This window comes from Takifugu rubripes, chromosome 1, assembly GCF_901000725.2.
Source record: "Takifugu rubripes chromosome 1, fTakRub1.2, whole genome shotgun sequence".
In the NCBI taxonomy this organism is placed as follows: domain Eukaryota; kingdom Metazoa; phylum Chordata; class Actinopteri; order Tetraodontiformes; family Tetraodontidae; genus Takifugu; species Takifugu rubripes.
The window spans coordinates 26,038,135-26,109,524 of NC_042285.1; the positions used below are offsets into that span (position 1 = coordinate 26,038,135).

Genomic DNA, 71,390 nt, shown 5'->3' on the forward strand with positions numbered 1-71,390 from the left:
TCTCAGGATCCGGTCTTTATGCTTTCAGACTCTATTAAAGGTGCGATTCTGAATCGTTTGCAAGCGGTTGGATCACAACAATCATTAGAGGCTACGATTCCTTCCAGACACTGAGAAAATCCTATTCCTCGTTACAAAATTGAACATTTCAGCGTTTATGGCCTGGATCCCCGTGCACGCCTGACGAGCGCGCTCGGCTCTGGTTTTAGCTCCGTCTGACCCGGACTGTGGAGAGAATTCCCTGAAACCTCTTACGGGAAGGCAGATTGGAGACTTTTGAGAGCTGAGCCGCAAGATTTGTGCCCCAGCGGTGATTTCCAGAGTTTTCTCATGTCACGCTGACCACAGTGCACACGACCTGCCTCTGAAAAGCCCCCGGAATCAATAATCTCGAGACCTATAATGGAAAAAAGGGACCTTGTGTCATAAATAATGGAAAATAAAAGAACTAGCTTCCATCAGTGGGATCGTTTCGGTAAATCCAGACGTCCTGCACGCGGCTCAGACGGGGACGCCGAATTCATCAACGGTGAAACTCGTTACGCTAGATTACGATACAGAGAACCCTGTTACCATCGAGGAAGGCCCGCGCCCCCCGCCGCTACCTGTCAGGAGACGGAAACGTCAGTTTGAGGTCAGCCTACCTACGAAGAGCTGGCTGCTGAGCCGTAGGCGAGGGTGTCCGTCAGCCGGGCCTCCAGGAGGCGGGTGGGGAGCTGGTCCACCTGCAGGGAGGCCTCCTTCACGTTCCGCTCTGCCCTCACGTAGCTGCCACTGTCTGTCATTCAGGGGCAGGTGGGACTTCACCGAGAGGACCACCGGACCGTTTCCCACATCAAAGGAGAACGTCACCACCGAGGGAGCTGACACACACACACACACACACACACACACACACACGCACAGAATGGGATATTTGGTGTTTCATGTCCTCCCTTTCTGATGCAACGCAATACAATGCTACTGGGAGAATTTGATGACCTGAATAGATTTATGAGGAGCCGGGCTGACAGCTCGTCAATATTTCACGATTCCTCTGATGCCGCAGTAATGCGTAATGGCTCAGAGTAGCCCGCCAAGTCCCCCGCCCCCCCCGCATTTGTGAACAACACGCGTCGCAGGCTCGGCTTTGTTGTCTCAAACGCCAAAAGTTGAAGGGAGCAATTTACCGCAATTTCTCCCAAATTTAGGTTTTCACTCCGCCCCCTTATTTAAACGCATTTTGGAAGCGGGGCTTTTCCCCACCACCAATTTCCTCGCGATAAATGGCCAAATAACACAGTGCACTCGCGCGTTGTTTATTTTCCCGTCAATCTTTAGTCTCAGTCTCGTCTTATCTCTTCGCCCCACTGGAGTAAATCTGCAAGGTAATATGATGAATCCTCACTTCACCCAGCCGCTGCATTTATTTAGGATTTCAGCCTGGGCCGGGATAAGACAACGCTCTTAATGTCTCCTATCGCAGCGTGACATCATTGTTGAGTGTGTCATTAGGATTACATCACGCTGCGAGGGCCTGACAGCACGCCGGCGTCGTGGGGAAATTAAACTGTCAACGACACCACAGCCAGTGTTTCCTGAGAGGAGCACAAATAATAAAAACACCCCTGACAGCTCTCAGCTTGTTCCTACGTAGGCTCGTCGAGCAACCGGGCGCCAACGTTGACTCACAGGTGAGCTCCAGCCTGATGAAGTCCTTCAGGCCCAGGTTCTCCAGGAACACCCCCGAAGGGGCGCTGCTCTTGAAGTAGAAGGAGATGTCAGAGGCCGGCTCGGCCTGCAGGGTGGGGAGTAGAGGTAGGAGGACTCCTGGTAGAAGGACGCCGCGTTCCATATCGACTCTGGGGGCAGAGGAAGGCGAGGGGTAGTAAAAGGGAAAGAGACCAAAAAAAGGATCAAATATATTCGGCCCACATTTGCAAAAGCGATCCAAGATCTGCCAAAACCCAATAATCCGCGGAACAACGCCGCCTCCAGCCGACATTAGAGCGGTAATAGAAAGATATCCTTAAAATATATACCGGAACTGTCCACACGAGGCGCCGTTTCGCTCTTTTATTCACGTAAAAAAACGCCAGAAACCTTTGAGAGCGGGCTCGCTCCAACCGACGACGGTGTTTATGTCGTTTTCATGATCACTCATTCCAATTAAAGCCGCGACTTCTGTGTTTACCGTCAAGAAAAGAAGCGGCTTTATTCATTTATGAATTTTAGGATTTCACCGCGCTTGCATCACAGGCCTTTGTGGAAGCAAAATATCACTGCGTTGAATCAGAAATTCAATTCATGACTTTTTTTTATGGATTTACCAACAGTGCAGCCTCCAGCCGACTGAGATTCCCTTAAACTAATGACTAAAACAGCCTCACGTCCAAATATGGTCATTAATCAACATTTATCTGGGATGCACAGTTGAACTGGACTCGAGAAAAAATACAGGAAAGCTCAGAGAGCGAATTATTCCTGGCTGTTGTACGCCCAGATCACTTCTCGACGGGGGCCACGGAGGGGAAGGTTTTATTTTTGGGATATTTTCCCGGTTTGTTTCGAGCTCGTCTCGCTTCACATACGAGGCTGCGAACCGTCGACGTTGCATCCGAATCATTAGTGGAGACCAGGTCCATCCCGATGAGCCTCAATGATGATGTCACCACGGTTTTTTTTACCCCTCCCATTATTTTCTTTCTTTTGGCCACAGTCTCATGTCTAAATGTGATCCAGTGGGAACGTTCGCTGGCAAAAACCAGGAGGCAGTTATTTCCACTTAGCAGCTGAACGTGGCCACGAGTGGGAGGACGGGAAGAGGCACTCGCTGAAATGATGGAAAATCAAATCTGGAGTTTTCTCCCTGTTAAACACGGGCGCTCGGCCTTGAACAGATGCAGTTACGCTCGACCACATTGGAGACGGCGCCGATGGTGAATCTCTTTAGACGCAGCCGATGAAAATGCCAATATTTTGACAGCGGGGGCGCCGTTGCGCCGGCATCAGTGGTGACATCTTGTGTTTGAGGTGACGGTTTGACTGCAGAGGAACGACCCCAAAAAAAACCAGGGCTAACGTTAGCGAAGTTAGCGAAAAATCCTCCGCCTGCAGCCAAACCCGCCGTCAAGGCCGAGGTGTTCACCTACTGTCTCCATAACAACGCAGAGGCCCCACGTGGTAGACAGCCTGAGAGCCTGTTCTGTTGGTGTCCCCGATCACTATCTGGCTCACTGGTAGGTGGTCTTTGTAGGAGAGGAGTCCTGTGTCATTAGCCCTGCAGCAGAGGAGGAAAGGAATAAATAAGGAGCAGCGGCGAGCCCTCGTGGCTGCGCGCTTTAATGGGGGTCCAGATAAAGGCGTCCATTCTTCTGCATTAGCGCCCCAACGCAGAGTAAACACATTAAAAATGGAGCAATTCATCACGGCGCCGACAACTGCTGCTGGAAATATGCAAACCGAGCCCAGCGGAGAGGGAGGCGTCGGAGGGGATTAACGCGGGGAAACAAATGAACTCCCGGCCCCCGATACACTAAAACCATAACGCCGCCTTTATTTCAGAGCTTCAGATGATTTGTTCGATCAGCTCTGAAATATCAGGTGTGGGCGGCGATTCATCATAAACGCCGCTGATCCCAGATGCAGCGGGCGGGCCCACGCCGCAGCATCGGCTGCTCCTCTCTGGGTTTGGAAGCTAACGAGTAGCAATTGATTTTTGCTTGAATACCCAATCAGAGTTCTCTGAGTAGCTCTTTTTTTAACGGACGCCCTGCGGCGGCGGCGGCGGCGGCGTCTCAGGATGTCGTCCTTGTGGATCCGCACCGAGTGAACTCGACGGTGGGATCAAAAAAACAGGCTGAAGTCATTTATTGGTCTGTGCGTTAGCACAATGGCGAGGCCGGAAACGGCTCCGGGCCGAGCCGTGCAGATGGACGACCTCTGGCGAGGCGCCCTCACCTGGACGCCGCCGCTGGCCAACGCAACGCCTTCGTGGGATTGGGGCCGGCGCTGCAGCGGTGAACCACGGATAATCCTGGATCTGGCACGCTCCGCTTGAGTTTCGAGCTCTGAGTTTGTGCCGCTGCGGTTGTCGGAAGCGCCGCCTCAGCACGCCGCCGACGCTGACCTCTGATAATAAGAGCGAGTGACCTTCTGTTTTCTTCTGATAGCGGTCTGATTATCTCGTCATCTCGCGATAACAAAACTCATTTTCTCCGGATGACTAAACAATTAAGACGTCGTCTTTAGATAACGACAAAAAAAAATAATTAAAAAAGTGAAACTAAACTTTACAGGCGTGTCCTTGCGCCTCATATTCGGCCTCACGTGGCGGCGGCGGCGGCGTGCTTGTAAATCTTTCTACCAGTGTAAAAACTCAACGGTACCATGCTTCTCTGTCGGCGTCACAGTTGCAGAAGTAGTTCATGTCCACGCAGTTCTCCTCCAGGCTGCAGGAGCACTGCTGCACGCCGGGCAGGAAGCCTCCCCAGTAGCTCCGCCTCTCTCCATCGCGGTCGAGCCACCAGGACATGGGACTGCCGTCTGCCACAGAGCGGAACATTTCAAACTAAAGAAGAAGAGGTCACATGAGAAGAAAGCAGAACCTTGGCAGGTTTTTAGCCCCGAGTCGGAGCGGCGAGGTGTCGCTTTTAACAAAACGCTGCTTTCATTCGCCGCGCACGTTTGTTTGTTTTGCTCCTCTTCTGGCATTTGGCGAAACGCCGCCTGTGACTGCCGATGAGGCCGCCCCAACCGCCCCCGCCGCCGGGTTAAGTAGCCCGGCTTCAATCATCTGTCACGCGTCGTGACCCCGCATCGGAGATGAGGCCGGCGGAGCGAGGAAAAGCCCATTACACGACATGTCACCGTCCAGAAGCAGGTGTCGCACGCTGAGGCGTCCCTTCCTCGCCTGCATACATTACGCCGCCGCTCGCCGCGGCTGTTATGCGTGCGAGCGGTTTAAGCTCCGGCAGGATTTGGCGGGCGCGCGGCGCTCACATATCAATCACCCCGTTTGTTTGTGTGAGGTTGGATTCTTCTCACTTCTGACACAAAGCGACGGCGGCCCACAAAACGGCGCCGCCTTAACGAAGGAAAGCGGCGAATCAAAGAGGCAGGGGAGGGAGATCACCGGGGCCGCGGCGCCATTTGCATGACAAAGCCCTAAAATAAAACAAAGGTTATCGTCCTCGGCCTCTCTCGCCGCATTCGTTCCCCCGCCATCGCCCCTTTTCTCTGCTGTCACACTGAACAGGTACACAAATAAGAAAAGACAACAATCGATACTTCCTGAAGGAGCGGGGGAGGGGGGGGGAGGGGGGGGGCTCGCTCACTCTCCCCCTCCAAATTGGCTCAATATCGACAGTCGTCCGCGGCCAGAAAGCCAATGGATCCTCGCCTCTCCTCCAACCAGAGACAGATTTTGAGCCGCTAGAAACAGGTCGACCAGTTAACGACCACGATGCGGCTGGCACCCACGGACCAGCTGGGAAACAGGCTCACATTCGTCTACCGGATACAGAACAGCTTTCAGAATCGACGCTTTAGTCTTTTCCTCGGGGCGTCTCTGACTAATTTAGCGCACATGCCTTATAACACGGCCTGTAAACAAGCAGCCAATCGCGTGCAGCGTTGCGTCAACAGGAAACCAGCCCCGCCCCCCTGTTCGCACCGCCCGACGCCAGCGCGGCTTCACCCTGTTTGCTAGCAACAAGCGGGACGGTGCGACGAGATAAATATGTGTTGGACGCTTTAATGAGGGCCTTCGAAATGTCAAGCTGCCTCCACGCTGATCGATAGAGGGGGCAACGCCGCAGAAATGTGCTGGAACGGGCAAAAAAAACCACTTACTTCATTAGTGCTGTTAAAAAAAAGGCAACGCAGATCGCAGTCGAGCAGCATTAGAAGCTGCTGCGTGAGGGAACATCTGGGCTGTAAATGACGGCGACAGGACTGACGGCGGAGCGTCACACGTGAGGAAGCTCGGCTCAGAAACTCGTGAACTTGTGAGGCTCTTGGCATACGACTGCATCTGTAATCCCGGCAGACAGTTTCCAACAGCTGCGCCGCTGCTTTTTTTCCCTTTAAATTAGCCTAGTAAGTGCAATTTTGTCCAATAATTAACGTTAAAAAAAATAAAACCCACCCGCCGCGAAGCGTGTTTGTTGTCAAGAGCGTTATTGTTGCGTCGGCACGTCGCGGGAAAGAGACACAGCGGCTGTCTGGAAGTGTCGGCACGGCTGTAAACTTCCTGTTTTTCCATCCTGTTTGATGTTTGGAGCGATAATCAACTTGTTTGTTTTCGCAGGCGCGGCGCTCGGGGAATCCGCCAATCTGGGACTCACGAATGTTGGTGATTTTAAGTGCGACTGTTGTTGGGGCCGCCACAGACGGGGTTCGGGAAGAGAGCGGAGCGACGCTCCGTGCTGCTCCTGTCACTGTGAGGCGAGTAGATCAGGGAGGGAGGCGCGGGGGGCTCCTAAAGCCCTGCCAACTTGACATTTCAATTCATAATGTAACAACAGAACTTCCTCGGTGCAGCCAAGCCCGGAACACTGAAGACACACAATGGCCGCTCCAAGGCCGAGGCTTTGGAAAAAAAAGAGAAGCACCCAGGGCGACGCAGCGGGCCGAGCCGACGTTCCCGATACCTGCCGTAGCCGCGGCTAATTAAGGCATCGTGGGCGTTCGGAGGTCGTTTTCATTTCCTCGTTTCATCAGAGCGGCTAGCTGTGATGCTAACACTGCTAATGCCACGAGAGGTACGTGGGGAAATAACCAGGCAAAGCTTTGTTCAAACGCCCGGCCCGGCAGGATGAAACCTCCTGACACAAGGATTTCCTGAAATGCCAATACGGGATTAGGAAGTGGAAATGTACTTCCTGTTCCAGAACTGCAGGCAGGGGGTGGTCGCCGCTCCTCCTCCGCTTCGCCCCCTCGGGGCCGTTTGTTTCAGACGTGCGGTCGAGTTCGCCGGGCGCGGCTGCGTCCGAGCGGACAGCGCGTCAGTCGTTCCGCGCCGCTTCTATCGTCTGACACATCATCAATAAACGCTCAAGAACCGGCGCCGCTACTGTTCTACTGATGCTTCTGAGCTGCTGCGAATCAACATTCTGGTCTCAGATCGGGGCCGTGCTTAGATTCTCCTCCCCGGGGCAGTTTTGTGACAGCCATGCCCCCCCCCCATGGGTTGGGTTTTTATTTACCCCAGCCTGTCAGAGGCTTTCTGGCCAGTGGTCATCAGAGTTTGTGACTGATGCTGCCCAGCATCTTTCATTTAGTTCCATGAATATTTAAAGGCTTGAGTCATTAAGGGAAAGCAGGGAGGACCATTTTTCTTTTACTTTTTCCCCGTCTACATTTCTTCGGCATGATGGCAGGGATGAAACCACTCAAGGTCGGTCCCGCCCCCCTCCGCACCTCGCCGTGACCACGAGCGCCCCTCTTGTTAATTTGGACGAGCAGATTCCTCATTAATCCTTCAAATCCTTTGATTTTTTGCGATCCTTCCCCGTGAGTGGTGACGCCCAGCCGTGCCTGTTTATTTCCACACGTGTAATTACAGCGGTTAGCGCTGTCGCCTCACAGCCAGAAGGTCTTGGGTTCAGTTCTCCTCATGGTCAGGGAACGCTGGACTTAAAAACTCTTGGACGGCGTGTGGAGCTGTTCTCTGCCGCTCTGCCTTGTTGACTTGCTGAGCACATTGTCTCTTCCTTCCAAGGATGTTCCCTTCCAAGGATGTTCCCTTCCAAGGATGTTCCTTTGTGCCATTCTAAGTTCAAGCCTGCTTTTTAAAAAGCCAAAGAACGGCATGTTTTCCTCGTGCTGGGAGCACCAGGCGCACCCGGAGCGCCAACCTCAACACTGTTTATGCCCTCGATGTAGAAACGAGGGAAGAGAACAATCAAGGTCACCCATCAGGCTGCGGCATCATCTCCAAACTTTCGTTTAAAACCTATTGATGTGCAAAAAAATCTCTTTTTATATCGACTAGATCATCTCCAAAATGTTGGGACGACCCTGGGCGGTGCCCCAAGTTCCTCTACGAGCTCCAAGCAGCTAAATCGACACCTGGAGCTCAAGCTGTGGCCTCGTGTGAAGGTTTGCGTGTGATACCTCTGGTGTTGAAGAGACGGGACTTCCTGCAGTTGTACACCACCTCCTGCTGGCACTGCTCCGACCCGGACACCACGGCCCGGAGCTGCTCCGCCGAGGCGCTGTAGTTGAACTTCATCACGTGAGGCCGGGGCAGAGAGGAGCCCTGAACCGTGACGGCGGCCGGACCGTCGTGCATCAGGACCGTCCACACCTTTTTCTCTGGAAGCAGAAGCCGTCAGCTGGTCAGCGAAGGTTAACGAGGCGTCAAACAAAGTCAAAGCTGTGAAATATTCTGTTTAAGTTTCAGTTTAATGCGCACGGAGGGACGAAAGCCACCAATCTGCTCCTTTAGTCATTCTCCTCTGCTACTTTGCCATCACGCTGTGGCCTCTCTGGTGCCGAACTGTTTTTCACGCCTCCTTTCCTGTAATTTAAGCCCGCTCGCCCGGCGCCCAGCTGCTAGCCGAGCGGCTCATTTACACATCAGAGTCCTTCAAAAACAAACACAAAGAAAAAGGCTCCCTATATAGTTATCACTAATGTGATTGATTAGCAATCAAGTGTGTGTGGAGGACCATTTTCCCACAAAGGTGCGCCACGCTAACGCACTTAGCATCACGGCCGAACACTTTTGTTGCGCTCTGACGTGCTTGCTGGGGGTAAAACGGCCCTGCTCGCACGTGGAAAGAATAAAGTCACTTGTTTGTACAGTAAAATGAGAGCAGGAATCCCTCCGCTTTCCATCCCACTTTTCATTAAGGGAGCTGGATGTTTACTCTGCCTCACAGAAAATCCCCTCTCCACTTTGTGATTATTCACATCAGGTTGTCGGGCTTGCAGTTATTTACATTTCCAATAGACTCTTTAATTGAGGTCAAGTCCAGGGATATCTCCTGCAGCATAACACAGATTTGCAAAGGCGGGAAGGAGGGCAGGGAAACGGCAGACAGCAGGAAGTGGCAGCTCTTCCCTCTGCGACATCGCCGCCACATTAACCTTGCAGAGGACAAAGTCGGGAGGAAGTTGTGACAGCTCAGTCACAAATACTGTCCCCACAGTGTCGGGGAGCTGAATATATTTTGTCCTATATTGTCTCCAGGACTGTGACTCAGGCTGTTTGCTTCATCCACGTCTGTCAAATGTTCCCTTTCAGGTGGCAGTGAACGAGAACACTTGTTCTTCTTTGGTTCCTATCAGCGGTTCACGGCTGTCGGGAGGCAAAATGGTCTATGAAAGGCTCCTAATTGGAGGCTAGAACGCAGGAGGAGTCAACAGGATGAGTCACCGCACCAACAGCGGAGAGAACTTTAACAGAATCGACTCAAAATTAATAACATTTTTTGTAAGATTCCAATTTTAATCAGTTCCAAGCTGCCGCTTTGGTTCCGTCCATGAACCACAGCACTTATTTAAAATCTTAGGAAAATCTTTTGGTCAAAAAACCAGCCTGGAAGCCTGACAGAAAGCCTTCCAGGCTAATATCTCCCATCTGCCATCGTGACAGAGGAGGATGGCATCAATTACGTCCTGGAACTCATCAGGCAGGAGCCCCTCAGCTGTGGGAAGGTTCCCATCACTGCCGAGGAAATAGTTCCCCTCGACAACAACTTCTGTGGACTTCTCAAGAGTGGCCGGGTCGCGACCCCGGGGGGACGGAGAGAGTTTTCACTTTTCCCTCCCACTCTCTTAGCCGCTCTGAGCGCCGCGAGCGCGGCGTCGTGGGCAGAACTCTGTGAAATTTGATGTGGACTTTCGTGCCCCCTGGAGACGGATCCTTGAAATTTTGGTTCAACGCCGACTTTTTCGGGCGCGGCGAGATTGATGGACAGATTTTCCCATTCGGTCGCCCCTCCCCACCAGCGGTAAATGTCACAGTCGCACACCAAACACGAGTTCGCGGCAGAACGCCATTAAAATTCACGGAGCGCATTATTGCCCCCGAGAGGATCAACCCTTCCGCCGACGCCCCCTCGCTCTCATAACAACCCCGGCCCCCGGAGGTCGCGAGCAACACTTAAGGTTTGGAAGCTTGTTCAACTGTAATCTGGTCATGACACTTTTTTTAATTTGAGGAGGCTCAACTTTTAATGATTTCAGCGGAGCTTAAAAAGAAAAGGATTCCTATTTTAGCCCGCAGCCCCGGGGATGCCTGCATTATTTGGTGGGAGCGCTGATAACTTTCTCTTTTAATTAAAGTTTGAGACAGGATAAGGCTGGCTGCTGCGTAAACATAATGACTTGTCAGGCCTCCGCTCCAAGGTTACGCTCACTCGCGTCTAGAAAACAAGAGTTTAGGTCCACAACAGATTACTGGTGAATGAAGATCTGAAGGGGCTCCCACACGAGCCCATTCAGCCCGCTGGTTCTGGACACCAGAGCGCTTTAACCATCAGGTAATCGGTTAAAATGACCCTCTGTGGCCCCGCGGCTGTTAATGACGTCACCGTTTTCCTGATTTATTTAAAATAAAGGATTGTTTCGCTTTGCTGACGGGTAGCCAGATGTTTCGAAGTCGCTTAGGCAGCATAAAATTCAATGATACTGTCACAGGAAAATAGGTATTATTAGCACTGTTGTTCGACACCTGAGTAACGACAGAGATTCATCACGCAGGTAAATACGTCCGCGCGTCGTCTGATGGGCCTAATGAACCGGGACGGCGGGCAGATTGAAACGCCGCTGAGGTGCACGCTCCGCTTAGCAAAACACGCCTGCCTTCGGAAGCACAGACGCCCGCACGCGATTCCTCCCGTTACGGGATCGAGAGCTTTTGGAGTTCATCGGAACCGAGCGGGCGGAGGTCAGGCGCCGGGCCGTGGTGGCGTAACCGCACGGGCGGAGGAGATATTGACTCCTCACGGTTATGTTGGAAACTCTCAGGAGCTGCCCCGCGTGTCTGTAGTGATTTATTACTGGATGGTTAACTGTCAGATAGCCGCGGCGCCGATCGATGTGGCCGGGGCCCGACGTGACTGGACTCTTTAGTCTGAGCTTTCTGCCTGTTCTCAAAGGAACTCAAAAAGAGCAAAGGTGACAACACGTGAACTACAATGATCTCACCTGTCATGTTGCAGTACACCTGCGTGGGCCCCAGGGGGCCACTCCCGTCCGGATCGATGGAGTAGTAGCCCGAGGAGCTGCCAATCAGCTTGTAGGCCTCACAGGACGACTCGTAGATGGCTGGGGGAGGAAAAAAAACAAGCATTGTGGGGACCAAATGAGTTTTTCCCATGAGCAGCGGCAGCAGCTTCACGGTGTGTGACTCATCCGGGTGCGCGGCATCTTTATGGATGAGCTTCTCCACGCCATATGTTTCTGTTCCTTATGGGCAGATGTTGCTCGGTAACACAAACACTTCTGTGTGGATGCGGATCCACGCCGGGGCTTTGACTAAGATGTCTTCTGAACGGTGGTTCTGGGTGGGGAGACGCGGATCTAATCGTGCGATAGGAACATAAACAAAACGCTTAAAAACCCGGAGGAGGACATTTTCGAAATAATTGAAGTCTTGTAAAGGAAACGCGAGAAGACTCGGAGGAGGAGAGCCAGAGAAGCTCACCGGGCTCCGTTGAAGGCGCTCTCATAGTGCTTTTACGTGTAAATCTGCGAGGCGTCGGTGTTTCCACGACATGATCCAGAACACTTTGCACCTCCGCTCCTGTTAAATGGAATGTTTGCTCGCGGCTCTGCCCCCAAGCGCTGGGTCACATTCACACCCCCGGTGGCCGAGGAGCCGGAACCGAGCCCGTTCGTGCCCTCTAAGGCGGCTCCACCTCCGTCTTCAGATGCTGCTTCCAGCTGATCCGCATTATTCAACAAACCAGGTCCTGTTTTCGACGCTACCCCCCCCCCCCCCTCTCTGGTGGTGTCGGCCCTGATTAAAGCTCCGCCTACGCCTGTCTGGCGTGCGTCCAGTGAGAAACTTTGACAAACTCTTGCGCAGCACTCCCACGTGCACTCTGTCATTTGGCATTTGGCCGGTGAACAATGTCACGCCGGCGGTGAGAGTTTCTCCATCGACGCGTGACTCAGGTGTCTCTGCATGGAGACGATGCCAAGTTCTGATGTCGCGGAGGGCTCCCGGTCCCCCGGAACGACCGCAGGTCAGCTTTAATTGGCGCGGCGCCGTCTGCCAGGCCCTGGTCCTGGGCCGTCCCCCGACCCAGAAGGACCCAGTCCGGGTCGGGGGACGCCTGGGTGGACGAGGTTCTTCTGTGGAGGCGTTGGCGACCCGGTGGTTAACAAGACAGTGAGCAGAGGGAAGAACGGAGGGCGGGTCCTCCTCCAGAGACTTTGAGGGCTCCAGGATTTTTCATACTCGGTGAAAAAAGTCCCGCTAATTTAATTTTCCGGGAATGTTGGTGCGGACTACAGCTCCCTCCTCCCCTCGGAGGCTCTGCTCCTGATGGAGGACGTGGAATCAGCACATCAGATGCACAAGCTGCATTTATGTAAACACAGACTCCGCCAACTCGCAGCTTCCCGTCTGGGTCATTCCGGGTTTTGTGAGACTCTCTCTCCTTTTTTTAAGTCAAATATAACCGCCGCTCCCAAAACTCGGCTCAGAGTTCCGTCTGTGTTTGACTTTTATAGATGTGTATATATTTTAATCTCTTCAGCTGCTAAAAATGTGCTTTTTTATATCAGAAGATGCTGTGATCTGTCACGGATCCCTCCGACATGCCAGGGGGGGAAAAAGCGCCTGCCTGCACGTAAACAAGAACTCAGCAGGAATTTTCCACGTTTTTCCAAGCAGCAGATATCAAGGCATTGTTGGGAGGATGTCAGAGAACGACACCCGCGAGGAAAAGCTGCCGAGCGAGTGTGAAGGCAGCGGGTCTGGAGATATTTACGGATGTGGGGATGCTGGGAGACGATGAAAGGAAGAGAGTGGCGAAGGCTGCGAGGTCGTGTCACGCCGTCCGGGGCCAAGTTCACGCTGAGCATCCCGGTGGTGTGAAGTGCAGAACTCCATCAGTGTGTGGGCGTGTGTGTGTGTGTGTGTGTGTGTGTGTGTGTGTGTGTGTGTGTGTGTGTGGAGCTGGGTGCAGATTATTTGGGAACAAACTGAAGTGGAATCAGTGCTCACAGTTGTGGCAGGTGGCTCCGGAGTATCCTGTTCCTGAGCAGTCGCAGGAGAACGAGCTCCACGTCTGAGAGCAGCGGCCCCCATGTTCACACAGGTTGGGGAGACACCTGAGGAGGCAGGAAAAGGAGGTCAGAGGTCAGGAGGTCAGGAGGTGAGGAGGTGAGGAGGTGAGGAGGTCAGGAGGTGAGGAGGTCAGGAGGTCAGGAGGACCCAGCACATGGTTGTTACTGGAGCCGGGAGAAGGGATGAAAAAGGAATACCAGATTCAGCAGAAGGAACAGCTCCATCCATCCGTCCATCCATCATCCATCCATCCTCCATCCATCCAACCATCCAACCATCATCCATCCATCCATCATCCATCCATCCATCATCCAACCATCCATCCATCCATCCAACCATCATCCATCCATCATCATCCATCTATCATCCAACCATCCATCCATCCATCATCATCCATCTATCATCCATCCATCCATCCAACCATCATCCATCCATCCATCATCCATCCATCCATCCATCCAACCATCATCCAACCATCCATCCATCCATCCAACCATCATCCATCCATCCATCCATCCATCCATCCATCCATCATCATCCATCTATCATCCATCCATCCATCCATCCATCCAACCATCATCCATCCATCCATCATCCAACCATCCATCCAACCATCATCCATCATCCAACCATCATCCATCCATCCATCATCCAACCATCCATCCAACCATCATCCATCCATCCATCCATCCATCCATCCATCCATCCTCCATCCATCCATCCTCCATCCATCCATCCATCCATCCATCCATCCATCCATCCATCATCATCCAACCATCCAACCATCCATCCACCATCCATCATCCATCCATCATCCATCCATCCATCCATCATCCATCCATCCATCATCCATCCCTCCATCATCCATCCATCCATGAACTGGTTAGACTGGTTAGGTCCTCTCCCTAATTGACTGGTTTTACTGACGTTTATTATCACGTCACTTGTGTGAAACTAACAATGTTTCATTAATTCGCTTCGGGGGGAGAGAAACCAGCATCGTGAGAGTAGCGGCAGCAAACAGGTGCTAATGGTGCCGGATTATGTTGACTAATCGAATCAGGTTAACTCCCAAAACTCTTTTCTTCTGTTATTAGTTGCTCCACAAATCAGCTCCTTCAGCAGCGAAACCCAACATCAAAGGAACCTCGCAGGTATTTTCATTAGCTCCAATTAGAGCCGCGTGCTTTTGTTAGTGTTTACATACCTGATCTTTTATTTATCAGACCGCCGCCGCGCTGCTCTTTCTTCTCCTGTATACAATTACCAACAGCCGCTCTGGAACTCACCCGACACGCTCGTCTGCTGTTTATTCATGTCCCATTAAAACCCCCCAACAAGAGCGAAGCCGTCCTCGTCTGAATTTCATTTAAAAACTTAAAGGACGCTGACGCCTCTAAAAATAAGAGCACGGCTGTCACCTTCAGAGGGGGGCTCCTTAATGGCGTTCTGACACAATGAGTGCCTCGCAGAAATTCCCGACCGCTCTCCTCTGATTAATAGTCCCTTCCTCGAGCCTCCTTTAGTTTCACGTAATTGCCGGCCTTTGGAGCGTCCATCTATAATTTCATACGCTTTCATCTCCCGCCTATTAACGGCAGCGGCGCGGGCCGCCGCGGCCAGGATCGGGTGGCCGCCGCCGCTTTAATTACCATTAGACTATTTTCTCCGGTGTCCACATGTGCCCTTACAGGTCATGGAATTACGGTAACCGGCACCCCGGACCATAAACGGACCGACGTGATTTAATTAGAACGGGTCTAACTGGATCCCAGTTAATTCCCTACCGCTCGGAGGGGGTCGTTAAAGAGCAGGTACGTTATAATGGCCGCCATAAACATTCACGGAGCGGAGTCATCAGCACAGATGACACATTAAAGGGACATTTAGGCGTGTTGCCTAATTTTGAGGCAACATATTGATCCACGCAGGTGCTAAAACGGCCCGACGAGATTAAGATTTGTTTTTGGGACGTTAAAGAGGCCAATAAAAGCGGTGGTTTTTGAGCCGCCAGCTATTTGGTTTCCGGCGGCTCGTTTACGGCCAGGGTGGGGGTGGGGGGGCGCCCTCCCCAACCCTTTTCCTGGTGCCAGACGGCTGTTTTCAGCTCCGATAAACCCATCGCACAATAGCTTTTCTGCGCCGCCATGACAACTGATGTTCACCTCTCGCCCGTGACGGAGGAGCATTCAGCGGCTGAGGGGGCCAGAATCCCCCCCCCAGGAGTCGGCGCACAGACTCAAAGGGTAAATATTGAAGTGAATATTGGCCCGCGTTAGCTTAATAAATAAATTAGGCTGCTAAGTTAGCAGAATGTTGCTTTATATTCTGGGGTGCATAATGCATGTAAATGGGTTGATTCATTGTGGGACGTTTCTCTGCATCTTTTTATGAAATAATTATGCAGGGGGGCATTAATATTTATGAGTGATTAAAATTACATTAAAATGCAGTAATATTTAACATTGAAATTTAATGCGCCTCTCCTGTACGAGGTGAAGGAAAATTGGGCTTCAGAAGTGGAAAAGTCACAGATTATGCGCAACAAAGCCGAGCGCCGCTGAGAAATTACTGCCAAGAAAAGTTGTTTTAAGCACAGGTGGAAGCGGGATCAATATTTTAGAGGGGTACGTTTGGAATGGCGCCGCTCCTTTAACCTGGCTAGATCACCATGGCAACTCATAACCTGGCCTGGAGGCAGTTGGAGAGCGTTCGGGGTTTAAAACTGGCTGCGGCTCGTCATCGATTCCACTCCTGATGTTCATCAGAGATATAAACCCTGAGCTGAGTTTATTCCCTATGAGATCCTATAAGAGCCCATCTTAACGAGCTGTACGTTCCAGAAGAGTCACGCCTTCAGAAGAAGGGCTGCAATTAACTCCGCGCTGAGCGAAATCATTTCCCTCTTTTCTGCAGAAAATATTAAGACTTTAATTTGAAGACACTTAAATCTGAAGCCTGGTGAGCCGTGAAAAGCTCTGCTCCGAGCTAGCTTAGCTTATAGCGAACAATCTGTCAGCATTTATGGGGTTAACAAATATTAACTGTAATAACCGACTTTGGATGCTGACTGTTGGGATTCACTCTTCCTGCTAAATGCCCATAGCAGCTCATTAGGGGGTGTAAATAACAGCAAATTACATCAATTTGGAGCAACACAGCGATGCGTTTCTAGAAAGAACTGAACACAACTGTGTAGCAGCCTCGACGTGCGAGGCTAATTCAGACAGCCTGGCTAATTACGGATGCTTTTCTGTGTACTTCCTGTTTTATTTTGGCCGTCCCCGACACTCCTCTCAGGTTTAAATGCTCTTCCTGTCCTATTGACTCCTAGCATGGAAGAATGGAGGATAACCTTGACCCTGAGAAGCCATTTGGTTTTCATGTGAGCCCATCAGAGGGGATTCAAACACCTCCTCAAAGATCCATGAAGGCGGGGGGGGGGGGGGGCAGTGGACAGGCTGGCCACTCATTACCGTCTGCATACCCACTGCCAGCCAGGCTCCAGGGGCCCAACACAAAGTAAAAAGCTGCAGCTTGCATGTTTGTCTTGTTCCTGTGTTCCGGGGCCACACGCGGCGCCTCGGTGCGGTCGCAGGTCTGCCCGTCCTGTTCCCGCGGCCCACAGCTGGACGGGCTAATGAGGGATCGGGATCGGGGAGCGTGCCACACAGGCTGGCGGGGAGCAGCTCGTTAGCATACTCCTCTGTCAGGAAAAAGGTGTTCCAGACTTTCTGTTGCCTTTTAATTGGCTGATCCTGTCAGCGTGTTGTGTCTATCGGACGCGGCGGCGGAGTGTTTCCAGCGGCTGTGCCGACAACACGCTGCCATCTTCAAATTAACAGCGCGGGGGGGGGGAACAAGCGTGTCACCCCGGTGTTATTCCACGCCGCTTTTTTTTCTTTTTAAATCCGGCACGTTTGGGGGGATTTCACCGGGGTTAAAACCGGAAATCTGCGCGACAAGCGTCTCTGTTAGCGACAGAATAAACAAACATGAACGCCGGCGTCTTTACCTGTCTCTTATGTTGCAGGTGTCAAACTTCAGCTCGTTAAAATTTCCCAGCAGGCCTTGCTGCACGGAGCTGAGCTTCACCGGCTGCCCGTTGATGAACACCAGGCGCAGGCACCCCTGAAAGGTCGGAGTTTGGCGCTGGCAGTCCTTGTCGGGGCAGCCTGACGTGGAAAAACTCACTTTTACTTCCGACGCACCAGGAGGAGCGAAAGCAAACAAACAAACAACCGTACCTCCGAAGTAAACGTTGCCTCTGGATTCCAGCTGCTGCCACAGCTCCACCGTGGACGGCGACTCGGCGTCCAAGGTCAGAGCGATCTGCAGATCCCGGCTGTCCAGGCTGACGGCGTGCCAGAGCCCGTCGTTGACTCTGTGACCTGCCGAGAGTTATGACAGCGTCACCGAGCGGCGGCGGCGGCGGCGAGTTCCCTTTCTTTCCAAAGTCCCAAAACTCCTCTTAGCGCCGCTCTTGTTTCCGCGCTGACATTCAGAAAAAGTCAGAGGACTCCTCCTCCGTCACGGCGCTCAACTCCCCAAACGCAGCCCCCCCCCTTCCCAACCCCCCGGTCGTCAGCAAAATTCCCGTTTATTGTTTTGGCGAGTCCAAATGCTAACAGGATTCTGTCTACACCGCCCCTGAATTAGCACAAGAAGAGCAACTGTCGTACATCAGGAGGGGACCAGAAGACGGAATTAAATCCAGTCTTTTCCATGAAAGCAGTGCGGAGCAGCCGGAGCCTTCAGACGAGATGGGAAATATACAACAACGACGACCAATCGATGGAATCGGTGGCTCGACAACACGGATAATCCCTGATGGGAGACACGTCAGGGGTCACAGTCTGGCTGAAAGGATCCGATTTTCTACCAAATATGTTGAGAAAAAAGGAGGGAAAAACAGGTTTAATCGGTCGGATTGAAGAAAAGGAACATTTTAGTGTCGTGGCTTCGGTTGTTTTTCCGGGCCAAACGTGCTCAGCGGAGCTTCCTAAGTGAAGCTTTTTGGAAAATATATTTATAGGAGGACGGGACTTAAATGGAGGTTGGGAGCCACTTCCCGAGTATTTCTCCTTTTGGGTGCGACTCCATCCCCTCAGTCGCCTACAGGCAAATGCACTCCTTCCTCGGCTCCATTTGTCTGACAGCTTCGGAATGTTTTCCAATCTTCGTTTATTCTTTCGGTCTGGCTGAAACCTGGCAGGGCTGCCTGTTTGTGACAGCACACGTGCTTCCAGAGAATTCTCCTTCTCAGGCCGGATAAATGATTCAAAGCCCGGCTCAGACTGGGTTTCGTGGCTGCTGCGAGACTCCGACGACCTTGTCCTCTCCTCTCACTTTTCCTTTGATTATCAGATTCCGCTCGTCAGCCTTGACTTATCCCGATAATTACTGCTCCTCTGCTTTGTTTGTCCGCTCTCATCTCCCCATTAAAGCCTTCCGAGCCAGTTAATAAAAATGTGCCGTTTTATTACAGCGTTATAGCTTCATAAACAAACAGCCAGCAATTAGCTTTTAGCATGTTGCAAAGTGGGAATGACTTCATTAACTAGCCTCCCTATAAAGCTCCGTTAACTTAAAACGACTGCATCAACTAAGGATGGAGACATTTATTATAATATTCTATGTTCCTAGCATCATTTTGTATTTAACCATTAGGTTTAGCAGGACGTGCGGCTGTCGTGACGCTAAATTCAGACCTAATGTAATATCTTTTATCTCTTGTGATTCTAATGTTTTTAGAGTCGTATTTCCTGACCTCCAATCTGACATGTTGGGATATAAAAAGCCAACTGAGAGAGAGAGAAAGTGTAAAAAAAAAAGAAAAGTCATCAGATGAGCAACGCCGCTCCAAACGCGCTTCTTTGAAATTGACAGCTCATCCGAGAGGACAAGAGCCTGGGAGAGGACGAGGGCAGCTGTGAATAGGAATGAGACATCTACGCCTCCACTCGCCGCTCACACTCACGCCGCGTCAGCATTCCGCCGGAGCCGCGCCGCCGCTCGGAGGCAGCCGCCGGTCACGCAGAGTGCACCATGGGAGTTATTTTCGTTAGTATAAAATCAGATCTGTCCAAGGAGAATTTGAGGATCTCTCCAGCGGTCCGGCGTTGTGTTTCGCTCGCAGCGCTCCCCCGTAGCGTGGGAGCGCCATGGGCCACCCCCCCCCCCACTGACGGTTTCATGGGTTGAGCAGTGAAGCCCATGAGGACTCACTGGAGAGCATCGGTAACAATGCCCCCCTCCAGCTCAGCTCTCATCGTCTCATTATCGCCCCCACTGCCGGCCGAGCTTCCACCACTACCTTCAGGACCGATATAATGGCTTTTCTTCTCGGCATCACATCAGTGGGGTTGCGTGACGGTTCCTTGAAAGATAAGAAAAATAACCCCTTAACCCTTTTCCTGACACCAGAGCGTCACTAGCTGCTCCGGGACCAGGACGGCCCGGCCCGGCCCGGCCCGGCGTGGCACGGCCCGGCGGGGGAACCCTCCCTCCATCCCTGGAAGCTTCGGGATATAAACATGTTTAACCACATGCTTGACAACTGGGCTGTTGAGAATTGTTGCATTTGCGCACGTCCGAGATGACAAACGGACATCTTGTGTTGCTAAAGCACCATTAAATAGTTGGAGAATTCAGCTTTGAAGCGACAGGAACATGAAGGTCTTCACTCAAAGAGCAGCGTTAGCAGCCTCTTTCATTAGCGCCCGCACGGCAGGAGACATCAGACACTCACACGGCCTTGGAAGAGAAGATTAGGGGACTCTGGGGGAGCAGAGCAAGTAATTGTTGTGTGTTGCTGATCTGTAACAAAAGAAAACTTTAGCTGCATCTTTAGCTGCATCTAAATCTACAGATAAAGTTCCACCAGCAAAGGTGGTTCTTGCCCCATAAACTGACAACGTGGACTCTTTAGAGCTCTGCACAGTCACCCCAGGGGGCCTTTATCAGCACTAACCTCCCCCACCCCTGTTGCCCCCCACGCGTCCGGCGCCCATTGGACACATGGGACTGGCGCTGCTTTGGTGTCCTAATGAAATTAAGGGATTTACCCCCCGGGTTGTGCTTGGGAGGCACATTTAAGGGGGATGAATGTGGGTTTTACGCAGCAGATCCCAGGGATTATTCTCAGGCAAATTAAAATGTGCCGAGTCGCTCCACGAGAGCCCCGCACTTGTCGGCGAGATGCTATCGGAGGCCCCGGTCAATAATAATCTCAGCAGTGACCTCCATCACGGCAGCACCGGGAGAGCAGGGGACGACGGACCATCACGCTCCGAGACAAACGGGTAAAGCAGCAGAACGAACCTGAATCACCGAGGCCTCCGCTCATGAAACAAACTCCTCGTGCTCCTCGTGCTGCGGCTCTGCCGCTCGTCGCCCCGGCTGCAGGCAGGTAATTTAATCTCTGGGATGAATTATATAAATAAAGGGAATATTGTCCCTCAGGTCGTCCTCTCCATCTATATTTCCCAGGAGTCCGCCATCGGCAGAAAGTCCGCCTTCCCCAAACAATCACGGCTGTCTCGATAATCTCGGCTAACCGATCCCAGACAGGGGATCCGGTGATATTTCTCACCAGGAAAGAATGGTGGGGTTTTTTTGAGGTTATTGAACTTCTAAGCTGATAAAAGAATTTGGATGAAATGACTTTGGTTGGTCGGAGCGCCGCTCGCAATCATGCGGTCGGCTGGAGATTCCAAGGTCGAGCGAGGATGGCAATCATTTGATTTGGGGAACTCGAAACCCACTTCATGCAGATGCGTTTATGTGACAGCAAATAAGAGGAAAAAACGGTGACGAGTCGCCCCAAAACACATGTGGGCGGGGGGGCAGCAAAAGTGTTCTATATTAAAACATCCTCCAAAAAGTCTCACGCACACACAGAGAACAAAGAAAATTACTGTCAGCTTGACAAATCGCCTTAAGAAATCATTATTCTTCATCCCTTTTTGGTGAAACTCACTTATAAATAGAAAAGCTCCTAAATTCAAAAGCTTTATCTCGAACCCAGAACGGCCAGAAGAAAGTGACCTCCGACCCACAGGGCTCAATAATTCCTGTGTGCGAAAGCACGAATCTCACCCACATTTCTTTGAATTAATTTTGTCACCAGCAGATTCTAAAACGGCCGAAAACCCACGCTGTAACCATGGTAACCGTGTTTTCCCTGGCGTCAACTAACAAAACCTGTGTTAACTAAAAGGTCTCAGGAGGCTTAACGATTCATGGTGCGTTCAAGTGACTCTGGGATCCGTCGTTTTAGCCAGTTTTGTTTATTTGTTCAGTTTTGGACCTCCTTTAGCAACGACTTTGTTCCCCACCTGTGGAGCCCTCACAGACATCAAAAGAAAGTAATATATTTGAAAAGTGTAACACTTTAACTGGGTTATTAAATGAGCGCTGAATAAAACCAGCAATGATTGGAGCCTGAACGCACCCTTCCGAGGACTAATGCACAATAGCTTCCTCCTACGGAGAGAGCAAGTCCACTATTAACTGCTAAGTGTGGCACATGTAAACGCCTCACGTGCACAGACTGGCACCTCAGCAGCTGCTGGGCCGTCTAGTCTGAGGGGTCTTTGAGTTTTTGCACGTGTTTTTATTTTAGAATCCGACTCACCCACTGAGACCTCTGATTTCTGTCGCCCTGAGTTCTGGAGGGTCAGGGACAGCCGGCTGTTGCTGATCCGCAGCTCCAGTCTCTGGGGCTCCGGGTTCAGCTGCAGCGACAGCAGAAGCCCGTCTGCGTTCCACGTCCGGAACTGGAAGCGAACGGAGAACCCCCCTGCGCCCGCGGCGGCCGCCGACGGCAGCGACAGGAAGCTGCTGCTGGAGCTCAGGAAGGTGCAGGACACCAGCTGGGGCGGCGAGCACGAGAAGGTCACGTTGCCCTGCGGGAAGGAGACGGATGCAGACGTGAGCGACGAGCCGGGGGCGAGATGGAGAAGCTTTCGTTTCACCGTTCGTCTGAGGCTGTGGCGTTTGGGGCCGGCTCGTTTGTTTCACAGACCTCGTCCGGCACGACAAGATCGCCCCCTTTTTCACAGGAGTAGAAGTGGAAGAGCCATCGAACCAGAGAAATGGGGAAATAAACACCAGGCATCTGCACTAAAACAACAGTCCCTCCAACAAAAAGTGGGCTTTTCATCGGCCGAAACAGCTCTTTTAGGAGTTGAGAAGAAGAAAGGCCATCTAATATCTATAGCACGTGCTCTTTATGCTCTTTATGCTGTAGCAGCAACTGTGCGGAGGTGTTATGGACAGATTATCTGACAAGAGAAGCTCAAAAAAAAGGAACTTTTCGACTCCCAGAGCATCCAGGTCGCGTACATCTTCCCGGGAAAAGCGGACGAGCAGCTGCCATTTATGGTTCAGTGCTTATAAACTCATCAGCTAGTCAGGATCTGCCAACTCTGCTAACAGGAGGCTAAACGCAGGGCAGCATCGCAAACAACGGCGCAGGAATCAATCAGGGGCGGGTTCAAGGGTCCCGCAGCCTGACATTCAGCAAAGATGGTTTGTTTTTTTCCTGGTTTCGTATTTTCCGAGCATATTTAAATGTGTGGATCGATAACAATCTCATATCTGTCAAAGAAGCAGTTATCCAGGAGAGAGCTGGCTTGATTAGCATAAACACGGGAAAGGGCTACAGTGGGAAGCCACGGGGTGACGGGAGCAGCCTCCCGCCGCCGCCTCATTAGCATATCTGCAACAACACGTAGCCTTTGGAGGCCGCACGGGCGCGACCGCGCCAGCGCCGTATCAATCAGGAAACCGGGGTGAAGACTCTATCAGTCCGGATCTGCTTCTTCCCATCTCCGCAGTCGGGCTAATGCTCCTGACATCACGTGGGAGGTGGATTCTGACGGCTCGCAGCCTCATCTGCTTCCACCTGTTTGTTGAAACAGCGTCGACGTTTGGTCTTGAGCTGTAAATCCAGTTGTCAACACGTGGAAATAACGGCGTGGCGACGGCACGACCTCATCACTGCGTTAGCTACTCTCCAGTGATGGATGAACGTCAACCAGCAGCCGCCGCCGAGCGCTAGCAAAAGGCTTCAGAGAGCTACTAATCACTCTGGTGTCCTGAATGTTGCTGGATCAACCTGCTGTTCCCATCATCCCTCCATCCATACATCATCCCTCCATCCATCATCCCTCCATCCCCCATCCATCCATCCCTCATCCATCATCCACCCACCTATCTATCCCTCATCCATCTATCCCTCATCCATCCATCATCCATCCATTCATCCACCCACCCATCCATCCATCATCCATCTATCCCTCATTCATCCTCCATCCATCCATCCATCCATCCAGCCACCCATCTATCCCTCATCCATCCATCCATCCATCCACCCACCCATCCATCCCTCATCCATCCATCCACCCACCCATCCATCCATCCATCCATCCATCCCTTATCCATCCATCCATCCATCCATCCGTCCATCCATCCATCCACCCATCCATCCACCTATCTATTCATCCATCCCCCATCCACCCATCCATCCATCCATCCATCCACCTATCCATTCATCCATCCCTCATCCATCCATTCATCCATCCCTCATCCACCCATCCATCCATCCATCCATCCATCCATCCACCTATCCATTCATCCATCCATCATCCATCCATCCATCCATCATCCAAACATCCACCCATCCATCCACCCATCCATCCATCCATCCATCCACCTATCCATTCATCCATCCCTCATCCACCCATCCATCCATCCATCCATCCATTCATCCATCCCTCATCCACCTATCCATTCATCCATCTCTCATCCATCCATCCCTCATCCATCCATCATCCATCCACCCATCCATCCATCCATCCTAGACCAGATCCCATCACCGTGCCTGATGGTTCCAGCTCCAGACACCAGCAGAGCCAGCAGGTGGCATCTGTTGCCCTCATCTGTTTAGTGTCACCTTGGGTTATTGTCTGTGTAAATTCTCAGTCATCCAGGTCATTGTATCCAAGGTAGTTTTCTCTGTCAACTGGACTGGGTTTCTTCTCTTGAAGACGTTTCGCCTTCTATCCAGAAGGCTTCTTCAGTTCTGAAATCGCTGGGGAGAGAGCTTGAGAATATATAGCCCCTGGACCATTTGCATGCTAATGATCTGGGTGGTCACCTGAGAGTCGTTAGCAGGGTCGTTGGTCGGGTCGTTGACCTAGTTTCTGTTGAGATGTCTCCCCTTTGTCTGCTGGGTCACATGGTGATGAGTCACTGGGTCTCTTGGAATGGTGTGAATGTTTGTTTTGCTGTTGGAAGGAGTGGAGGACTGCATTGTATGTGGGTGATAGGAAGTGCCTCAGGCCACCACCCCTGTTTAAGGATGGTTTCTCCAATTTAACATGGATAGCTTCCTTGACCCCCCTTTCGAACCAGCGGTCTTCTCTGGCCAGTATCCGTACTTGGCTGTCCTCGAAGGAGTGCCCACTCTCCTTTAAGTGTAAGTGGACTGCTGAATCCTGACCCGAAGAGGTGGCACGTCTGTGTTGTGCCATTCTTCTGTGTAGAGGTTGTTTGGTTTCCCCAATGTACAGTTCCTTGCATTTCTCCTGGCACTGTACAGCATAAACAACATTACTTTGTTTGGGTCTTGGTGTCTTGTCCTTTGGGTGTACTAACCTCTGTCTGAGGGTGTTGCTGGGTTTGAAATGAACCGGTATGTCGTGTTTCTGGAGGATCCTCCTAAACTTCTCCGAGACTCCAGACAGGTAGGGGATGGAAACGCTGCGGCGTTTGTTTCTCTCCTCCTCTCCTTTGCTGAGGTCTTGCTTTCTTGAGGTTTTGGTGAAGGCCCAGTCTGGGTAGCCACATGTTTTGAGAGCTGTCTTAATGTGGTTCTGTTCCTTCTTTCTGCCTTGGGATGTGGTGGGTATTTCCCTGGCCCGGTGTTGGAGAGTTCTGATCACTCCCAACTTGTGTTCCAGTGGGTGGTGAGAGTCAAACTGGAGGTACTGGTCGGTATGTGTAGGTTTTCTGTAGACTTCGATGGTGGGTTATTGTGTTTTCTTTATTTTTATATGCTCATCAGCGGTTTTTGCCCCTTTTCCTTGTCAGCCCCCCCCCCCCCCCCCCGCCCTTGTTATCTTGTTTACTCAACATGATGATTCAGCATCTGGTCCAGCAGTGGGAGCTTCAGTTCAGGAAATGAGTCTAAGGAGGGAGACGGCCGGTCCGGAGCGCCGAGGTTGCGTCTGTCTTATTAAGCAGCATAAGCAGGGAAACAAAATACGCATCATATTTAACTCATATGCCCCCCCCCCTCCCATTGCCAGAATGCTCTGTTGACTGTCAGGGTTCTTTCAGGGCAGCCTTGTTTACAAGAGGCCAAAAAGATCCGGGTTCTACCGCTGCTGTGCCTCTGAGTGGAACGCTAGCGCAGCCGTAGCCTCATTAGCGCTACGGTCAAATACACTGCGATTACTTCCATCTCCCCAGAAATGAGACAGATTCCGTTTTTTTCTACCCTGAAAATATAAACTCCATCAACTCGACCTCGGATGAGGCCTGACCAGTTGGGACTCTAGAAGTGCTGGTAGGTCGGGTTCACTTGAGGAGGGAGCCATTTTCCATTAACTGGTCTCATATTTGCTTTCAAGACATGGAAGTGGTATCAATTACCCACCTAATTCTTTTCAAGAATCTCACAGGACAGAAAATAATTGACAAAATAATTCTAAAGTACCATTTTTGCCTTCTGAAACTCACTGGCAATTTTAAAAAAACCAATTTTCCCGGCGATAGTGATAAAGTCCACCCGGGCCGGAGTCTGTTTAAAACCCAAAGTAAGCACAAACTGGGAGGGAGGCGAGATGATTGGAGATGAATCCAGGAAATGTGTTTGCTCCTGGCCTATAATACCGAAAATGGTAAGAAAAAAAAATCGGTTTGGATTTCAGTGTAATTCTGTCCAGTGCAAAGGTCGCGGTCGGCATATTCAAACACCGACTGGTGATGTTGACTAAGGTCGCGGTCCCATCAGCCCCGGCGCCCGCGGGCCAGAACAGAGCAATCACAGCTCTTTGACTCTCAATAAGATTCCCTCCCATCAACCTCGGGGAGATGGCCCCATTGAAATTCCATTACAGCCTCCATCATGGCGGCGCCGCTCCCCACCTCCCTGTTGTCTTACAGGCCTTTTAACGCAGCCGTCAGATATTAAAAGGCCGCCGACGCCCCAGATGAGATGTGTCATGTGGCTCTTTGGCCCGCTGATTTGTGCGGGAGGCCGACGGCCCAGATGAATCTATTCATGCTGGCGAGGAGCACATAGAGGGTTCCACGTCTGCACTGGGACGAGCCGGCTTTAATTTAGCCATTTTGGGCCACAACAAGAGCTCTATATAGACTCACTTTATCTGAGGTCAATACCAGCAAATGCAACCGTGGGAGAGAGAATAAAGCCTAAAAATGGGTTTTAACAGGGGGAAAAAAGGTTAAACGTGAACGTGAACATGAGCAAAACCGTCTCTGTCTGTTTATTAGTGACCAGAAATAACATTCAAAGGAAAATAAGGAAAGAAATGTAAAAGAAAAAGGCTTAATTGTTCAAATAAACACACATTTCTGTTAAAATCCCAAATCAAAGAATCGCCATCCCGCCGCAGCGTTCAGCTCAATTCCCCTCAGACTCTTTTCATCCCACAAACATGGAAAACGGGACGGGAATTCATCTCAGAGCCGCATTGAAACGTGTCTCAGATCTGATGAGAAAAAGGAGGAGAAGAAGCAGAAGAAGCTGCCTGAAGATGTCACCTCCTAAGGAGCTTTTCCGGCCGTTTCTCCTCATCTTTAGCATCACTGCTCCGGTTCATCCGACTTAAAACAGGATCTCATAAAAGGGCCTTTAAGGACCGTTAAAAGGAACGTTGTGGATCTACCCGGATGCAGCGGCGGAGGACTCGAACTCACCACGCTGTGGATCTGCGGCTTGCGTCTCTTCGCCAGGTCGATGATGTTGTTCCCGTTGTAGTACAGGTTCTCCATGCAGCCCTGGAAGTTCCTCCTCAGGAAGGTGCCGGGTTTGCCGGGCAGCGGGATGCCCCCGAAACTCAGCTGTGGCCGTCGGGAGACAGGAGAGATCGTGAATTTTCAGCGTCAAACTCCTCTTTTCATCATCCGTTTGGGTCCTTGGACCAGAAAAAACCCTCAGATTTCTCTCTTTTGTCAGATTAGTGATGGATGTTTTCATCCGAACCACAAATAGAAGCGGAAACTGCTCTTAACACTTACGAGGGCAGGCGCTCCGATGGATGACTAAACTGCATAAAAACTCGCGCTGTAATTCACCGGCAGAACCCGATCGGACGCGTTCTGATACCTAATGCGGAAATATTAATGTGGGCTCAGGGAGAGCAACAAACCCGGCGCCGGATGTTTAAACGGGTTCCTCGTCCCTGACCTCGGAGAAAACGCCGGAAAACTTCAAAAAGGAGTCTTTTACTTTGGTGCGGGGGAGCTCGGCGAGGAGCGCTGACCTCTGCCCTCACCAGCGCCTCTGGGATGAACTGGAAATGACTGCGAGCCGGGCCTCATCATCCCGGAGCGCCGCTGCTCCCCGCTTTAATGCTCCTGTGTCCGGATCCCCACAAAGTCATTTTGAAAGGCTTCCCAGGGGAGCGGGGGCTGTTAACGCAGCAGATTAGTGTTGGGATAAAACTGTTGTCAATCACACGCGGCAGCGTTGGGCTGTGAGTGTGTGTGTGTGTGTGTGTGTGTGTGTGTGTGTGTGTGTGTGTGTGTGAGTGTGTGTGTGTGTGTGTGTATCTGAAGGTAACGTTCGGCCATTTCACGTCCGAATAAAAGAGGAAATGAACTTTCCTGTTCCCGGTCTCAGCTCATTTTGGCGACATTTGAACGTCACGGGGATAAAAACGGCGCCGCACATGCGGCCGGCGGCGTGACGCAACAGGAGCGTGCGCACGGAGACCGTCGTTCATGCACGGAGCTCTGCTTCCAGAGCTGGTTCTGGCCATATCTGACAAATCATTGATTTTTTAAAACCAACCAATAATCCAACGCTTCCTCTTCCTGTCCCTGAGACTGATCCCGACCAGATTCCCAGCAGCCTTTTAATGTCCCACTAATCATCGTCTCAATAATGATAAATCTCTGTTAATTGCATTATCGCAGAAGACACAAAGCCAAATTAATTCCAAGGAATTTGTCGCAGCGTGGACACATTAGATGAGCTCACCCTTGGCTAACGAACAGAGGGACGGGAGCAAACCTCTCCAGAGGAGAACGAGGGACGTGTTTGAACATCTAAACACCCAAAGTCGTTTCGGACTCGTGAAGCAAATGTGCTTTAATGCCAAAGGAGATTGGAAAAGTTTCGGGTCCTCCTTCAGCGGGAGAATCGGGATAATCAGACATTCCGTCGCTCCTTTAGCGGAGCAGGAAACTGTAATTGGATGGAATCCGTAAATGGCCCCCGGGGATCCCCCAAAATCGGCTTTGACAAGCGCTAACGCACATTTAGGTAGCGGGGACGCAACGTAATCTATTTATCGGGGACGTTGTTTAGACGTGGGATGAAAATAATAATCAGGCCAGCATTCCCGGTCTTCTACTCCTCCGAGAGAACAAAAACAACTTGTAAAAATGTCATTTGACAACGCGGCGCCTCCCCAGGGCTTCCTCGCTAACTGCAGACTGTTTACCCCGGGCCCCCCAGGCTCATCGTCGCCGTGTTTGTAATGACGGGGCTGTCTGCGCCGCGCTCCGTGGATCCATTTAACCCGCCCCCCACCTGGTCACGTGAGGCGGCCGTCACGTGGACTCACCTCGTAGTCCACCTCCAGCGAGTGGCCCTCTCCTCCGGTTTGGAAGTGCTGCGTGTGGGCGTCCACGGTGAGGTTGACCTGCCTGTTGAAGCGCTCGATGTGGACCGAGTGCCAGTGCTCGTCATCCAGCAGGCTGCCCACGGTCACGGCCACGCGGCCGCCGCTGAGCCGCGGCCTGCCGTCGTCTGCCGGGAGGGAAAAGAAGCTCGATAAAATGCGCCTAATCCTCCCGCCGCCCTCCTCTGGAGCAGGAAGTAGAGGCGCTTGATGGACGGGCCGTTGCAAAAATAATCACCTGCAGCTAATTTTGGGAGCATTTGTGCGAATCGCTTAGCAACGGGATTAACTGTAGCTACAAATCCGACGATTGTGCCTTCAAAAGGCCTCGCTTGTCTTATGGAAATGCACCTAAGTTGAGGTAAAGGTCCAGTCGGCCCCGGTGGAGCTCCAGGGTGATGTAGTCCCCGCGCTGGCCCTCCCCGTGCAGCAACACGCCCTCGGCCTGGTGGCTCTTGAACCGCAGCGAGATCACGTCCTTCAGCGTGGACATGGACTTCTGGTTGAACCGATACAGCAGCGAGCTCCTGCCGTCGAAGTCGGCCACGTAGGACTCTGCAAGGACAGGAGGCGTCACGGGTTGGGACGGGAACACGCGTGGGACGGCGAGGCGAGGAAGGCGGGGCGACACGCCTCCCCCTCGCGCCGCCCTGGTGGGAATTCACACGTTAAAAAAAGAAAAGGAATAATTTTTCACACCAGACTTTGAGTTTGGAATTAGGAACCAAATGAGGTGGAAAAAGCGTCGTGTGCTGCTTCTAATTTGATGCTAGATGTTCTCCAGGAGGGTTGCCATGGTCTCGGGCTTCATTTTCATGAAAACTATAAATCTCTGTCAAATCTGTAGGAGGTGGGGGGGTGGTGATGGGGGGGGGGGGGGGTGGAAGTGCGAGAAAAATAACAAGTAATCGCACCGATAACAAGAAGAATAGGAAAAAAACGACACTGGAAAAAATAACTCCTGCTGGATAAGCACAGCGGCCGATGATGGGAATAATTACAGCCTGTTGGCAGACCCAGACCCACGACCAGACCCAGACCCACGACCAGACCCAGACCCACGACCAGACCCAGACCCACGACCAGACCCAGACCCAGACCCACGACCAGAGCCAGACCCACGACCCACAACCAGACCCAGACCCAGACCCACGACCAGACCCAGACCCACGACCAGACCCAGACCCACGACCCACGACCAGAGCCAGACCCACGACCCACAACCAGACCCAGACCCACGACCAGACCCAGACCCACGACCAGACCCAGACCCACGACCCACGACCAGACCCAGACCCACGACCAGACCCAGACCCAGACCCACGACCAGACCCAGACCCACGACCCACGACTAGAGCCAGACCCACGACCAGACCCAGACCCACGACCAGAGCCAGACCCACGACCAGACCCAGACCCACGACCCACGACCAGAGCCAGACCCACGACCAGACCCAGACCCAGACCCACGACCAGACCCAGACCCACGACCAGAGCCAGACCCACGACCAGACCCAGACCCACGACCAGAGCCAGACCCAAAGTCTGCCTTCCTCATGCAGATGCAGCTTTAATTGAATCGTGGAGAATCGGGATCGGAGGGGCCTTTCAAGAGGAAGGAGATAAAAGGAAGAGGATAAAGAGAGGAGGACGCATCATCAGAGCCGAAATCAGGACCGAAGCCCTCCACTCTTTAATTTGCACCTGATTTTTCATGCTACCTTTAATCCTGCGCTACAAAGAGGCGCTTTGAACCGTAAAGTGGCTGCAGCCACGAGCCTGTGGACGCGGCTCCGCGACCTTGGGAGACCCTCGAGATGGGAATGGAGTATAGATTCGATCTCAATGAGCAGGAGCGTCGTAGGAATATCAAGTGGTCAAAGACAATAGTCCCACCGAGCTACTAACGATGCTGCGGCCTCTAACGACGCAAAGGGACCATCAAAGGCCCGACGCTGCCCTGACGCCGTCCATTATGGCGTGAAGGTCGTCGTTCCAGGAGCGAGGAAACCTCCCGTTGGAACGCTTGACATGATTGATCCACCGTTTAATCTTGGCCTGAGCTGATTGGCTAAAGCCGAGCGTCCGGTCGCGGCGTTCCGGGAAAAAACGTCCGCGGCGTCGCGTAAACCCGTTTTATTGGGAAAACGGAAGATTTGTGGCCTGTGATATACAGCCGGGAATTATGGTAAAACGTTGGCTGGTGCAGAACCGCGACTGATAGGAATTGTCATTTTAATTTGGAATAATCTCTGGGACGGAACAGCACTTAATAAACGTGTTGCTACAGCGTTTAACGTCAAGTGCTTGTAATTTCTTTCGGGATGATACGCGCACAAAAACGCGTTTAGGGATGCGCGATGGCGGAGGAGGCGCATTAATCTCCTGAAGGCTTCCGTCTGGGCGACGGCGTCGGTTGCCGGGAGACCTGTAACGCTGCCTTTTACCCGTATACAAAACACACAATTTAGGTCTGTCACATTTACATAAATGTAGACAGAGGCCATTTCTGGTGCTTCTCGCATCCTTTCGGAGCCGTGCCGTTAAAATAAGGCATCGCTGTCTCGGAAGCTTTGCTGGTGATGCTGCTGTGGCCCCTCTGATGCAGCATCTTCCTGACTGACAGCCGACGCCGAGACCTCGCCAGCCTGCCGCGCAGCCCGTAAATCCTTCCCCCCTCCGTTCACACCAAACCAGCAGAGGCCAAAAATAAGCACTGCGGGTTCTGCTCCGGCGGTTTTCTCCGGCGTTCCGCTACGCCGTTGATCAGTGTGGTTTTAATTGGTCCGATTAGTTACGCTGGGAAGCAGGAAAGAGCGACAGGATTTGCCGCTCAGCTGTCGGCGCAGGCGGGTGAATTGTGAACACAGGTGGCGGCGTGGACAGGCTGCGTGTTCTCGCTGTAGGTGTGGACGCCGGCGTGCGCCGCGCGTGGCATCGTTAGCATGTTCTGTGGCGCTGAGCTGCTGTTCTGTCAGGATGTTGATGGGCTCCACCAACAGCTCACACACGTCTGCATCTGTCATGACGAAGACTGAATGAGGCGCTGGCGTCTCTGGGGGGGGTGGGGGTGGGGGGGGGTTAGCCAGTGGCCAGGTGAGCAGGGACCACACGTGTCAGACGTGACACGTGTTGGAACATTGGGTATCCCACAATGCACCAGCTCCAGCCGCAGTAATGACGCCAAGTACAGGAAACACTCCAGGAGTTCCGACCCGTGAACAGTTTCGAGAAGCAGCTTGTGTGCTTTGGTTGAGACTGCAACGCCCCCCCCACTCCACCCCCCCTCCCCGCTCCATCTGACTTTTCCCTGAGAGGCTGTTTGAAAGCCGAGGGAGATAAAGTTTAGTTTGCCGTCTCCCTCCCTCCTCCAAGTGTCCCCTGGGCTGCAGAGCCAGACTCCACATCCAACCTCTCCAACTGCTCAGTAAAAAGAAAAAGTATATACAGATATAAAAACATCTAGTAAAAAGAATTCTCCAGAACTTTGAGTCATAAGTATTAGACACGCACATCCCGGCTGAGAGCTTGTTCCCGTATCGGAGTTAATTTTCCCCTGTCGATTCCCCAGATTTAAAGTGAAGCCAGTGTAATCCACCTGCGCCGGCGTCGGTTCTGATCACTTCATATTTCAAACGGCGCTCGCGTGACGCGCGGTCGCAGCGCAGACATCAGACATTAATGCGCTCCACTTCTCCGATGCGGTTTGGGAATTACCAAAGTGATCTGCGCAATATATTCCAAGTGTGTTTCACAGCGCATTAATTCTCCAGCTCGCCGTCAGGAGCTTCGCCGTGTGTGGGAGGGGGAGTCCACAGCACATGGATTTTACTGTGGACGGCGGAGCTGGAAGACACTTCCTGTTTAACCACCGTTCACCGGCGGCACCTCACCACCGCGCCGCTATTTGCATTTGCTCCCGGCGCCGACACGTCCCATCTCCCTTCCCATAACTGTAGCTTCTACCTGACGTCTTTCCCAATCTGCTGATATTCCCGCACGCCGGGCGTGCACAGCCAGCCCATAATCACCTTCTCCTCTTCCTGTCGTAGCGGGGGGAGGAAAAAAATGGTCATGAACCGAGAAGGTTTTTATTCCAGAAGTAGGAAAGCAGCTCATCCTGAGATAATTATGTATTTATACTCAGGAAGAACACATTACTAGAGACAGGGAGATAATTAAGTAATGATGAGAAAACAGCAAGCAAACTAGATAATGAACGTGATGGTAATAAGCTGGAGTGCGTTAAAGTGTCATCTGCAACAAGGGCTCGACAATATTCACCCCGTCACAGTCCTTTCATCGGAAAATCCGCAGGAAGCTACGGCTACAGAGGTGTTCTGGCGGGTTCTAGGTTGGACGTATTCACCTCGCTTAAAAAAAGAGGGAAAAACGGGTTCTCACACGCGTCCTTGTATTTACTGGAGCTGGCAGAGTATCGTCTGTGTGTGTGTGTGTGTGTGTGTGTGTGTGTGTCCGCCCACTCACTGTAGGAGCAGCCGTACACCTCCACTCTGAGGCCCATCCAGCCGCTGGGGTTCCAGTCCAGAGGTACGAAGCGCAGGAAGCGCGTCCGGACCGGGTGGGACAGCTTGTTCTGGACAACAACCTCCGAGTTCACGTTCCCGACCAGTTTCTGTGGGGACACGAGGGCGCGTTGGTGAGAGGAAGTGTAACATCAGCACATCAACCGCATCTTTTCAGGCGAGGAATAAGAGCTCCGCGGAGCTTTGGTGTCCAAACAAATGACACGTTTGAACCAAATTAGCAAACAGGTGCTGTAAGGGGCCGTGTGGTTCCAGCTTCTACCACTGAAGTGATGCAACATAACAGCAGAAAAGCCTCTTTTTAATTAACCCGGAACAACAGAGGCTCTAATTTAATGAGTCGGTGCAGGAAGTCCTGCAGCTCCCCCCATAAACCATAAACCAACACCCCCCCCCCAGCAGACACCAGCCCAAACCCGTTCTAGTCGTTGTTTCCAGTCAGATCCCAACTGCTTTGAATTCCCTTTGTTGGGAGTCACACTGGAAGTTGCCGGTGTTGCTAAAGAAGACGCTTCCAGCCTTGAAACCGTCTTCGCCTCCGCCGGTGAGCCGGGGCAGACGGGGCAGACGGGGCAGACGGGAGCAGACGGGGCAGACGGGGGCAGACGGGAGCGGCGCCGTTCCGATTCTGCTGAATGGGTGAAATCTAAGCAGAATAAAAATCACAAGGCTTGAGTCGACGTGAACAGTGCTGACAGGGTGGAGACGAGGTGACGAGAAGATCCAATCAAGGAGCCCCCACCACTGATGTTCTGAGTGCACGGTGACGTGCCATTACTCCCCCCCCCCCCCCCCAACAGCCCTGTTGTGTTGTCAGCCTACACAAAGACAAAGCCACAGGACACCGACGAGGACAAGCAGCCTCTGAAAGACTGATGGCGCCGCTCATTTTAGGCCCGATTTGACACATCAAATCAATAATGACCCACATAATAAAAAAGTAGGAACTGGACCCCCCCCGGGGGGGGCTGCAAGGCCCGGTGAATAGTCCTGACAGGGCCCATAACTCAAGGTACAGCAACGGCGGCGGCAGGAGGGCGGCAGCACCTGTGACCTTTCGCTACGTTCCCAAAAGCAGCCAACAGGAAGCGGCGCTGAGCACGCCCGGCTGGCGGCGGCGCCCGCTGGGCCGCCGGGGGGGGGCGGCGGCGGCGTTCGCGGCGCTAACGGTGATTTATGCCGCGGCTTCCCATCGTGATCCACTTACTGAGGGCGGCCCGGTGGACGCATCCGCAGACAAGCCGCTGTTATTTACGCGCCAGGAGCGATTCCAACGTGCACGGGAGGGATTAGCGCGCGGCGCCGGCCCGTGGCTGGCACGGCCGCGGCGCCCTGGCAGAGCGGGCGGGCTGAAACAAAAGACGCCGCCCTTGATGAAAACATAGACGCGGCTGATGGAGGCGCGACCTTCATTGTGGAGGTGGAAATTGATCAGATTTATTGGTCAGCGAGCCAATAACTGCCGGGAGAGCAGATTCCCCGGGAACGCCGCAGAAGCAAAGTCACCTCGTTTTTCCCATCATCATTAATGACTGTCTGTCCACCTGACTCCCAGGTAATCGGGTCTGGATCTAATGGACCAAACAGAACCCGGCCCGCATCGCTCCGACTGTCCATTAGGCAACAAACCCGCGTCACCGAGGCTCGTTGGCATTCAGGGGGAATTCCACTCCGAGCTCATCGGGGCTCCGGGGAAAAGAAATAAAAACCATGACGTTTGTTTTCCCGTTTCTTTTTCCACACTTGGGAGGAGAAAAAACCTAGAACATCCCGTTCGTTCCAGCTGGGAAATGAAGTCAAGTCCCAGAGTGAAAGCCTAAGGGGGGGGGGGGGGGGGTGTGCAAAGGTCCAGAGGACGGCGCTCCGTCCTGATCCGCATAAACAGGCCTAACCCCACGATGACTTCATTATTCCTATTTGTTTCTGTCAGCACGACACAGTCGCTCTCCCCATTCATTAAAACTCTTTACTCTTCCCTCTCCGGTGATGAGCTCCCTGGAGTCAGTTTTCCTTTCCGCTGCGTACGCGCAGCCACATACGTTTATTTTAATCAGTTCACGGGGGAATGAGCCCGGCTGCAGGAGGAGACGATACGCCAGGAAGAGAAAGGTCATCGGCCACGAGAGCAGCCGGAGGGCCCACAGAGAGGAAGGAGGGGTGACCTTGAAACTGCTGCCATCCTCAAGTCACCTGACCAGGGACCTGAAGTCACCTGACCAGGAACCTGAAGTCACCTGAGCAGGTTCAGCCTGTTTCTACATCATGTTATCTGGCTTCTGCAGCCATCATCATCCATCCATCATCCATCCATCATCCATCATCCATCATCCATCATCCATCATCCATCATCCATCCATCATCCATCCATCATCCATCATCCATCATCCATCCATCATCCATCATCCATCATCATCCATCCATCCTGCATCATCCATCCATCCATCATCATCCATCCATCATCCATCCATCATCATCCATCATCCATCCATCATCCATCCATCCTGCATCATCCATCCATCCGTCATCATCCATCCATCATCCATCCATCATCCATCCATCATCATCCATCCATCATCCATCATCATCCATCCATCCATCCATCATCCATCCATCCTGCATCATCCATCCATCCGTCATCATCCATCCATCATCCATCCATCATCCATCCATCATCATCCATCCATCATCCATCATCATCCATCCATCCATCCATCATCCATCCATCCTGCATCATCCATCCATCCATCATCATCCATCATCCATCCATCATCATCCATCCATCCTGCATCATCCATCCATCCATCATCATCCATCCATCATCCATCCATCATCATCCATCATCCATCCATCATCCATCCATCCTGCATCATCCATCCATCCGTCATCATCCATCCATCATCCATCCATCATCATCCATCCATCATCCATCATCATCCATCCATCCATCCATCCATCATCCATCATCCATCCATCCATCCTGCATCATCCATCCATCCATCATCATCCATCATCCATCCATCATCATCCATCCATCCTGCATCATCCATCCATCCATCATCATCCATCCATCATCCATCCATCATCATCCATCATCCATCCATCATCCATCCATCCTGCATCATCCATCCATCCGTCATCATCCATCCATCATCCATCCATCATCCATCCATCATCATCCATCCATCATCCATCATCATCCATCCATCCATCCATCATCCATCCATCCTGCATCATCCATCCATCCATCATCATCCATCATCCATCCATCATCATCCATCCATCCTGCATCATCAATCCATCCATCATCATCCATCCATCATCCATCCATCCTGCATCATCCATCCATCCGTCATCATCCATCCATCATCCATCCATCATCCATCCATCATCATCCATCCATCATCCATCATCATCCATCCATCCTGCATCATCCATCCATCCATCATCATCCATCCATCATCCATCCATCATCATCCATCATCCATCCATCATCCATCCATCCTGCATCATCCATCCATCCGTCATCATCCATCCATCATCCATCCATCATCATCCATCCATCATCCATCATCATCCATCCATCCATCCATCCATCATCCATCATCCATCCATCCATCCTGCATCATCCATCCATCCATCATCATCCATCATCCATCCATCATCATCCATCCATCCTGCATCATCAATCCATCCATCATCATCCATCCATCATCCATCCATCATCATCCATCATCCATCCATCCTGCATCATCCATCCATCCGTCATCATCCATCCATCATCCATCCATCATCCATCCATCATCATCCATCCATCATCCATCATCATCCATCCATCCATCCATCATCCATCCATCCTGCATCATCCATCCATCCATCATCATCCATCATCCATCCATCATCATCCATCCATCCTGCATCATCAATCCATCCATCATCATCCATCCATCATCCATCCATCATCATCCATCATCCATCCATCATCCATCCATCCATCCATCCATCCATCCATCATCATCCATCATCCATCCATCATCATCCATCCATCCATCCATCCATCATCCATCATCCATCCATCCATCCATCCATCATCCATCCATCCATCATCCATCCATCCATCCATCATCCATCCATCCATCCATCCATCCATCCACCCCTCCATCCATCCATCCATCCATCCATCATCCATCCATCCATCCATCCATCCATCCTCCATCCATCCATCCATCCATCATCCATCCATCCATCCATCCTCCATCCATCCATCCATCCATCCATCCATCCATCCATCCATCCATCCATCCAGGGTCCTCATATTTCCCAACCAATCTTCATTAGCCTCCCCTCGTTAACTTCTTGTGGGTCTGGCTGATTCTTGCTTTGTCCTGTGAATTCATAAATAATTCAGCTCCAATCGGAGCCTCCTATCAGGTCTCCAGCCTGCTCCAACCTCCTTTTGGAGTGGTTGTGGTCTAAATGTTGCTGTTACCCAATGCCGTGTCTCCAGTTACGCTCTCCAGCCCAGATAACTCTAACCACTAATATGAGGATGGACGACGCGCAGGGGGCCAGACCCAGCAGGGCACCACAGGGAACAACAGCCTCACAATGAATCCTAAAGGAAGCCAATATACATAATATATGATGCGAGGCATCCTGCTGGATGTGGTCAGCAGCACGGCGCGGCGGCGTTCCAGGCCATTTGCAGATGGTCGTTAGTTCTGCAGATATTCGGTCATAAACAAACGATTGGAGACGCTTAATGTGAGGGCAGCGCTGCACGGAAGGCTCAGTGCACCACGCCGAAAATATACATTCAACCTTCAGGGACCTTGAATTCCACATGTTCCACTCGGCATCCAGGCCTGACACTTGAGGGAGAACCCAATCGCGTCCAAACGGGTTCCGTTAGTCCGTCAGAACCAAAGGGCGGGTGTCAGTGATCAACACAACAGGACTGACCAGCCAATAAGGAGAAGGATCCTCAAGCAACGCCGCCCTCTCTGCTACGCTAATCAGAGTTTCAGAGGCCATTTGTTGTCCATTTTTCCCGATTTGTCACATAAAACAATGACAAACCCTTTGAAGTTCATCTCGATTACCAATCAAAAACAGCAGAGCAGAGAAGCCGGAACCGCCCGCTTGAACTTTATTTTATCAAAAGGCTAATTTTGTCCACAGGGCTGATCCGGCTCGGCGTTAGCCCGGAGTGTCACCCAGCTAGCGGCGATGTCAGCAGCTGCCGCCGCCTCATTAGTCCCTCTGACTTGGCATTCTGGCAGCGAGCCATTACCTCTGAGCTCGAGCTAAGACGGATGCGACTCACTAGCAACAAGGTCTCGGCGAACACGTGATCCGCCGAGCACGGGTCTGAGCTACGTTAGCCATTTTTCGGACTAATTGGCTGCTATGACGCGTCTAACATCTTCCCGTCCTCAGGAGCGGCGAAGGGTATCTGCGAGTGTGTGTGACTTGAACACACTCCGGCGCTCGCCCACAGCTGCACAAGTCTCCATTTAACGCTTGCCAGGTTTCCGAGGGTGACGTCTGTTTTGTCTGCTTCAATATGGCGCCGCGTAGCAAAGGCTGAGCACTGAATTTAAAGATTTGACATATTTACTCTCATATTCTCTCTCTTTCCTACCGAGCGCGGCAGCTGCAGGTCTCATCGGGCACGACTCCAGGCCTATTTATGATGTCTTGTTTTCCTTTTGATGTCTAACCACGCTACAGCCGGACTGACGGCGTGCGAGAGCAGGATATTTTAAGTCAGTCACATCAAAGGAGTCTCAGTGTAATATTTAGACACAGACGGGTCCAAACCTACATTTTCTGATGACGACTTTGGTGCCTGTTGGACATCTGAAACTGCTGAAAACAAAAAGCAGCCTCCGTCTCTCTCTCTGCCACCTCCACGCCCACCTCAGGACTCGCCAACTCTCCGTTTTCTTCGTATTTTAATTCTGACTTTCAATTAGAAACCTGGAAGTGCCGCTTGCATTATTCAGCGAGCGCATTTCTGTTTTAAGTGTTTTGATGAATAAAGGTGGCAAAACATCTCGCCTGAAACTTCCTGTAAGTGAGGTCGAAGCAATCTGCGCTCGTGGTTGCAGGAAAAAGGTTTATTTGCACTTAGAAGCACATGCCGCGGTTGCCATGACGGCCACATTTTAGATGTCTATTTTTTCTTCATCAAACCGAACGGGTCCCTTCAATCCGGACGCACACGTTGACTCTATCAATGGTCACGTTTTCGTTCCAGGTAGCGGGATGTTGTCAGTGCTTCAGGTTAACGCACGTGCAGCGAGCGGGAGCGTGCACGTGAGCGGCTCCCAGAGGAGGTCCGAGCCTGGACCGCCCGTCTCAACGTCTCCGTTGATTCTGGTGGATGCTCCACGCTGGCAACAGCCAACATCTCTGCGTTCGTAATTCAAACACAATGAAGAGGAGGAATAAAAACGCAGCTTCTCAGCAGGGGGCCACCGCACAGGCTGCTAATTGGACCGGCAGGCAGAAACAGTCCCAGAAAAACAGTGTAACATATCGGAGCAAGCTGTGACACAACTGGGACAAACACAATAAAGAATTAATGATATGTGCCAACAGAAGGGGGGTTCAGAACTCGTGTTCTTGTACACGCTGATCTGAGAGGTTGTGACATCACACGGAGCGCCAAGAGGCGACGCCAGAGTCTCCGTTATCACAGCTTCAACGTATATATTTAGACAACAGGGCCGAGGGGGACGTGGACGCCCTGCACGAGGTAAAGTTCGGCCATTAGGCTTGAAAACGCCAACTTTCAGGTTTGGACTCGCGAAGAGAACGAAGAGCGAGACGGACGGCTAATATCTGAGGCTGCTCGACTTTCTGCTGTTCGCCGCGAGGTCAGAGTGGGCACTGGAGCGTATCCCGGCCTTAATTGGGAATACACACCCAGGACAGGTTCCCAACTGGGCTCGCCGTCATACCTGGGAGCGATCCACAGCCGCGGAGCGGGCTGACCTGCATGTCTTTGAGATAACCCACACCGACACGCTCCGCTACCAACCGGGGGCCAAACCCACAACTTCGTGTAAAGTAGGACTGTTTCTGTGCTTTGAGGTTAAACAGAACAACAAAAGATCAAAGGACTGATGAAAGGAACCGAGACTCACCCCAACGCCGTCCTCTTGCCGGTACTGTTTCCAGACCCGGCCCGTGTCGCTGTACAGCAGCTGGTAACTGCTGACCCAGTCCCAGCTGTCGTAGCGTCCCTGCGTCGCCACAGACGTCACCTCCATCTGCTCCTTGAGGTCCACCTGCAGCCAAGGGTCTTGGTCGGTCACCATGGGAGTCCAGCCTCCCGCCCCTGACGGAGAGACGGAGGAGCAGCACAGCCGTGAGTCACCTGTGCGCTGATAAGAGCTGCGAGACTGTTGAAGAGTCTGTTTGTTTGTGGATGTTAACGCCCGCCGAAGAAGCGGCTTCTTCTTGAAGCGTGTGGATTCTGGATTTAGAGCTTTCGCCCGCAAGATCCTCGTCGCTTCGGAAGCCAGACGCTTCTCAGAGTTTATGGTGGAAAATGAAAAATACGGCTTTTATTGGCGATACTGTGACCCATTCAAAAACCAGAAAGATCTACTTTTTCCTACAAACCCCCCCGGTCGAACCACTCCTCCGTCAGCGTTCGACCCGGGCGGAAGAGTCTGGAGCTGGTGGGAACTCCGAGTGTGGAGATGATGACAATAGTGTTCACTGTTTCACAGTACATTAGGAATCCAATCAAAGCAATCAGACGCTCCCCGTCTCCTCATTACTGATCTGAAACGGCAACAGTGCCGCAATTTATTCGGTGTCTGTAGCAATTTGATTTGCTTAGGGGCAGAAGACTCTGGCGGGGGTCCGGGAGGAGGCTTCCTGATAAGAGGGTTTATTTTATCAGGTAAACCCACCGAGTTTGGACCAGGAGCACGTTGGCCCCCTTTCTGTGTCCTCAACCGCCGACCTTTGGATCCGATTTTTGGCTTTTGTGTCTCGTATTTTGATTCAATTGTAACGATCCCTCTTGTGTTGAAAGCCAAACTCGTCGGTTCTTTGACTTGATATTTAGTCATCGGGATTTGGAATCTGCCATAAGAGCCAACTTAATAACCATAAACAGTTAATCTGCGTGTTTTTGACTCGTTACCGGCAGAAAAAAGAGCAGCTTTGCTGTTAAAAACGAATCTCCCTCAGCCTCCGAATCACCGAAGCGCCCCTCTAAAACACCCCCGTCCCTCATCTGTGATTTGGCTCTGGCATAAACGGTTCCTGTAGGCATTTTATGGATGGCTCCCTTTACTGTTTAGGTTCATTGAGAACAGCTGGCACAGCAGGTGGTCCCGGAGCAGCCCCATACGGGAAGGTGGACTCACCGTCTCTTCTGTTGAGCTTGGCGTTGTAGGCGGCGTAAGTGCCCGAGGACTGGGAGGACCCCTGGAAGGACGAGTGCGGGAGCATGGACGCCAGGGGGCCGTTGCAGTTATCTGAGATAGGAGAGGAAATAATGAAAACCGGACACGTTTTCATGCTTCAGAACAGGAAAACTGCCCTGGAAAACATGGAGGCGCTAGCTGGGCACGGCCGAGGCTAGCTGGGCACGGCCGAGGCTAGCTCTGCACGGCCGAGGCTAGCTGTGCACGGCCGAGGCTAGCTGTGCACGGCCGAGGCTAGCTCTGCACGGCCGAGGCTAGCTGTGCACGGCCGAGGCTAGCTCTGCACGGCCGAGGCTAGCTGTGCACGGCCGAGGCTAGCTGGGCGAGACTTTAACGTGTTTTAGTCGGGAGATTTATGTGTCTGAAATGCGCTAAAACACAGTGGTGCAAAGGGCATTTTAGCTATTAGCGACAGCTCTGAGTTTTAAAGCAAGAATTGGAGAAAAATAACAGAGCGGCTTCACTCGTCCAGTTGTGCGGCGCCTCAAACAGTCTATTAACCCCTGCAGTGACCCCTGAAAACAGCGGAGAAAAGGTTCCCATTGTCAGCGCCCGCGCGCTCTCTTTAATCCCTCGTTGTGCGATTACATCACGTCCGAGAGGCAGGAACAGATTAAGAGTCCGGCGATCTAAACTCGTCCCTCTCGTCTCCCTCTGATCCGCCCCAATAAGAGCGGAGAACCACGGCAGCTCTTTCGCTCGACTGCGGCGCCGCATTCAGGTCCGGATCAGGAGCCTAATGAAAACTGGCACCGTCCTGATTACAATTACGCCGCCGCCCTCCACATCGGCGTGCCCGACGCTCCCGCGCGTTGGAGGAGCGTTCCGTTTTTTTGGATTCGATTCCTCTTGGATTTGAGATGGATGCTGAGCACACCTGGAGTGGCCCTTGGCCGTGCGTCTGGCCGGCGGGGCCACAGCGGCAGCTCGCCCCTCTATCGGGGCGTCCCGCCGAAGCTCTCCGGGCCCGGTCGGGCTGCTCTCAGATCATTTGCCAGGAGATTTCTCTAATCCTGATTTCGAGTGTGACTAAAGTGGATCAAGCTGTTTTGTCCAAGACCGGAATGATGGCTGAGATGCAGATGTTAATCAGGGAAATGAGAACAGTTCATCTTGACACGCCACTCGTGGAGATGGGGGGTTGATATGCAAGCGGAACGCTTCCAATCCATCAGAACCCTCTTCAGGACCTTGTTTTTGATTCCTTGAGGATAACAACATCACACCCTTCCCATCTGACGTTTGATCCGTGTTCATCCCGCTCTTGTATATCACAGTCCGGATTAACGCTGCCTGGCCAGAACCACCCGCTGCCTGACCATCTACATCAATGAAGTCGGAGAAGAGGAAAACCCATCACCGTAAAAGAATACTCCACATGTTACCATGGAGACAAACATGGTGCTAGAGGGAGCGCATTGGGACTAAATGCCCTCGGAGACTGACAGCTGGCACCTTTGGTCCAGGGGAGGAACGTGTGAGGAACGTTGTTGTTGTTGTTTACACTTTAGACGTCAATCACAGCCCTTCGTGGATGGAAGATTTGTCCGTAAAGCTGCTCCGCGGCCTCAGTGATGACTGGAAAATCCCCCGGGGGCTCAAATCTCCGGCTCAGAGGTTCGGATCTCGCAGCCAAATGAGCCCGGGCAGAAGGCTCGCCAAGAGGGAAGCGCCTAATCTCCCCGGACATCGCTGCATCGCCTCCTGCTGGGCGAGGAGCCGTGAGGCAGACCGCCGCAGCCGTCGCCCTGGCGACCTCGGGGGGAGGTTATGGCTGATGGCGATCCGGGTAAAATACCTGAGCAGGTAGCAGCGCCCGGGAGTTAGCCGCTACGCTCCAGCTACGCGCCATTTTTGAGACGGTCACTGGAATGAAGGGTCCTCGCTGGCGCCGGGCCGTCTGACACCATTGGTGTTTTTCCAGCGTCCCCCCCCCCCCCCGTGGACGTAAATCAGCAGCACGGCCGCTAACGCCGACACAATTTATATCAACACGCGTTCGGCGCTCCGCCGCACATTTATGGCTCTGTGGCATCGCATGTGAGGGTCAGCGAAGAATAGAGGGCTTTCGTTTCCCCTGCGGGGGGGGTGGGGGGGTGGGGGGGGGGGGGCGTCAGAGCGACACGCTGCACGACGGGTCACTCGGCCACATTTATTAGCGCGATCAATTTTCTGTTGATTCTGTCTTTGCCGGGATCGATCCTCCGACCAAAAGCCCCCAGTGTTGACGTTCCCGTAGCAAATGGAAGCTTTCGCCTCCCAGAGCCTCTGAAACCGGATCAGAATCGGCGGCAAATGAAAGGAGCTCCAATTAAACCGAAAATGAAAAGTCGGGGATCAATGCTGCCGATCTGCAGCTTCCATTCAGAGCTCTGAAAGACACCCCCCCGCCCCCCCCCCCCCCCCCCGTGCTCGGCATTACAGTCGGGGGCTGATTGCCGCATCGATCCGGACGTGCTCAGCGTTTACGTCCAGAGTTTTTCCAGCCATCTCTGCTCATTAGCGTCACAACATATGAAATCAAACTCAAATGTTGCCACAAGGCACCCGGATCAGCGGGGGGGGGCGGGGGGGGCGGGGGGGCTATTTTTAGCTGTCACGGGGCGATACTACCTGAGGAGCGCCGGGCTGAGGTCGGCGTGCTTCCTGAGCCGAGGAGACAAACTATTCATTTGATATTTCTCTCGAGTGAATCAAAGCGATGCGATGAGAGTTGGCCTGCTGAGGGTCAAAAGGTCACAAAAGGTCACAAAAGGTCAGGAGTAAACTGTCAGTTCTGACCTTCTGCGTCAGGGCTTCACACATACCGTCAGAAAATGGATGGATGGACAAAAGTAGCTGCTTCAGGCAAATACATAGACCTAACATTGTTATTATTAGCATTAGCATTGCTAATCATAATAATCCAAACTGTTGCTTCAATAATGATGATTTGGGATCCGATTCATCAACGGTTGCTTTCGATTCATTTAATCCCGATTAATGCTCATTCCCGTTTAATTAGGTTTTATTTAGGGAGGCGCGTTCACGGCCAATTATCAATGAAACCGATCAAATCAATTATTCCGGGTCGCCGCATCAGGTCCGACAGCAGAAACCCCCGAACCCTCAGCACGGAAACGTCGACTCTTCTTCCTCTCTGTCCTCACGAAATAGGCGTGAAGTGATTTGAATTATGAATTTTTAAATGACCACATCACCTGCAGCAGCACCCCCCCCCCCCCCCCCAGACCGCAGCGTCGATAACATCAAAGGCTGAAGTGATGGTATCTGGTATCACAGCCGCCTCAGACCTCCCAGCTTTATCGATAAAGCTTCGTATGTTGCCCGGCGCAGACCGGCGAGCGCTGGGGGGCGCGGTGACCTCTGCGCGGCGAGGCCGCCCCAGTCAGGCCGCAGTATCGGGTGACAATTAGTCCCAAACGCCGGCTGAATTCGAGGAAGTGCGCATCGATACAAATGATTGAGAAACACGTTCTGGTTTAGTGTAGCACTTCATTTCTCTGAACGCTGCGCAGAAGCTAACGGATCCATACGCGTTTACAGGCAGGCGGTGGGATGTTTTACCGGGCGATCGACAACTCCCGCGAATCTCGCCGCTCATCCGCCGCCATTAATAATTCAGGACGCGTTCAGGAGCGCACCCGAGCAGATTTGTGTTGATTTTCTGCAGGATTGCTGGAAGCAGGGAGGTGAAAACAGGGTAATCACGCGAGGGGATCTCGCTAGTGAAGTGATGCTAACGGGGAGCCGCCATGGTTACGGGGATCGAAGCCTTAATCACGGCATCGCTGATAACAGACGCGAAACCTCGTCTGGATGTAGGAGAAAACAACAAATCTGCACAGGTTGCAGAAACAGTTCGCCGCTGCTATAATGAGAGCGGTAGGCGCCACCGTTAGCGCGTGCTAGCGGAGCCGCGGGAGCAGGGCTCCGCTTCCAGACGCCGTCGCCTTCAGAGCCAAGAACAGTAGCTGCATTCGTAGAGATTTATTGATGTTCAATAACGGGCGGTGAAGCTAGCGCCGCCTCAGACAGGCGGGCTGAGGCGCAGCCGCGGCGTGCTAGCGGGGCCGCGCACGCCGCCACGCTGGCGAGGAATGAGAGGTGTCAGCCCGAGCCTCTCTCCGTGTTCCCTGACCACTCAGGGGCGAGACGAATCAGATGGTGCTCGGAAGGCATTTCAAAGCGGTTTTATTCTGTACGCACCAGTTTATGTTGCTAGTGGAGTCAGGTCATTCAGACGGGTGCGTTGATGCCCCGCCCCCCTGCCCCCCCCAAGGGCCGGACCCACCCCCCAGGGCGCTCCAGCTCCTCCAGGTTTTCTCTTTTACCCGCCTCCGTTCGCCCAGCGTTGACTTTTTATCCTTAAACTTTCGTCTTCGCTCCCGTGGCTCAAACTGTCAGCAGCTGGGCGCCGCCGCCACGTGGCGGCTCCATTCAAGACCGACGCCCAACCGCCCAAACCGGGTCACAGACTCGCGTCGAGATTGTTCCAGAGAGTCCGTTTTTATGGAATTCCAAGGACTGTCCCACCTGGTCGTCCTCAGTCTGGTCTGCAGGGAAGAAAAACAACCTTTTTTTTTGAGAATTCCGGGGGAAATGGCGGCGTTGGGAGCGCGTACAGGAGCAGATGCCCCCTCGCCGCGTAAATCCTTAATCCCGCTGATGTTCCGCCAACACGCTGACACGAACGCATCACAAATCCGGCCGACACGTCCCGCTACCGCGTTCCCTTCTAATCAAAACGTGATTAAAGCGGCGCTGAAGCCGAGACAAACTCGCCGCTCGTCCCAGAAGGCGGTGGACGTTTAGTCCCGAACGTGGACGGGACGGCGGTACCGGTCGTCTCCAGAGAGATTACGCAACGACCGCCTCAAAATGGTCACCTTTGTAACCCGGAGCGGTAAAATAGTCCCACGGTTGAAGTCAACTCCACACCGGGCACGTCCGTGTTCTGGGGCCGATCCAAAGTCCGAACCATGGCCGATGTTGGGAGCGGACGGACGGACGGGGGCTCGTGAGCGCCGGGCGTTTGGGTTCAGTCGGGTTTAATCCGTCCCTGACACAATCAAACGCCAGATACGACTGCCAGAGGGGGAAAAAAAGGCTTTCGCGGGGCCTCGGCGCTGCTCGCCATCTGCAGCCGTTCCGCCGCCCTCCCGACGGAACCTGGCAACCCAACACGAACATTTAGTGGTCGGGGGGGGGGGGGGGGCATCGTGTGTCGGCGCCACGAGGAAACTGCTGCTGCAGAGACAATTAGCGGCTGGCTGAAATGGGTCTTTTAGCGTCTCTGTGGCGCCGCGGCGGCGGGGTGTTTGTTTGTTTTTGACGGGGACAGAATCGACTCTGACCTGCTGTCTGTCCCACGTCTTCCTGCTGTCCTCACAGCTGTCAGAGTCACAGATGAAGAACCCGGCGCTCCTTGTTTGCTTCCCCTAAGAGTCTGTATAGGGAGTCGGAGGGGGGCTTAGCGGAGCGCCGCGCCAGATCTCCGGCATCGGGCTACGACGGGAACGCTCAGGAATTTGTTTGTTTACTGGGTGACTGGAATCCAGCTGCTGGGAGCAGCACAGCTCTCATTCTTATCCCAAGGTCACATCAGGGAGGGTGTTAGCCGCAGCAGCAGGCTAGCAACACCACAGGGTCTTAGCCACAGCAGCAGGCTAGCAACACCACAGGTTGTTAGCCACAGCAGCAGGCTAGCAACACCACAGGGTGTTAGCCGCAGCAGCAGGCTAGCAACACGCTAATCCAATCATTTACGGTGTTTTAAAAGATCCCTTATGTTTTATTTTGAAAGTCAAGCTGACAGTTTGTGCATCTCCAGGGTGTACCTGAACTCCTGTAGACCTCCCCCCCCCATGGCAGCACCACACCTTTGCTGTGGGAAGTTCTCCCCTCACTGGGGTAATTATGTCCCACCACACCTCCTCTACTACCCACCAGTGGCTCGAGGAACACGTCAAAGCCAAAACACGACAAAAATCCCCAACTCCCAATCCAATCAGGCGTGCGTTCGACATGACGGAGCTGTTGATGGAACAAAGGTTCCACCTCCAACCCCAAAGGAGCCAAAGGTTCCACTGCTGTCTGTCTGGGACCCAGCTTCCATGTTTTCCAGGGTCTCCTCATTAAACATGAGCGGTAATGATGTGAAAGAGGTGCAGCGCCGCCCTTGCAGAGCAACGGCGGCTTCTTTTAGCGCGCTAACGCTGTGAGCCGTTACCTTCAGCTAATGACAGTGTGTTTCACATCCCCACAAACACTCATAATCAATATCTAATCAGCCGGCGTACACAGGGAGGCCCGTGTCTAATTCACAGTAAATCATACAATGCAATTACACGCGATGCTACGGGGAGCGTTAGCATCACCGCGCCGCTAGTTTCTCTTCTGACTTCGCACCTTTTCGCTGGATTTTAGCCGACATGTGTTAGAAAAATCCCGTTTTTCACCCCCCCAACACACACATTCTGTTGCTGATTATTACATCAATCTCGCTGGCACGTTTGATTGCACGTGGGTGTCGATAATCCTTCCAAACCATCTGCCGGCGCCGCTGAAAACGGAGGATGAAACTCCGGCGCTCGGCGCCGTGCAGACGGGGAGTTTGCGAGATGAGAGGGTCACCGCCGGCGCCACATTCATCGCCGCATTTGTTTCCTGGCGAATAAAGCCTCCCAACATCAAATGCCCCCCCTCGCATTTTATCGGCGGGGCAGGAAAAGCACGTCGTTCTGTCTGGGATGAAAGTGCGAGAAGCTACACAAAAGCGGAATTTTTTTTCCTTCCCGCCGCCGGTTTTCCCGCCGACGTTTCGCTCTCTTCAACAACCATCAGAAGACAACAGGAAGGCGGCGGCGTCTGTCCCCGTGTTGTCTAAACAGCAGGCAGCCACAGGAAGTATCAGACGGAACAAAACGCTCCGCGGATAAAAAAAGAGACGCTTAAAAGTTTTGCTGCTCCGTCAGCGTGTTGCCGAGCCTCCGTCAGTCAGGGACGGCGTCGACGGCTTTGAAACGGCGTGTTTATCCGGGCTGAACCTCTGCAGGTTCACTCAGTCTGAAGTGACTCCTGTCATTTCAAGACACTTAAAAATAGGAAAAATCAGCCTTCAAAGCTACATTAGCATGCTAATTCATTCTGCAGTAAACAAACGGTGTTTTTTTTCCTGCAATTAACAATTGTTTTGTTGAGATTTGTAAAATGAATCGGGACTTTGTTGCTGTTTTCCAGGGTTTCTGCTCCTGCCGGCTCTGTTTTTCCCTCCGTGTGTGACTAGCTGCCCCATGCTAACGCGCCACCCCGGCTTTGGTCCAGTCCTGCCCTCTTCATCCCTGATTTTCCCAGATTATCCTTCGTGTCTTCGTCGCTTCATTCCTTGGATTTTTGGACTAAAATTAAGCGTTCAGCCCCGTCAGATTTGATCATCTGCCATCTGCTGGCTGGTGACCAATCGGCCGCCTCGGCCTCCGTCGGAGCCCCGGGTGGTTCCTTTCAGAGAAGACTCATCATTTCCGCCATTTTGTTTACTTTTGTCCACCTTAAAAAATAAAGCTACAACCGTTTCAGGCCAATTCCGCTCACACCAACATCGTTCCAGCCAGTTTCCAATGGGGGGGGGGGGGGCAAAGAAGGGAAACAGTGGGGAGGCTCCAACGTGAGGAAAAGTGGCTCCGCTGTCACGGATCACGTTTTGCCTCATTTACCTTCGGATGGACTCATCAGGCCTTGAAAGCGCGCGGCGCTAGCTGGTGCTGAAGTGTCTGATTAGGCCCGTAAACCTGCGGGTGCGATCGACTCCAGCGCGCCCACGTGCACGCGTGTCGCCGTCACTCCTCCGCCTGTTCGAGGTGCTTCAGATGGGAGATAATTACCTGTGAAGCACCTCCGCGATGAGCGATCTCCATGCGTGGAGGCCTGGGGTTGATCTGCGTGTGTGGTTCCACATCAAAAACAGCCTCCTGCTTACTATAGGCGCTCACGTGCACGCTGGTCTTCGCCCGCTGTGAGGTAATCACAGTCGCCGCGCATACCTGCGGCGGAGAGTGAGGAGTCGTCTGATCTTGAAAGGCTTCCTGTTCCGACACCCAAAAGCAACCTGTAGCGCCGTGGTCGGTCTGTAGCGCCGCAGCGTCGGAGCAGCAACGGCGACGCCGATTCTGAGATTTTCCCCCGTTCATGGCGCCGAATCAGCCGCGAAACCCAACAGAGGTCAGCAGGAATCCAGTGGAGGACGTGTAACAACCATTCGTTCCTAGTCGATGTGGCTCATGTGACGGCTAACTAGGCAGCTAGCGTAGCCTGACGTTTGCGTTATGCTAACAAAGAAAAAATGGTTCCAGCTTCATAATTAGCGCTAAATGTAACGGAAACATTCAGGCCCATGAATCAGAAGCAGCGAGATAACCACATACGGGAGCGTGGCCGTGGTCGCGTCACGGCGTGTTTGTGGCTGCGCCTCCATCTCTCAGCAACGCCACGGCTCCTCATCCACTCGAAAACGCGCGTGTTCGATGTCTGAGGCCCAGAAATCAACACCCTCCAATATTTTTGTTCCAGAAACGAGAGTTCAGCAGCAAAAAGACGCCGCCGCTCCCGTTTCCTGCCAGCTGGAATAAAGCGGGAATTAGCTGGATGATCTCGGAAACATCGCCACTATCGCCCGGGACCTCCCTCCAAACCCGCCTCCGTTTCCCCGCGTTGTCACGCTGGGCGCCGCCGCGCGTCTCATGCCGTCGCCTCCGCCGCCGTAAACGAGAAAAACGCTTCCAAGTGCATCGATACCTTTTGTTGCCGGTAATTTGAGCGCGTGTCAAAAGGTCAGGTGGGAAAAAAACATAAAAAGGGATCAATTGACCCCTGCTGGAAATGAGGCCGCCGGCGTCTCCTCCCGCCATTCGCGCGGCTCCTGAGCTGGAGTGGACGCTCCCGACAAAGGTCACGCGGACCCGTCGCCTCCGAGCGCCGCCTTTGGTGTGGCGCTAACGTCCTTGACCTCCGCTGATGCTCACGATTGAGTGACGCGGCTCATTTTAGCTCAGATCTCCACGTCGGTGTAAACACCAACGCCATCAGCGAGCTAACGCTCGCGGCTGAATGAGAGGCCAGAAGGTGTGGACGTCTGACGCTGCCGTGCTGCCTTCAGGATCACTCGGGGCAAAAATAAGGGCACCTGTGTTTTTGAATCTCTATTTGCTTCCAACTGATAAAAATGTGACGCTAGTGACCTCCCACACATTCAAAGCTACTCTGGCTTTGACTAGCATCGGAGTTTAGCTGAGAATTACGTCATAAACAGGATTTTATACAGCACGTAAAGGTGGAGTTTGTTATTGTACTAAAACCTGCCACCAGGGGGCGCAGGAGCCTGGAGTTGGGTGGGATAAAGGCAGGTTTCTGAGCCCTCTCCGCTCTTCTCTTTGCTCTCCACGCATTAAAATCCGCGAGGGTGAAAGGAGACGGAGCCGTCAGACAGTTGCTGGTTCCATCCCTGCACCCGGGAGGGTGATGGAGGTGTCCTTGAGTGAGCCCATTAAATCCAGCTCCTCCAGTAGAGCTGCTCATTAGCCGGCAGATCAGGCTCTGATTGGACTGAACTGCCTCCCTGAATGTGATCAGGGCATTACTAGAAGAGAGCATTCCTCGCCTTCTCCTGCGCCGTTTCCTTCTAAACTTCATTTGAAATCCACCATTCAGACATTGAGATCATCAGATCTCAAACCAGGACGAACATGACCGTGTTGGTTTGGAGGTGGGATGAAATAAACATCAAACAACAAAGAGGCCCGGCGGGTTTGGGAATGATATTGGGATTATTAAAATGCTCCAGCACACACAACTGGAAGCACCCCCGGGGGGGAAACTTCCCAGCACCGACGCCCCAGAGGCGGCGGCGGCGGCGGCGGCGGGCGCCCGGCACCGTCTGCGTCTCCCAGTGGCGGCACCAGCCCGTCCAGTGGCGGCACCAGCCCGTCCAGTGGCGGCACCAGCCCGCCCAGTGGCGGCACCAGCCCGCCCAGTGGCGGCACCAGCCCGTCCAGTGGCGGCACCAGTCCGCCCAGTGGCAGCACCAGTCCGCCCAGTGGCAGCACCAGTCCGTCCAGTCCAGCTGTGGCCGGTCGGGCTCCCACAGCAGCGCGTAAACAGCCCCGGAGGACCAGGGCGAGCGTGCGCGGAGCAGCAGCTCCCATCAGAACCAGAACCAGCCGGACTGATACCCGAACGCCGCTGCTTGACCTTCATGGCGCGCAGCGGCTCAACAGAAAAGAGTGCGTGTCGGCAACTTATCACCCGCACAACAGCCACGCAATTAAAAAAACAAGGGACAGCAACAACACAGAGAAAGTGGTGTGAAGAGGAGGAGCAGCCCGGTGCCCCCGCTGCAGCACCCGCAGCACAAAGACGCCCGATCATGCGTAAAAACAGCGGGTGGGGGGGGGACTTGGCTGCCGGTGTGTGCGGGGCAGCACACAGGTGAGATACTCACGGTGAGCGGCGGCCGACGCTCCGCTGAAGACGCTCAGAGAGTAGAGCGCGAGCATCTGCAGGAGGAAAACCATCTTCTCGGCTGAGGTGTGATAGAATCCGTGAGTCCGCGGAGAGTCCCGACCAGCACCGGTGCAGAGAGCTGCCTCCTGGCTCCTCCGGCGCGGAGGCTTACAAGGAGTCCAATGTGGAGGAGCAGACCGCTCCCACGACGACGCGCTGACACTGAGAGGCACAGCCCACCTCCCCATCCCTCTCTCCCTCTCTCCCCCTCCCTCTCTCTCTCTCTCTCTCTCTCTCCTTATTGGCAGAATAAGAGCATTGCGATGCCCGAGCATGGAGGCACGGAAGCGCGCACCAAAGCTTCCGCGGAGGATCTGCAAACACACAACTTATCCCGATTATCTTACAGACACGCAAATCAAATGTTGACAGCTCGACGCACGGCTGGTTCCTGATGGAGCCGCTCAAAGCTCTTAAAGGAATAGTTCACCCTAAACTCAGGGTTGGTTCTCTTTCAGGTCCTCCACTTGAGCTGGATGGAGGCACTAAATTAGCCCTCGGTGCGAGTGTGTGCGGGTGTGTGCGGGTGACTTCAGCCCGTGTGTGTCCAGTGATGGACTGGTGACCTGTCCAGGGTGTGTGTCCCTGCTGGAGCGGCTCCAGCACCCTCACACTCCTAATTGGGAACCCTGACCCATGGAAACACACATTTGAGCACATTTTCCCGCCCGGTTTCAGATGGCGGCGAGTTGAAACGATCCCGTTGGCGACTGAAAACGCGGCCCAAAAGGTCCAGACAGAACCGCTCCAGCAGTGTGACGGCGCCGCAGCGGCGGCGCGTTCAGGGGCTGAAGATGAGAACCTGCCCGTGGCGTATTTATGATGAGCCACAGGAGGTCACTTTAAGGTCGTCGACCTTCTCTTCACCCCCGTGTGCCATTGTGGCCCCGGCCGGGCCGCAGAGCTGCAGGACAGGAAGCACCGGGAGGCCATCGCACACAGATGTGGTTTGAATCCCAATGTTAATGAACCCACGTGCTCACCTGCACGTGCTCACCTGCAGAAGGAAGCTTCCTTTTTAGACGACACCTTCGGTAGCCGCGCACAACGCTCCGATATTAGCCGCTAAACGAGATGATTATGGCGAGATGGAAGGTTTCCCAGTGTGCCATTACTGTTGCTGGGCTGTTTCTCCTTCCTCCCACTGGCTCTTGTTGGGCCTTTTCCTCACCGAAGCAGCAGTTTTGATAGTTTCTGCCTCGGGAGAGTTCTTTTTCGATAGAAATGTCGATTCTAATGTCTTATTTTCATACGTTTTTACACAACATGGAGCCAGAGGATCGGCTGCCCAATAAAACATGGTGGCATCTCATTTACCCAGCATGCTTTGCTGCAGTTCAAGGGCTGCAGACCCCCCCCCTCCCAGCAAGAGTCGGGGGGGTGGGGGGGATGCTGGATGACACCGGTTCGTTGCTGCAAATGCATATTAAACTTTGATTTGACACCACAGACACAGCCTGCACGTGCACGTGCACGTTAGGAGTGCGTCCTCTGACTGTTCGGCTCCTCTCTGGCCCCCGGCTCCTCTCTGGCCCTGGCTCCTCTCTGGCCCCGGCTCCTCTCTGGGCCCGGCTCCTCTCTGGCCCCCGGCTCCTCTCTGGCCCCGGCTCCTCTCTGGCCCCGGCTCCTCTCTGGGCCCCAGCTCCGCCCGGCTCCTCTCTGGGCCCCGGCTCCTCTCTGGCCCCGGCTCCTCTCTGGCCCCGGCTCCTCTCTGGCCCCGGCTCCTCTCTGGGCCCCGTCACCCACCTTCCTGCTGCAAACAAACCATTTTCATTTCCACGTTTCCTTCAGAGTAACTTTCATTTCCAAGTAATCAACTTTTCTGCCGGCGTTTATTACAGTTTCCGCCTGAGTTTGGGGTCGGCTGCTGCTTCCAGTCTGATAAATAAGTGTGAGTAATTACAGCCTGTAATCAATACAACATTCATTTGGCACAAATATTAAAGTTTAATCTGCAGAATAAACAAAAGGCAACAGTCGGCGTTTATATTAATATAACTGCTGCGGCGGGGGGAGGGGGGGGGGGAATAAAGATAAAGTGGCAGGAAGCACCCACCTAGAGGTGTCGGAGAACCAGGAGGAGGTTTACTTCCTGGAGAAGCTCCTCAGCCTGTTTTCCTGTGGTTCTCCTGGTTTTCCCACAGGCGCTGAGACATATTCCCGCTTCCCTGCCGGTGTCAGCTCGCCTTCTGTTTGGGGCTGAGAGTTTGGGGCACTTCCAGGTCCACATGGCCTCGGAATAGGAAGCGTGGAATTACTGTAAATATCAGAGGCGAAGGTCAGCTAATCGATGCGAGCCGCTTCGTCTTCATCACCCACGTGGCAAAATCTTGTTTTTCTATTGGAGAAGAATGTTAAATATTCATCCGCAGAGGTTTTTTACAAGTTGAGGCTAAATTAGTTAAACACTCCTTCACTGTGACCCAGAATGGGGCTTGAGTTGGACCCGGGGGGTCGAAGGTGTCGCCAGAGGTCAAAGGAGAAGAGGCTTTTCTATCAATGAGGTGATCCAAACCCTGTTTATTCTCTTTCCTACAATTCCTGTATTAAACCCTGTAAAAGGAACCAAAATTAAACCACTTATTTATATGTGGCTTTTATGGGATGGGGCTCTGGGGCCAACACAGTTGTTTTCCCACGTCAGGTCAGCACACCGGGATGCTTCACGGGACCAGGAGTCCAAATGGGACAGTAAATTAAATGTAAGTCACTTAGAGCTGTATTATCAGTTATATGGATCATATTACATGAACAACATTAGAGTTCTTTTTTTTAAAAAGGGCCAAAATTATAGATTGCCCCCTGGTGGCGGGCTGTGGTATCAGCCACAACTGCAGTTGATGTGAAATGGAACAGATTAAGTACATTATTTACTAGAATATGAGACTAACTAACTTGACATCATAATAATAAGTCATTATATGAGTAAATGTCGGGATTGGGAGGGTTTGGGGGGGAATTTGATCCGCTGCCCAGCACGCTGTGGTGCCAAAGAATCCTATCAGGAATATTTTAACCTCTTTTTTGTACAGTGGGAGGACGTGGACGTGTCGTCCATCTTTATTCAGATCGATAGTCTCAGCTCATGGTGAATGGTAATGAAACCAGCATTTCCCTTTTAAAACTCTCCTCCGAAGGGACCCGTTCGGGGGCTGATGGTCAAATACAGGCGCGACCAACGTTTTATCAACTGAAACCAGGCAAAGCGGTTTGAAACCGTCCTGGTTGTGAGGGTCTGCAACATGGAGAATATCCACACCCTGTTAAACCTGCTGCACGTGCAGCTGCTGTTGGAATTTCCAGCTATTAGCATCCTCCTGCTACGCGTGCCCGTGCCTGACTCTGAGACGCTGACCCCGATGGGATTAGCTTGTTATTCTGGAAGTCTTGGGTCTTAAATCTCATTACCGTGTTACTCATCTCTGCTTTGGCCCCCAATTACTATATGAGTGATCTAATCTGGGACGTGGCCACTTTTTCCACGCTAACGGTTCGTTTTTGAGCCAAAGTTCGTTAACTGTGAATCAAAATACACGTTAATTTTTAACCTCTTTCCCGTTGCCGCTTCAGTCGGGGAGGTGTTGAAACTGATGGCGCTTCCAGAGGCTGCTGGAATCACCTCTGATATCATCTTTCTATTTAGCCGCGGTAATGTAAACTCTGCTTAATGCTTTTCCTGCTGATTGGACCCTTTGTTGGTTCAGACAGGCTGCGGCTGAACTGCGCTAATGTGAGGTGATTCAGGAAACCAGGAGGAAATAATCACTTCCTCTTATTGTAAATACGTTTTCCCCCCCTGGAGGAACGCGAGGGAATGGTCTCCGTTCTCGAAAGAGGTGCGGACTCCCTGCAGTTGGTCCTGGCCCACTTCCTGTCCTTGGTGGACGTTGTTGAGCTGAGACACGAGACATGTGTGATGTTTCTGTCGTGTCTGCGTTCACGCCTCTGCAGTCAGCTGACACATGGGTGAGGTCGACTGAAACCAGCTTGAGTAAAGGTCAAATTGAACATTTCACAGGCCTCTCGGGTGAGAATGTCCTCCGTCAAGATCTGTCTGGTCACAGTGGAGGACAGAATCCACAGCAGCAGCTCTGCCTGATGAGTTCCTCCTCTAAGAGGCACCTGATCCGTCGGTCAATTTGCATCGTTTAGTTAAGGGAAGAAGCTGCGACATTCGTTCCTAATATAACATGTACAGTAAATAAGATGAGCCCCCCCCCCCCCCCCCCCGTTGGCTGAGGAGAAATATTCATGTGTATCCTTGAGGTGTTTATTTGCATATAAAGTGGGAAGAGAGATGCGATTACAAGTAGCCACTCAAGACTCACACGAGAGATGCTGAATAATGACGAGTGTGAACAGACGGATTCCTAACAGCCGCTGCAGCTCTCCAGCATGCTTAGGGGGGGGGGGGGGGGCTGGGGGTGAGGAGGTAGGGCGGGTGAGGAGGCTGAAGGGGGGTGAGGAGGCAGGGGGGAGAGTGAGGAGGCTGGGGGGGAGTGAGGAGGCAGGGGGGAGAGTGAGGAGGCAAGGGGGAGTGAGGAGGCAGGGGGGAGAGTGAGGAGGCAAGGGGGGGTGAGGAGGCTGAAGGGGAGTGAGGAGGCTGAGGGGGAGAGTGAGGAGGGTGGGGGGGGGGGAGGCAATGCCGTATTTCTACATAGTCTGACCAGAAATGTACCAAACTGGTCTGAGTCCAGTGGGGTTTTGCATCAGAATCTTAGCAGTAAAACTTTTTGCAGTGTGTGTGTGTGAGTGTGTGTGTGTGTGAGTGTGTGAGTGTGTGAGTGTGTGTGTGTGTGTGTGAGTGTGAGTGTGTGTGTGTGTGTGTGTGTGAGTGTGTGTGTGTGTGTGTGTGTGTGTGTGTGTGCGTGTGTGTGAGTGTGTGTGTGTGTGTGTGAGTGTGTGTGTGTGTGTGTGTGTGTGTAATAAAACCCTCCACAGCCGTTGCATCAGATGATGAATCACTGCTTAGTTTTGTGCCAGACAGAAGAGAGATGCAATCAGAAAGGTGCCACAAATCCAGGTGATCTGTGAGACCCCCTCCCTCCCCCCCAGCACCAGTGATCACCTTTTCTGGATCCTCCTGTTCCGATGGCTCTGACTGTAGCCCTGAGACCAGCCCCCTCCTCTGTGGGGCTCCTGATTGGCCCAGGGAGGATCAAAGGAGGACGTCTCTCACAGAAGTGGAACGCCGGCGCCGGCACAATGGAAGATGGCCGCCTGGCGTGGTCAGCCACTTCTTTTTAATTGCCTGGATTATGTAGCTCATTTCCAAAAGCGAATGTTTCTTGCATCAACGCCTTTCACTCTTTTGCCTGCCTCGGTGTCCCCCCCCCCCCCCAGCTTTTCTTCCCACCAAAAAGCTAATTAAGTCCCTCTCTGCTCTCTTTAGAACCACGAGCCTTTCTTACCTTCACCCCTCAGAAGTGCCGCTCGCAGGGGGACGGTGGAAATAGTTGTCATTACCGGCGCTGACCCGAGGTTAGCGGAGCAATCAGCCCCCCCGCCCGTGAATTAATGACAAAAATGGGGTTATTTAAGCCTTGTGAAATTCATGATGATTCCTCACGTGGTTCCCTCCATTAGCCCAGACCGAGTCTTCGATTCCGTTTCCCGGAGACGAGCTTTCGGACCAGAACGACAGAACTTGTAACGTGCGCGACCGTCCGAGCGGGTCCATCAGACCCCGCCGCTGCTAGCTAGAGCGGCGTGCAGCCGTGCACCAGCAGGAGAACCGCAGGGACCAGCATGTTCCTGCTGAAGCGGACCGTGTTCTGGGCCCGGCAAATGTGCTGCAGTCGGTGTTTCTCTCCTCTTTTATATAGAGAATCAATACGTTGTGTTTGTTCTACAAAAGTCTTTTATGTGCGTGTTTCTAGAACACGTGACCCGGCTGTGGGTCTGATGGACCCGCCCGGCCCGTTCTGGGCTCCTGCTGCTGCAGAACCCCACCCTCTGCTGCGATAATGATGTTTTCTCCTCCTCACATTAAACAGCTCGCTGCTGCTTCGTTCGTCCGATTATCTGCCGCTTTTTGGCGCCGCCAAGTCCAAATCTGTCTGTTTTACACGCCCCCCCCCCCCCCCCCCCCCCCCCCCCCCCCCGCCCCCGTCGGGCCTAATGCACCGACGATGGAGGGACAGTAAAGATCCGAATGGTTCCTGGAGTTGGAGCTCCGGATCTCCGGAACGGCAGCAGGAAAGTGCCAGTAGCCACGATATTCTGATCATCCGGTGGTAAAATTCCCAAATTAACCGGAATAACTCCGTCCGTCCGTTATATAAAAGTCTCGCGTTTCAAGGTTTGTTTTTCCTACTTCATCAAACTCTTTTCAGGGCTGCCAAAAAAGAAAAAAAAGGAAAAAATCCATTTGCAAAAGTGTAATTCGATTTCATGTTTCCAGGTAACAGCAACACACTGGGGGGGGGGGGGGGGGGTACTCCACAACAATGGTCCAGGGTCATGTTGCGCTCCACAAATAAGCAGCTGAAAAGGAAAATCTGAGGAGAAGAGCTTGTGATTACATCCGCCAATTAAAATTAAACGTGTATTTTAACAGGCCGCTCCTTCCTGGCGGCTGGAGAGCCCCCATTTGCCGTGCACGAGGCGTGCACGAGCCGTGCACTCCGGGAGCAAATGTCATTTTCTGAAGCAGATAATGGAAGAGGTGGGTGGAACCATTCTGGGCCACCAGGCTCCCACCCAGCTCGGTAATATATTGCAAGCTACTTTCATTTTGAGGGAGATTTGTCATAATAGCGAGGCGGCCAGATGCGTCCCCCCAGTTGTTGAATCTTTCCCGTGCCCGCTGGGTCACCCTGTCAAACACGGAGACGTGCGCTCTTTGTCATACTTGGGCCGGCGCCGTTTTGCATTACGGAGAAGGAGAGAACGGAAGGACCTTGAGCGGGAACCCACCGAGCCGAACGGAGCTCCGCGCCTTCATCCGTCGCCGCTAAACGGAGGAGCTCCATCGACACGGGTCCGATCCGGGGCGCCGCGGCAGGCGCCGGGACCGGGTTGGGAGTCATTTAAGACCCAGATTCTGCTGCCGCGCTTCGTGTATCCGGCTGAAAACTTCATCAGATGCTCCAAAGTGGGAAAAAAGGCTTCCTTTTGCTTCCTTCATCTGGTGAAAGTGGATATCAGAGAAACTTTTCATCACTTTGCTGTGTGAATTAAAGTCATTAAACTAAAGATCTCAGTCTGTCTTCTGAACACACAAACAGAACAATGGACCGCGTTCAGACACGAGCGTTCTGCTGTTTACTCATTCTCTTTAGTTCCTCTCTGCGTTCCCCTCCACGGCTGATAGAACTTTCTGAACCGGCTCGCTTTGATTCTCGCCGATATGAAAAAGGGAATTTCACGGCCGCGTGCTAATGAACTTTTAGAACTTTTACCTCAGTACACTTTCAAGTCCGATGCTCTTCTGATGATGGAGAAGTGGGTCGGGGCTCTCAGACGCCGGCTGCAAGGAATTCCAAATATCGTACGTGGGCGATTATCACAAAATTCTTTAAAAAGTCTGAAAGAGTGACAAAAAAGAGCAGCGGACAAGGCTGTTGTGGTCTGCTGAGAAGAAGAAGGGACCGAGCACGCAGCCCTGAGGTGCCCCGGGGGGCAAATTTAGCTTGTATTGTGCGTAGTAAGAAAAGAACATCGGAACGTGGAACAGGATCGTATTTGCATACCTTTCCGGCGCGTTTAAATGGTGCTACAGACGGCCGGAGTAGCCTCACGGGGGAGATTTTCCTGAACGGTAAGTAGAAAATCAAAAAAGACAGAAAATACGTAGCACGCATTCTGATGAATATGCTGACGGAACCGGGCTTTTAAGAAGAAGCATACGCCTCCCAGTCGAGTTTAGTCTTTTGTCGCAGGGACATAAAAGGAAATGATGCCGTATTTTTTCTGTTCTTTTCCTTTTTTCAGAAGCGAGGTCAGGGTGAGTGCATTCAGCCGGTGGCACGGACACAAAAGCCTCACACAGAGGCTAATTCACAGCGCAGCTCGCCGCCGTCAGAGTCCTCGGCTCGGGGTTTAATTGAGAGTGGCCGAGCCCCCGAAAGGGGCCGACGCTTTCAAATCAAACACCTCATCACGACTGCTGCTTATTGCTGGTGTGTGTGTGTGTGTGTGTGTGTGTGTGTGTGTGTCCATGTATTTGCTACAGTGAGCACCGAGTAAGTATGTATGTCTATGAAAGTCCCCACAAAGATAGAAAGACAAGCGTGTGTGTCATTATTATTTGTACCTGTCCTCCGTCTCTTTCAAAAGGAAAAAAAAGCTTTCTTTTAAAGATTTAATGGATGAAAACACTGCTGACGATCAGACGGTGGACATGTTGGACCTTTGTGGGGTTTTGGGACCTCCAAGCGCGGTTCTGCCCGCCTCGCCGTCACCTCTGAGCCCCGCCGTGTGAGAGACGTGTTTGATTGGTGTGAACAATTCGATTTTTTTTTTTTTGCTGCGACTTCTGATGTTCGCATCTGCAAGTCCCGTCTAGTCCGGCGTGTCTCTTAGCTCTGGCCCGATTGGTCGGCTCATCAGAGGAGTAAACAGCTCATCCCTTCGGGTGATGGCGCAGAGCTGTGACGACCGCTCCAACAGTATCATCGACTTCCTGTCTCCGTCCTCGTCTTGATTTCCGGACAAAAACAGCCGCGCACAACCACAAGCAGCGTCCGGGTAACCTTTGGGCCGCAGGCCTGGCTGGATCCCGTCCTCATTAGAGCAAAACGCCGTCTATCTGGACGGAATACTGACGCCACGAAACACCGCACAACTTAAATCGAGAACGAGCTCATTTAAAGCTGAAATCAGCCTGATGGATGCTAGTCAGTGGGCGGAGCTTCACTGTAGTGGGGGGATATTGAAACCCCCACCCCTTACATCAGGGTCTGACAGAGCCCTCTGTTCTCTTTAAGACTCGTCGATCGATCTTCACATCTGCGGCGTGTTTGCATAACGCTTTCCTGCCGTGTTTACCTCATAATGCCGCAGAATGTCAGCGGCGGCGGCGACGTGTCCGAGGAGGATGCTGGAGATGATCGAACCACCACGTGAGCTGCAAAAAGGGCAATAACGTGAACAGAACCCTCCGCTCCCGCTCCAGTCGGAGGTCCCGAGTCTTTAAAAAACCTTAAATTATTCTCTTGATACGCAGGCTAACGCCCGCCGCCACCGCCACGCATCCCCAGAGGCTGCAGGCTTAATTAGACGCTGACAGCGAGTGTGTTCAGGAGGCTTGACTCCAATCTCATCACACCTCTTTGGTCCTCCTGGTTCTGGGCATCCCAAAGTGCTGCTCGCCACACAGTAGCAGCAGAGCAGCCATTTTAAGACAAAATAGACGTAGCGGCGAAATTTGAATTGGGAATCTCCCAGTTAGCACTGACAGGTTTGACAAGCGCGGATGCTAACGCGAACAAATTCCGCTTATTTCCTGTTTCTCCGCCCGGACTGACGCGTCGTAGCCGACTGCTCCATTTTCGACCCGTTCGGATCGTTATCGTCCGTGAGTAGCTCCCCCGTTTTGCACGCGCGGGACAATTTCCATCAGAATGGGCGCCACGAAGCCGCCACGGCGGCGTCTCACAAAAGAAGCAAAGGCGAGAAAATGCAGGCCCACGAAGAGAAGGAGGACTTCAGGAGCCACTGGAGCCTGGTTTCCTCCAGAAGGCGCCCTGGAAGGACTCGGCAGAACGCTCCATCTCCCTTTGATGTCTCTCTGTGATGAGATACAAACCCTGACGGCGATATCAGACCTCTTTGAACAATAAAGAAATCGAATCTCAGCGTAACGACACCAAAGGCTCGGCGAGGCTCTGCTTTTGTAAACAAGCCGCTCCCTCGAGTGGATGCGGCTGCCGGATCGCAGCAGAACCTGCAGAACGGCTCCGTCCCCCGGGAACGGGCGCCGCCGCCGTGGCTGGTGGTAAATGAAGAGCCCGAGCACGGAGGTAAGGCTCCAGTTACAGGCAGGGGCAGGATAGACGTCGGGCTAAAGCGTTAGCCAGCACAACGATTGGTGGAAAACCTTCAGTCCACACCTGGAACATCTGGAGTTCTTGTTCTCCGACGACTGATTGGAGAAATGCAACATTACTGCGAAACGTGTGTGTGAGGTTCGATGGAAACAACCACAACAGGAAGAAGCAATTTAGCCGCCTCTCGTTCCCTTCCCTTAGGTCACTGCGGAGCAAATGGAATAAATGTGGAAAGACTCCAACAGAAGGAAAGATCCCGACGAAGGAGAGGGACGGAAAAGGAAACAGCAGATGCGTTTTGTAGCGGAACGTGCTAACGTCGGCTAGCGTCGGCTAGCCCGGTGCTTTCAGACGTATACGATCCCGTTCTGATCCTCCCTGGGACAAGCAGAGGGAACGAGGGGCGAAAACAAGATTAAAACCATTCCGACTGCTCAGCCGCGACCCCGATGGCGAGCCCCGATGGCGAGCTCCGACGGGAGCGACCGCCTGATCTGTTCACGTTAGCTCGCCTGCGATGACCGCGGAGGACCGTCTGATGTTGTCGCCGCTATTAGAAACTAAAGTGGTCTCAGTTCTGGAACAGCAAGCCAGGCCGAGCGGACAAAACAAAGGGAGGCAGGGAGGACTGGTCTCCATGGCAACTTATCTGAGCCCGCTTTGTGTATCGCGGTGTTACAGAAACAATCCTGAATCATTCTGCAGGAGAGAGAATTCCCCAAACGGTACAGGGGAAAACACACACTTCCAAATGTGTGTGTGTGTGTGTGTGTGTGTGGCAGAGGATGAAGATTGATTTGATTGTGTGTTACTGTGATCTAATAGAGTGGTTTGTTGCACAGCTCAGCACCGGCGGCGCTCAGTGAGAATGATGAGTGCCAGGAGCGCCGCTCGCCGCCATCCGGAGCGGCGTCGCAGCCGGTCGCTATGTCAACAGGCCTGTCCCCCATCATCAATATTTATCAGAGTGTGCACACGGAGGGGCTCACCGTGGCCCCCTGCTACGCTCCCCTCATATGTCTATACTGTGGGAGCCTCCCGTGGCCACGCCTCCCGCTGGCCACGCCCCCCGCTGGCCACGCCTCCTCCGGTCCAGGTGTTCAGCAGGCCAACTCTGTCCGTCATCAGACCCTCGCACCCTCGTTTCCTCTCACATTGCTTTTTCCTCCAAAGGCACAAAAACGGCTCCATTATGAAGCTGATTTGGACAAACCATGAAATAAAGTATCTCATTTTGGAGGCTGAAGGTCCAATTTGAGGACTGAACGTAAATGAAATAATGGAAGTGCGGCCTCAGAAGAGCTCAAGTGAGGACGCCAAAATTAGCAATTTCTTTTAAAAAACACCCACAAACTTCGTTTGGACACAGTTAAGAATGATGATTCTTAGCTAACCAACCTAAAGCTAACCAACGGTTCTGTTTGCTGTGCCGGTCAGTGCACATTGAAGTCACCTTCGTCTGAACTCTTCTGTTTTCGGAGGCCAAAGTCGTCAGCTTTCATGTCAAAGCAGCTCAAAAATGGGAAGGGCTTTTTGCATTAAAATGGAGGTCAAGGCTTCTGCCGAGGTGAGACTGATCAAAGCATCAAAGAGAGCTGCTAAAGCCTCAAAAAAGAAAAAAAAAAAACTTCCGCGTGTGGGCAAAAAGACGCTGATTTCTGAAGAGAAATGAAAAAGGTTGATGGTTTAGACTCCACCTGCGTTTATGGAGCATTAGCACCGCACACGTTAGCGAACAGGACCTGAGCTGTGGACTTCCTGGGCCCTAACCCCAAATATCTATGCTAATGCAAATGGAGGTTTCCTTTAATCCAGATACAATTAATCCCACTCAGAGAATCTTAATTGACTGGCGGATGAATACGCAGTTGTCAGGTTGTCTCCTCCGGTTTTTTTCCACTCACCTGCTTCAGCAGACAAAAGAAATAATCATTCCTGCTCTCCTAGAATCTGAATAGCATAAAAAAGGGAACAATAACGGCTGTGCAGCTGCACGAACGTGGGTTTTCCAGTGGATTCAAACGTGCGGACTCAGGTCGATCGTTTAAGATGTGAATTTTCCAAAGAATGCAGCTCTGCAGTGGCACTAATTACCTGCTGGAGCGTGAGTGAAACTCACCCTGGATGTTAGACACCTTCAGAAGGAAGCTTACTTGAGACCGTGCTGGTTCCTCACCATCTTTGTGGGCTTTCCTGTGCTGGACCGCAGCTGTTTGGATCCATGTGGGCGGATCGCTGCTCAGGAACAAAGTGTGTGTGGGGGGGGGGGGGATCCAGTGGGCTCCATCCAGAGGTAGCTGTTGAACCGTATCGCTGTTACACCGTAACCACGGGGATTCTGAAGAACACAGCTTGTGTCAGAAGGTTCCTTAAATCTGTCGTGAGCGGTTTTCTCGCCTCTGAATCTCCGGCTGTCTGGGGAGAAACTCCAGGCCCACGGCAGGAATAATGCTAGCCGGCCTGATTACATTCTTATCGCTCGTATCATCCGGTAACATGTCAGGAAAGGCAGCCGCGAGCTCCCTCGGGTCCTCCAGCTTCTCCTGGAGCTCCGCTTCAGCATCGCCTCTGATTATGCTGCAGTGCCGTAAGTGGGGCCTTAAAACCCGGGTTCGAAGGCGGCGTGAGGTCGGCCGTGCGTGACGCGCTAACGTAGCGCGCGTCGCTCTTTGAACCTTCTCCGGGAGCTCCACGGCGGACCGAGCCGCCCTTCACGGCTGTTTATTTCCTGCGGTTTTGCTGCAGCGTGGACGATGAATAATGCAAACTCGTCAGCTTTGTTTCTCCTGGCTGTGCTCCGAACGGTTAGCCCGCTTTAAAAGTGACTTATGCATTATTTACCCCTTTATCCCGCCATTGTCCCGAACGTGGCGTCTGAACGTGCGGCCGAACTATTTTAAGCCGTCTGATAATGGAAATATCCCACGTTAAGACCCGCGGATCGGACCTGACCGAGACTCTGAATCATCTGATCCGCCTTTTCAATCAACGGCTTCAGCCGGAGCGTTCCGGTGATCCGGCACTTCATCTCCTCCCCCGCTCCGCTAACATAATCACCGTTATGGCCACTCCGGCCACACGTAACTGCATTTAGCGGCGGTAAATGACACGCTACCTGTCAGGAATGTGATTACATCAGTGTTATTTAAACGGAGGGAAGGAGGCGACCCCGCCTGGAGGCCTGGAGCTCCGTCATCTCCCCACCGTGTCAGATAAAGTCCAGACGCTGGAAAAGAATCCTGCAGAGCCTCCACACACGCAGGGGAAAAGCAGCCGTCAGAGTGGAATCAGGAACGTTTGCACGACTGAGAACAAGCGGCGTAATTTATTTATATATTTACTGATGCGCTGAACAAGTGAAATAAAGGGAATTATCCTCGCCTCACCTTCAGAGAGGCTCATCTGGAGGCAGGAAAACACCATAACTGCATCCGACAAGAGTACCAGGAAATGGATCAACATCAGCTCGCGGTGAATCATCCTCCTGGTGGGGGGGGGGGCTGAACAGCGCCGCCGCTGGCGCCCGTCACGGCTCCGCACGCGTGGCGTTCCGTCGGAAACCTTGGAAAGTTCTGCGTCTGCGAAACGCGTCACGCCGTGGTTGTTCCCTCCATCACTCGCCGCCCAATTAGAGAGAGAAGAAGCCTCAAAACCAACGTGAGGTTAACGGCGACCGGTCTGGACTAACGAGCGCAGCGTGTAATTAACGCGAGTGCTTTGATTCTGCCGGTAATGGGAAAAGACGGGGTCGTCGAGGGTCAAACGCACTCACGTGTGAACATAAACGTGCGTTAGCACAGCGGCGATGCAATGTTAGCGCTTAGCATCCTGCGGCGCCACGTTTAATTCGCTTTGATTGGTTCATTCCGGCGCCGCTACGTTCATCCGTGCGTTAGCCTGCAGCGGTTAGCAGAGTTGAAGTGAGTTAGAAAGCCTCTAAAAACCACATTATAGTGCTAATGAGCGAAGACGAAGCAGGGTTGATGCAGGAAGTCGCTCTCTGTCACTCACAAACGGCGCGTCCTTGTCTGCTTTTAGTCATTTCCCTCCTCTCTCAATCAAATCTGCCGCTCTGGAGCTAATCTCCAGGAGAGCTCCCCCGGAGCACCCGCAGCAGATGCCAGTTTCAATCAAACCGTCCAATCAGGGGACTTTTTTTGCATAATTTCTCAGCCCCCGTCAACCTGCTCCCAGTGTTCTGCTCCCTGCTGGGATCCCAGAGCCAAATTCTGTCCCTTTTTGTCGTCTTTCCATTCTCCCTCTTGTAATTTTACACTTCAGAGGACTGATGATGCGTCTGGATGCTGGTCAACAGGAACCATTTCAACAGCCTTTCAGCACCGCACAGGAAAACTTTCAAGCACCGGAGCGGATTCGCCGGATTGAGAGGGAATCATTTGCATATTTAGGCTGGAATAGGAGCAGGGAGGCAGTCGGCTTTGATCAAAGGAGCATTGGAGTCAGATTCCACCACGTCCAGTTGGAACAAGCGGGCAGAAAATCCTTGAATGCTCAGATCTGAGGTGCTGAGCTCCTGCTCTGATTAGAGGAATCGATTGGAATTTTAATATTCCCACAAAGATAATACTCAATCGATGGCGTTCGTTTTCTTCTGACTCGGCCCAGAAGTGCAACGATTTGCGTTTAACCGCGACGGCGCGACGCCCGATCACGTCCCGCCCTGTAACGTCCTCCTCCGCTTAACCCAGAGGATCGATGCGCTTATCACGTTGATCTGACCCCAACCCCGAAACCAGACTCATCATCAGCAGGCTTGTTATTGGATGGATTCCGAGTAAGAACACGATGATATCCCCTAACTGGCGGGTTTAAACGGTGGATCTAATTTGGACTGTCCAGCGCCGTCCCCTGCGGGGGGGACGAGGACCCGTCTGAAGCCTGAGCAGAAGCAGAGGCATCGTGGGGCCCTCACACGCCTCCTCTGATGTCCAGCCTGTTGTTCTGAGAGGAAGAGCTGCTCTCAGCTGCCAGTGATGAAGGAGCGGCAACTTTTTTTAAAAAGAAAAAAACAGTCTTGTGACTCTCCAGATGTGGAGGAGTCCAATAAGACGTGGGGACGCCATATGGAAGCATTAATACGCCACTTTGCAGCGATGAAGAGTCCTCGGTCGTCTTTCTTCTGTTTACCATCAACGGTTTCCTCTTTTAAACGGGGTTTTAACGACTCCTGCATATGTTCAGGTTCCGCTCTGTTCACATCTGACATTTGTAATCACGGCTTTTCTTCTGTCTAAAAGGCACAAAGCGCTTTAGCCGGCGCATTTTAGCATTAGCGCGCCGAATTTAGCCGAAGCCCGCCGCGTTGCCGCACGCCAGGCTGGAACGCGTTTGTTGAGGTTTATTATTCATTAAAGTATTATTTTTTCGAGGGTGTTTTTATCGCCGGTGCTGCTGTTGGCTGCCGCCGATCCCTGGAGGAGCAATAAAATCATCGTGAGGAGCAGCAGGATATCAATATGCATATTAACATTTTGTTCGGGTCCAAAAACGAGGCAGCGTATCATAGCAACCGACATGTTGCTGAAAATGAAACGATTACGGTTTTCTATTGCCCCCCGTCCTGCCCCTTTGAGGCTTTTCCAGGTTCTCGACGCCACCAACCGCCTCTAACCAGATGTGAACACGCAACGCTGAACGGACAGGGAACTACTTTTTAGTCCGTTCCCGCAGGGAGAGTTTCTGGCCCTCGGTGATCTATATGCTGGTGCGGGCCAGGAAGTGAAGTGCACTGGTGAGCGAGTAGGTGTGCGCGATGGCGGGCTAATGAGGGCGCATTGTCCTTAATGTTTTAGCAGCGCAGGGTCGAGAGGGGGGAGCCAATTATTTTTGGCAGCCATATTGAAAAATGTGTGTAGGTTTGGGCCAATTAGCGTCCCCGCGGGTGTTGAAGCAGCAGGTGAAGCAGAGACGAGGGGCCGAGCGCGTCGCCGAGGCCGCTTTGATCCTCCGGCGCCGCCGTGGCGCAGAGGCGGCGCCGCAGCTCCGGGAGGCTCCGCCGTAACTCATGATCTGGGTCTGAGCGTGAGCGTAGATAAGGCGTCCTTTTGTGTCATCATCATTTAGGCTGAAGGAAATCTATGGTCCCGACCAGAGAGCCGATATAAAGAGGGAGGACCGGAGCTCCTAAAGCTCTTCTCATTCACTGTCGTCGTCACGGTGATGCGCGTTCAATTTTCATTCATATGTTATCCGGAGCCGTGGAACGCGGCAGGATTGGCAGATGCCAGGGCTCCGCTGGATAGGGTCGGCGTTCCGGGACGGAGGGAGAGGAGTGGAGGAGCGGTGGGGGGTCCTGAGTTCCTGAGTCAGCAGTTCCGTCTAAACGTGTGCTGAAGATTGTCCCAGCACGGTTCCTCCATGCTTGGAGCTCGTCCCATCCAGGATCCTGGTCCCAGCCCGCATCCCGGATGAAGGAAGTCCTGCAGGAACGCTGAAGGTTTACAGAGGCCAGGTCAGAGACATTAAACCGGATCGTGTCCTGCAGCAAACGTGCGGAACTCTTTAAGCTACTTTGGAGAACAAAGTTTTAAGGAGCCCGGCCGACATTCGTCACGAGCGGGAAAGAATTCCGCTTCGGAAGCAGCTGACATTTACAGTAGCAGCTCCGCACGTGAAACCTGACCTTTAACAAGTGTAAATTCTACCTTTCCCAAAATGTTACCAACTCGCTCAGCTTCCTGTTACCGGGGCGACGGAGGCGCCGGAGTCCTCCAAAGCGCCGAGGACAGTGAGCCTAAAGGGATTAATGCGGCGTTGACGCTCCGTCCGGAGTGTCTGCATACATTAATGGAGAGCGATGTGTGTTTGGACTGGAGTAATGGTCTGTAAATGTTCCTGAGACCAGCAGCAGCAGCAGCATTTGTCTGCGACTTTGAGTGAAGAAGATGAAGGACCTCCACCTGGTCCCTGCCGTCCTCCGTCCCGAAACACGACCCATCAGGGAAGCTATCGGGCCGACCTGCTGCTGCCGTTATTAATGCTGTCGGAGGCGGAGGCAGAACTTCCCGTTCCGATCAATTCGATTTTCATGTTCTCCCGCGGAGGCGCCGTGACTGCATTACTCCGGCGTCGGACTCAGGTGGCTAATTTAATACCAAAGTGGGACAATGAATAAGGGAGTAATGCTTCAAATGCGGCTCAGGGGCAGAGCGGGGACATAAATTAGAGGCGCGCGTGTTAAAGGGTTCCCTGGATCTGGACTATGATCCGGCGGTTGTACAGCGAGGGACACAACCTTTGGCTGGAGACTCCCAACGCTCCCCCGTGGAGGTTATCCCAGTCTAAACTGGAGGGTTCAAGGGGCCCCGGTACGAATCCTGGGGTGCTCCGGCCAGTACAGTAAACAGTCAGATTCCACTAAATCGCGGAGAAACGATGAAAATAAAGAGGAGGGATGTGATTTGAGCGGAGTTCGCTGGAGGAAGTCGTCCTTCGCTGCACTTTTCCAAGTTTTTATTCCACATTCTATTTTTAAATCTGGGCGAGTGCAGGAAAAGTCCACGTTGCAGCTAGCTGCAGCCACGAGTGCTAACGAAGACAGAAGGAAAAGGCTGCTGGCAGGTCGGTGCCATAAAAACGGGACGTTCCAGGAAATCGGCCTTGTGTGTATTTCAGAACGACGAATGTCCACAGGGCGATTTCCAGGTGTAAGATCCCGTCAAGGTTGTCACATATTACATGTTTGTTTCCAGCGGCGGGACCTAGCCGCAGGAGCCAAACGAGGTGCATATTAAAGCCGAGTCATGCTTGGCTTGGCGCCCACCATCTCTTTAGTTCCCATCTTTTCTTTTACACTTGCGCGCTCTGGTCGGCAGCAGTTGCCACGGGCGCCGCTCAGCACTTCACAGCTGATGCCACATTTGTTTTGGAGAGCTAAAAAACTCCACCTTGTGTATTTGTAAGTCCGGGAGGCACTATGTTATTACTTTTTGTTGAAATTCCTGTACGTCGGGAGCATCTCGGCGCTCAGTGGTCCCCAGGGGCAGCTGCTGAATGTAAACTTGCCAACCACTGCTGGTGTTCTTTTAATAATTCAGCTACTTGATGTAGCGGCTCCAGCGGGGGGACGTGCAGGATATCCAGACTTTTCGGAATATTCACTCACATTAATTCCTCTAATTTCCTGAAGGATGCCGCGTCGCCGTGACAGTTTTGATGTATCGCGCTGCTACAACTTGCCGCCGCGATACATCACGCGGTGATTTTGTCAAATGAGCCTCCTGTGACACGTGTCCTTATGCAGCAGATGGACCGGGTACCCTTTAGAGTTAGCGCTCGCTGTGCTAACCCTAGCGTGATTCGCAGTACAACCTTCAGGGACTCCGACTGTGTGTGTTTCCCTCACGCATCTCTCGATCTTTTCAAAATCTCCTGATGCTGGGGGCAGCATTTGTGCCCCCCACCCCATGGCTGAACTGTCCCTGCCTCACACCACAGGGGGTCACCGTGCTACTCTAACCCCTCCATCACGATGAGGTGCTCACTCATGGAGAGGCACGATCTGAATCAAAAACCTACAATAACAAGTACAAACATGAGATTGTGTCCTGGAGCATTTGGGTCAGGATGAAGCACCAGCGCGACGCGCAGCTCAGAGTTTAGCGCGCTAATTTTCTTCACTTCCCGAAGTTCCGGTGACTCCTTCTCAGTCACACTCACACAAATTCCCATTTAGCCGACTAGCTTCTCTAATCAACGTCATCTCTTCA

General features: G+C 52.7%; 1 protein-coding gene across 1 annotated transcript; it reads right to left on the reverse strand.

Annotated features, from left to right (window-relative positions):
- Nucleotides 1-769: 769 nt before the first annotated feature.
- Nucleotides 770-52,831, reverse strand: LOC115252608 (contactin-associated protein-like 5). The gene is made up of 17 exons (XM_029848132.1): nucleotides 52,608-52,831; nucleotides 42,053-42,163; nucleotides 40,814-41,007; nucleotides 33,604-33,751; nucleotides 29,467-29,670; nucleotides 29,059-29,243; nucleotides 27,185-27,328; nucleotides 21,870-22,140; nucleotides 17,479-17,622; nucleotides 17,247-17,406; nucleotides 13,169-13,275; nucleotides 11,140-11,259; nucleotides 8,098-8,298; nucleotides 4,368-4,524; nucleotides 3,132-3,259; nucleotides 1,672-1,841; nucleotides 770-863 (listed from the first exon to the last, which is right to left on the reverse strand). Exons 1-16 carry the CDS (start codon nucleotides 52,678-52,680, stop codon nucleotides 1,699-1,701), a joined length of 2,490 nt encoding a protein of 829 aa, XP_029703992.1. The 5' UTR covers nucleotides 52,681-52,831; the 3' UTR covers nucleotides 770-863; nucleotides 1,672-1,698.
- Nucleotides 52,832-71,390: the final 18,559 nt, after the last annotated feature.

What these genes read in the sequence shown, in the direction of transcription:
- LOC115252608 (XM_029848132.1), bottom strand. Translation starts at nt 52,680, where the DNA reads ATGGTTTTCCTCCTGCAGATGCTCGCGCTCTACTCTCTGAGCGTCTTC. An exon ending in AGCGTCGGCCGCCGCTCACC is followed by an intron (nt 42,164 to 52,607) that starts GTGAGTATCTCA and finishes CTCCTATCTCAG; the next exon opens with ATAACTGCAACGGCCCCCTG. An exon ending in CAAGCTCAACAGAAGAGACG is followed by an intron (nt 41,008 to 42,052) that starts GTGAGTCCACCT and finishes TCTCTCCGTCAG; the next exon opens with GGGCGGGAGGCTGGACTCCC.